Source organism: Molothrus ater, chromosome 7, assembly GCF_012460135.2.
Source record: "Molothrus ater isolate BHLD 08-10-18 breed brown headed cowbird chromosome 7, BPBGC_Mater_1.1, whole genome shotgun sequence".
In the NCBI taxonomy this organism is placed as follows: domain Eukaryota; kingdom Metazoa; phylum Chordata; class Aves; order Passeriformes; family Icteridae; genus Molothrus; species Molothrus ater.
Genome location: NC_050484.2, coordinates 15,880,604 through 15,952,692, shown reverse-complemented (window position 1 = coordinate 15,952,692; position 72,089 = coordinate 15,880,604). Strand labels below are relative to the sequence as shown.

Genomic DNA, 72,089 nt, shown 5'->3' with positions numbered 1-72,089 from the left:
GAAATTCTAGATAATATAAAAATGCACAATATACATAGAGCTTTTCACAAAATAGGAGATAGCTATATGAGTGGAATCAGCAAGATTATCAAAGGATCTTTACTGCAATTTCCTTCTCTTTCTTGTAAAATATAAAATAGTCATTAAAATAGCAAGTCTGATTGATAACTCTAAATCCATCTGTTCTAAGGATCTATTCCTTTTAATTAATGATTTGTGCGTAACCCAGTGGGGAAAAAAAAGAAGGCTACAGAGAAAATTCTGCTACAGCCAAGCCACTCTCTTTTCCAGCAATAAGGTCCAATATGGACTCCAAGGTGTGGCTCTGTTGCAAGGCAACCTCTGAGCTGGTGTGGGGTTCCCAGAGCAGTCCTGTGCCAAATGCTTCTCTTCTGCCAAAGGGCGTATGACAGAAAAGAGTGAAGACATATATTTTTAGCTGGAATCTCTTCCTTTGGAGCAACCATGGTTCAAACATAACTGGATCATCACTGAGTCTGCTCCAGTTCTCACCAGAGGACTGGGCACCTGGTTGCAAGAGGACCTAAAGTGACATGTATTTACAAAATGAAGAAAGTCAATCTAACATTTCTGCCCCACAGTGTTTATTCAAAACTAGATTCAAAACACAAAACCAATGACATTTTAATGGATGAAATAAGTACTGCATGCTCTTTCTTTAAAAATGATCATACCTTCATAACATGCTAATCAAAGAAGCCTTTTCATACCTTCATACTTCCAATTGCTTTCACTGTATATGACATTTAGCTCTGCCTTTTTGTTATGTTTTTATTAATTTTAGCTTCTGTCTTCTGTTGTTTATTGTGGCAGGTGTGTAGGAAAAGTCTCAAACAGTTTTCAACAATGGCTCTATAAAACCCCAAAGATTTACTCCATGCAGTTATTGTTGCCTGAAACAAGCATAGGGAGCAAGATAGGAAAAAAGGTGCAAAATCAAATACTAATCTTAGAGACACCTGGGGCAGGGCAGAAAATAGTGAAAGCCTATCAAGGTAATAGATGCCAAGGTAAAAGGGCAGAGAACATTAGCAGGGGACAGAAGCACTCTCAGCCTTACCCGCTCAGACATTTGCCTCAGTTAATGGCTTTCCATGCCAAAAATTTTTCTTTCCACCTGTTTGGAATTTCTTAGCCAAGTGTGTACACACATTTGTGTACATGAACTTAGAGTATTATTTGCCACCTCTGAAAGGCAAAACACTTGAGGCACCCATTATTGTCTGAGGCAGGCAGGGCTTCTGTCTCCCAAGGTCATTTTTTTATGCCTTACATGCATAATATACAATGACACAGAGTTTAAAGAACCTCAGACTTGAAAGAGCTTTTGCTTCTGTAACAATACTTTTCTAATACCTTACTGCTTTATGAACTTGTCTTCAAAAAGCAACGTGTGTCTTGCGGCCTGGTTGCATAACCTCCTGCTCAGTAACAGGAGAACATTAAAACTGTTTGCACAACACAGTGTTTAAGTAACATACAAGCTTGTTGAAAAGGGCTTTGCAATTTCAAAATCTGGAATGCTTCGCTAAGATTGTTAATGCTATTTTATTTACTTTATCTGCACATAAGATTCCTGCCAGTTTTCTTCGTTTTCAGTGGAAAGTCGTGCTTCCTTACTTTATATCCTTTGCTGTGTTATTATCCAAGAGATTTTCAGATAGAAAAAGCTAATTGGCTACATATGAGGAATGAAAAAACAGTAACTCCAATAATGCTAGAAGTTAGATAAAATTAAGCAGGAAACTGTTTTCTTCTACTATAACCTTTGATGTGGTGTGAATTTACCTCCCTGGTGACTGAATAGCACTGGCTGTAATAGTTACGGGAAAAGCAGAAGAGGGAAAACTACTGCAAACAGAGCAGGTCTGGGAAGAGAACTGATGTCTTTTGTGTTCTCAGTTCCTGGAGATGTTGGCTGACACAGCCTGTGACTGGTCAGTCCAAGCCTCTCAAGCACGCCATGCTCCAGCTTTTGAGTGTCTGCCAACAGCTGCCATACTGTGTTAGACTGCATAATGTCCTAGCAATGGATGAAAGTTTATTGTTTCCATTTCCAGTTTGCTTTCCATTAGCTGGTTCATTTTGTCACTGTCAGACTTTCACTGATGCTAGAACATGCCTGTCCATCAGCTGGCACATTTTGGTACTACATAGCAGCAGAAGTAGATGGTGGGAGACAAAATATTAGGGATAATTCTAAGTATGTGAATTGAACCTGTCCCCTCTGGATGAGTTACTACATGCTGCAGTACCATGAGTAAGCTGCTGGTGGAATCCTAAATGTGAACTATGGAGAAAAAACTAGCTCAAGTTTAGACTTTCACATTCCCATCTAAGAGTGCCCTCTGACCACCCAATGTCACAAGCATTAGGCAAAATTGCAACCACTGTGTGCAGCTGGGTCCAGCTAAACCAACAATGTCCTTTAAAGATCAAAGAACACTCAGAGAAAGGACAGCATCAGGGAAGGGCAGATAGGGCTGAACAAAACTTCAAAGCATTTATTTATATTTTATCCTGTAATTAAGCTTAATATTTCTAAGCTTTTCCAGGGGTACAAAGCCTACCATGTCTTTTATTGCAGTCTTGGCTCTCCTGGTAGAAGTAAACTACTCCACATCCCTAGAGCACACACTACATTTCCCAGAGGCTGTGCATGTACTTTATTGCTCAAGCATACTTGTCTGAAGAAAAAGGAACTCTGCCACTGAGCACAGAATAACAGGTCTTGAATTTAAAGTTTCATAGGTTTTTGTTTTATGTTTTAACAAAGCTGCCTTTCCTTTAAAATGTCCATCTGCAGGGCTATAAACATTATTGAGGAAGCCTCTGCTTAGGTTTATTTCTGTTAGCAAGAGCAGCTGCCCATCTGCTGGGTAAAAGGAAGGCTGGGCTTTGGTGGATTTGGAGGCAAAGGTCACAAACAGCACATCCCAGTCCTTTGCCAATGACACATTCAGGCTGTGACAGATCAGAAAATGCTTTGTTAATCCACCCTGCTCAACTTTCCAGATCTCCTTAGATCAGAACTCAGTATCATAGAATCTCAAATGGCCTTCACACAGAGATGCTGTCTAAGATAATTGTTGTTCCCAAATGTGGTAGGTAAATGAAAAGATGTCACCAGGTCCCAGGGTCCAGCTTCAGCCTCTGTGTTTCAGGATGTGAGATGGGGATGTCTGTGGAAGCTGGGGACTCCAGGACCTACTGCTGGCCCTGTGCTGAGACCTGCTCCAGGGATTTGCAGGGCTGAGGACATAACTTGCCACAGAGGCACTGATTAAAATCAGCTCATTACAGGTCAGCACTCCAGAAGTCTCAGGGATGCTTGTGCAGCTGGCTCTGAGTCTTGTTCCAACACTTGGGACATTCTGAAGAATCTGGAAGCAATGTACAAGGTAAGATAGAGTGAGAAATCAAGAGTTGACTGGGAAAAAAAAAACCCCAAACTTGGAAGTATTTTCTTTTAAACCCACTCAAAACATAAGTGACTCAAATCTCAAGTAAGATTGACAAGGCATAAGGATCAAGTTTGGCTGTTTTAACACAGCCAACAATGCCATACAAGTCAAGTAAGAGCTATGGAAGGGAGGAACACTTGGCAATCCTGGGATACACAGTATCACCCAGAAAATAAATCTGAGGCAAATAATTCTTCCTTTTTAATTTTTAATGGCTTTTAGAAACTGCTTAGAAGCTGCAGTAAAATGTATTTAGATACTATAACAAAAGTGTTTAGAAGATACTTTGCTGATATATAAATACACAATTCAGTTGATTACAAACTAATAGCTAAAAAGCTTTCCTTAAAAGCCCCTGAAGATTCAAAAGCAGTGCTTTCTGCTCTGAGAGTTGGAGAATTTGAATGATGTACTGAGCACTGAATGAGGAATTTAAACATCTTACTGGAGGCATAAGACAGAAATGATTTCTAGCCATTTAAGGAAAAATTCAAACACAGAAGAAAAACTCAAATTAGGGGCTCAAAACCAGTAATTTTAGCTCTGTCTTGCTTTCCTGTGTACCAGGAGTCACACTCTCCATTCCAGATGAAACTTGCCATTTTAATTGGAGTAAGGCAATTCTAATGCTCTTGTCCCAAGAGCACTTGCTTTCTACCAAGATGTCCAAGCAAGTGCTACCATTGTCACAGAAAAGTAATTGTTATGATAAATGTCTTCATTTTCTAATTCTCCCTCTGTTTGAATTTATTATCATGGTTTTATTCTCCCTTCAGGCACAAGGTTGTACTATTTTCCTTAACTGCCCTCTTAAAACTAGTGCATCCATAGGCCAGGAGGGAGTGCTCTAGTATGGGAGCCAACACTATTATTCCAGAGTCCTGATGTTCCAGCAAGCTTGGGAATTATTGCCCTGAGGTTTCTCACCAAGCTGCTTTCAGCTCACAAGGGCATGAGGAATTACTTAGTACCTCTTTTTATGCCTAGTCATTAGGTATATTTACAGTAGTACTTTCTCCCTCAAAGGCTGGCACTGCTTTCTTAGCCCCCACTTTCTATTTTACAACTGTTCCTTTGCCCCTAAACTTCCAGTCCTGCAGTGCTGAGAAGCCATGAACACAAGGACAGCTTGTGTTTTCACTTCTCAACACACAAAGAATGTTGTGTTAAAGAGAAAATAAATTTAGTTTTTCTCTCATTTGAAAATGTCTACCTTCTTCAGCGACATCACTGCATGTAATGGAGCAGTAAGCTGGTCCCCTATCAAACAAAGCAAGCAGCAGAGATTAATTATCTCACAAATATTTTGGAGAATCAAGCAGTTCACCCATTTGTGCTGCTCCATTTCCCGTGTTTTCAGCTGAAAGAGCAGGCTGCTGTCTAAATTGATGGCATCCTTTTCAGCTGAGACCAGCTTAATCTATTTTGTGTTCTTCAAAAAAGGAGCTGCCTTTGTTGTCCCTTGTATGTGCCACATTTCTCTATTGAAACAAAGCACTGGAGAACAGCATTGGCTTGACAGTGCCCGAGACTGGAGTCCTCAGGTCTGGCAAGGCAGCAGCAGCAGGAGCATTTAAGGTGTCCTGCTGCTGCCAATTCCACAGGATAAGCTGATGCCAGTCATTAATTGTATATACTTAATTAAACTTCTACAAGGCACAAATCAAATATGCAGGTGAATACAAATCATATGATCATCAGGAAGGAAACAGCATTTTAAAAAGTTATAATCAACAAATAACCAATATTTCTAAAAAGGAAAGGGAGACAGACGGCCAGGCTGCCTGTTGGTAACTCTCACTGTTCTGTCTGCCTTAGCAGTGCTTGCTTACTTATTGGTAATGATGCTTTTTAGCGGTTCCTACCCATGAGTGTCCACTTCACTCTTCTCCATGAGGGTCTCTCTCATCACAAAGACAGTTTAGCTGCCTGTGGAGCAGCTGCTGAACTGCTCCAGTTTATGGCCTTGCATATTCAGATAAATTGCCCCTCATTTCTCTGAATATACTGTGTGGTAATTTGAAAAATCCTGAAAATCAACCCTTTTCATCAGCATTATGGATGTTAAAACTGTATTTTCAGAACAGCAACGGATTTGCATCAGAGCAGAAATGTTGCTTTTACTCATTCAAATATTCTGTTCAGCTGCCTTGGACTGTCCCAGCCTAAACTAGAGTTGAATCAACATTTGTTTTGTTTCACATAATGGTAGAATTAGCTACATTTGTTCAAACTTCTTTGATTTACTACCTGATCTTATTATTCAGAATTCAGTCTTTCTCCTTTTGTGTTTTTTGAGCTCAGAAGGGGCAGAACTGAACAACTTAGATCCAGTTCCAAGGAAAAGGAGAGTAAGTTATGGAAGCTGAGTGCTTCTGCCCCAAACAAAATGCAAATGGTCTAGTACTTGCATAATGATAATTTAGCTGTAAACCATTAAATCACTAATTTTCTGCTGTGGTTGACCACCAGTGCAACACCAGATGGTGGATGGTGCTCACTAGCTTGTGTTTAGGTTTCCTGTTCACAGCTCTGTGACTCTGGTTGCTCTTTAGCTGACTGCAATTCCTCCTTCCCATTTCTCCATACCTTGAGTGACAGGAGAGGTACAAAAGAAACACGGTACAAGGAAACAGAACATCCTATGTTCATGGCATTGGTAGTCTCCTGCCAAAGCTTTCTGTGGCAAGCTCAAAAAAAGCCATTTCTAGATGTTCAGTTTGCCTCGATTATCTTGCCATGTAATTGCTTAGGGTGCTCAATTCCCTCTTGGTACAGCACATGAAGGGACCATTAAATGCCTAATACCACCAGGTGTGTTTGTCCACATTCTGCATGACTCTCATCTAATCTGTTCTCATTAGCTTTGCATGTATTCCTGAATGTCTTCATTCTGAGGCATGTCTCAAAATGGATTGTATTACTCTCCTCCATTTCTTCAGTACATACAGGGAGAGCCTCTATGTAAAACCTCTGTTTTGGCAGTCCACAGGGAATTTGAGCCAAATTAGAAGGAAGCACTGGAAACTTTGGGGGAACAGACTAAGAAGGAAATGAATAGCACTCAAGGCCGAAAAAGGATACAAATTCAGGGGACAGGAGAAAGTGGCTATTTGGATAAGCATATCTTAAAGTAGTTTAGTGCATAAACTGCAAATCTGCAGAACATCAGGAGTCAGCCTAACCCATTTCCCCATCAGACCTTAAATGACAGTGATAGTCTCCACTCTTAGCTGTATGTTAAAAAACTGTGCGTCTGATTTATAAAAAGGATATGGGTGCCTGCACATATCAGAACAAATATAGATGCCTCCATTGTAAACTGCCTTCCATTTTCACAAAGCATCTGGAAATTCAGATTTTTAATAAAATTTCCTCTTTTTAGTTATATAATCTTGACTTTCCATTAGTAGCTACCTTTACAGGACAATTTTACTGTTGTGGGGGAGATAACTATCAAATGATGATATGATATGATATGATATGATATGATATGATATGAGAATTATTGAGAAAGGCTTAATCTAAGATGTAGATATTTTATTCTTTTCTGACATCTAGTTCCCTCAAGATCATGAAAACCTACTGTTTTAAGCAAGGAAAAAGACACTGTTCCACATGAAAAGTGACCAAACCAATGGCACCACGTGAAGGGAACCCTAGAAGTAGAAACACCTAGGGTGAGTTTTGTTCATTTTGAAGAGTCAGTTATTTGTCAGCTTTCTTTTGGGAACAGTTTTTGCACAGTCTGTTCAAACACTCTGCCTGTCCCAAACATGGTGTTTACACAATTACATTGCTCAATTGTGTGTCTGATGTTGCATACCTTGGTTTTCCCCAGAGTGTACGTAGGGAATTGTCTTAAAATGTAATAATCACTAGAAGAAAATTTCCTTCTCTTTGAACTCCAAGAATTTGCAATAGCTGATTTGTTTCTTAAGTTGCCTGGCTATCTGATCCAGGAAAGGGTTTTTGTGAGTCAGCTACAACAGTTAAGTGTTAGAGTTTTAACTGAAATATGTCAAACATTTCTGCCAAGTCATCTGATAAATGTCCCTGTTCAGCTGTAAAGAACTCTGTAAAAGATTCAATCAAGAACAGTACAAATATACTAGGCTTTTTATTAACACCTTTTTCTTATTTTAATTAAGCAAGTAAAAATTCAACTGACTTAAACTGCATTCAAGCACAATCAGCCCTCTTCATACCCTTGTATTTAGCCTCCTCCTGAGAAGTTGTTCTCACCCAGAAATTGTAGAGCTCTTGTCATACTTAAAATCTTCTCAAAAGTATATAAAAAGATTGAGCTTCCAAGTAAAACACAAGCAACAGTCTCCTTCACAATACAGTTTATATGTTATACACCCTTAGGAGTAACAATAGTTATTAGAACCAATACTTCTAGGGACATGAACAAGGAAAGTACAGAATTAAGCAAATGTCATTATTATGTAATTTCTTCTTTCTCCTGTAAATTCTGAGAAATTGCAGGAGATTGGGAGAATTTTAATGTAACACATGTAGTGCACCAAACTACATTATTAGATTGGATATTAATTAATGTAGTCTAATAACTATATTATTAGACTGGATATTTCAGCAGAGTGCTGTAATATAATCTATTTTACAGTATGGAGAACTGAGAATAGTCATGAGATAATGTCATCAAGACAAAATGCAGGTGAACTGGAGTTGCAACAGGCACGAGAGTATAGATGCAAATAGTTTCTACAGAAGCTCCCTTGTCATGCTGGGCAGTTACATTTCACTTTAACTGACAGCTCTCTTAAAAAAGGGGAAGTGGGAAAAGTCTTGGGGCAGTAAAAAAGGAGTGTGCACTTGAGCTCCTTTGGGATATGTACCTTGTATGCTAATTGTCTGTAAATGTCAAATTATGCTTAACTTCACTGACCAAGCCATGAGATGACATCTATGGTAACTATGGTTTTACAGAATTGCCTCAAAAAGTAAATATGAAAGATTTTTCTCTTGACAAGCTTTTGACATACACTGTGGAAGAGTTGAAACTGGCAGGGCTATATACCTCTATGCAGTTTTCTCTGAAGCTTCTCTCTCTTCCCTTAGTTTTTTGGATGCAGCAGGACTGTCTTTCCAGTAGAATGAAGAAGGTGAAATGAGTTCACTGTGCACCTGCAAAGCATGTATATTGATAAACACACTGCCACTATTGCTACCAGTGACAGAGCACAACTGGTTTGACTACCAGAAGTAATCAGAAGAAACAGATGCATCTCATTCCATTTGCTGAGGCAAAAAGCTTTGTCAGCTTTGAACAGAGGGATGCACAAACTTATCTGTGCATACAGCTAACAATTTAGAAAGTATTTTTCTTCCACGCAGAACTGGTATACAGAAAATTCAGGTCTGAAGTTACTAAGTACAGCAATAGTAAAAATATTTCACTGATAACTCTGCTTTGGAGCACCAGTGGAAGGCTTAGTGGAGTTACAGCAGTTTCACTGGGGAGTCTAGATACACTTTTAAATATACCATGGACAAGAACTTAGTTTGATTCTCAGAGAACATCTCTTGTTCAGATACATATTTACTTTTAAGTTCTGGCATTTCTAAGACTTCAGATCATCTTGTTGACTGAAAGCTGAAATAGTTGAGCTCCTTTTACATTTTCTCTCTTTATTAGGAGAGAGTTGACCACCATGTACAAAAACATCTGCATTTCTTGTATGTTTAAAGACAGAACTTACTGCCCACTAACGTTTTCTGTATAAAAAAGGTCAGCTTCTGGTCAGAGATCCCTAAATTAGAGGTTTCATTCATGGCCAATGCTCTCTCTTATATTTTTTCCCTATTATCACTCCTATCCTTGTGTAACCTTTCAAATCCAGGCTGATCCTTGCCAATGGCTTGAGGTCCTGCAGGCTGCTTTGTATCTCTGAGCTCTGAGATCTGGGCCTTTCTTCTTCTGTGGCACTGAGGCTGCCAAGCTGAGCTCATAGTGCTGTAAGCTGGTAGTGCATGGATGGACTGAGGGATGAATGCAGTGCCTTTCCCCAGGGACTCTGCTGACATTGTAAAAGTGACACAATGCCTAAGTAGGTCTTAGAGAAATTGGCTACTTTAGGGAAACTTCTTGGGCCATTCCATATCAACAAACTCCTCCCAGAGCATGAATTACTTGGTGTTGAATGACATGTTAATAAATGTGTGCATAGGCTTGTTTTGTTGTTTTTTCCCCCTGTGGTGAAAAAATGACTAATCCAGAGGTTATCTTCAGGGCTTATGCCTTTTCCCCCCTTTTATTGCCTCAACAGCTTCTTCTGAGCCCATGATTCAGCTGTGGATGTCCCACACCCATCCTAAACCTAGGGCAGGCAAAACCCCACCTCTTCTGTAGGCGGTGTCATTTTGTACAGGGGTACAGAACAAAAAGGTGTTCTAATACATTTGTGTCAATCACATCTTAATAGTGGTTGAACTGGAGAGAGCAAGAACGCCTGGAACACGCCTTATTCAATAGGTGTTTCCTTCTGTTTAAACCTTTCAAGCAGCACCATGAAATGAAGAGTCTTGAAAAAATTAGTTTCTACTTTTTCATTTATCTAGAAAGCAAAGGCTTCTTCATGTCTATTTTCTCAAAGGCTAGTATTATGATAATGTTCTTCTGTTGCCTTCAGAAGCACTGAGGTGAATTAAGAATTGTAGCTCAAAGCTGTGTCATTTTAAAAGGAAAAATAAACAAAAAGAGTCCCACAACTTTTTCTGCTATTTAGTCAGTATAGGAATAGCACAGACATGTATTACAGCACTGCACTTCCTGCCAGGACTGGGAACTTTCTCATGTTTCAATAAAACTTCTTTGAAATGTTTCAAAATTCTTACCACAGTTTAGGTTGAACACTGTACTTTCTCTCAGGTGTTTGTATAGTTGCTACTCGCCATCAATTAATTTTCTGCATCTGATACCTGCATCTCAAGGGCTCTCATGCTACATTCGGTGATTATCTACAACCTGTTGCAGGACTCCACTCAAGGCAAGAAGATTTATCAGAAGAGTCTTTTCTTTGCACAGCCAGAGTGTAGGTTGCCTAGGAGTGTGGTGTTTGTCCTGAGAACACGCTCCCTTTGTGGTCTCCCATGGGACCACTCTGTAATGGAACTCTGAGACACCTTGTTTTGAATACCTCTCTGAAAGTTTACAGTACTTTGGCAACTTTATTTTGTATTACACTGTAAACTGGCTTTAAAATTGTGTTTCCTGAAAATGCCCATGTGCAGAATTCTGGAAACGCAGACCTTTGTTGACACGAGCTGTCACACTGAGCTGGCACTCACTTATGTTTACAGATGCACTCGGTTTTGTGGGCAGGACAGCTCATGGAATGGCAAAGGCTGCTGCTTTGGCTCAACAACAATTAGAATACTTCCAACTACTGCATTGTAGATCTGCTGGTATTTTTACTGATATAGTTTTCTTCTGTGTCACAACATATTACTTTCAAAATCCTGTTCCCTAAGTTTTCTTCTCAGCACTACTACTTACCAGAATGAATTACATGGCTAAATTAGATATAGTTTTTGAAAACTTGCCAGTGGTTCACTTCAGCAAATGAGAAGCAGTGACCTCACAATCTGATAGCACATTATGTGACTGCTGCTTTTTATGAAGATTGCCATCCTTCCAAGGGAAGCAGAGATTGCATGCAGAGCACTGGTAGGAGCTTAGCATTCTTATTGTAAGAAAAGACTCCTGTTGCACAAAAACAAGGTGTGACTTAGCTATTCCTCTGCTTTGCAAAAGACAAGGCTCTCAATAGTTTCCAAATCATACCCCTATGTCTCTAGCATCCCCAGTTAAATCTTCATTCACACACATACTTTAAAACTAATTTGGAACTTTTTTGAGAAATAAGTTGTGAGGTGATGACAAATATTATTTATCAGATTCTAGTTGAGGTCAATTTTTTACTGTGAAACTCAACAATTAGGATCAAATAAATGACCAACAGGCTTACTATTGTTTCTTACAAGTGACTGGGATACAAGGAAACATTCTAGGAAAATCTGAAGCCTACTACAGGGGATTTAGTATCCATTTGGCAGCATTCAGCAGTGTGGAAAGTTTTAGATAACTGTGACTGAAAGTCCCTCCAGCTATATCCAGAACTTCAGTAAACAATGTGAGTGGAAATTCAGTCAAGAACCTACAGACTGACTCCACAGCAGCAGACAGCTAAATGTGGGTATGCATGAATTAATCCAGAAACCTGTATACAAATTATTCACTGGGGGGAAATTTACCTCCATAACCAAACTATCAAACTGCCACAACAGCTGTTTATGTTGCACTAATACCAGAAACCTAACTTAAGGCTGAGATCCCATTGCAACTAGTGCAATCACTGCCCCGGGAAAATTGCAAGCTATTTTCTAGACAAAGTACACAAAGGGCATAAAATCAATTAACAATGGTGAGAATAAAAGCGAAACAAACAGTAATAACACCTGGGTGGCTTTTATGAACTGTTTCTCATCAGTAGGCATTACTGGGGTTGGTCCTTTGTTGTCACACAGTCCACACAGTGTGTTTATCTTCAGACCAGTCTCTTTAGGGAGATACTGTTACCCCTGGTTTACATATGGGGAGCTATGACTCAAAGAAGCACCAATATTGCATATGAGGTAAGGAACTGAGCCCAAGTCCCACTGCTTGTGCAGTACAGCCTGCTCCCTGAAGAACTTCCTGCAAATTGCTTACTTAATGGAAAGGTACCATGTTGAAGTATCATGAGGTCCCTAGAAGAGGTTTGAAAGAGGGTAAGAGCTTTATCAATTTTCATGGGATTTTATTTCACATATGTAACAAACATCTGAGGAAGAAATGAACAAATAAATCATCATTGATAGTTGATTATCAAAGTATCAGTCATCACTTGGATCCTAGCAATCCATTTCAGGACTTCCAAAGAGTTGGTCAGTGCCAGTCAGTGGCAAAAGCCAATCATGAAAGTAGGTCCTGTGTGACAAGTGAGTAGGCTTCAACAGTGTGAGATACTTCATGTCACAGAGGAAAAGTTGGAATTAATCTGAGCAGGTCATCTAGCCCATCACCTTGCCCTGAGCAGAACTGCTTATAATGGTATGTCTGATAGATGTATGCTGTCCGTTCTTAACGCTGTCTAATGAAGGTGACTTTGTTCTCTACTTAGGCAGACTACAACGGTTTTTCATTTTCACTGCCATTAGAAAGTAGTCTAATGCTAATACTGAACTTATATCTTGCAGTTTGAGCTCATTACTTCTCACCAACCTAGCTGAGACATGAAGGGCAGACTGATTGCTTCCTTTCACTCTCTAGCAGTCTTTTACATATTTGAAGACTGATAACCTATCTTCCTTAGTCTTTTGTATGGGACTCGGTTTGTTAAGTGTTTTTGCATTCCCTGATGGAAAAAATCATCTCATCTGTTCTACTTTAACATGTTTCCAATTTTCACATCCTTTCCTTAGTGGAAATCCAAAGCATTCTGGTGCATCAAGGTAAATTCATAGCAGAAAGCACCTGGGGTTGGGATCAAATCTTTATCTCCACTTAAATCCCAATTCCTCTCCATCTTCAAAATGATGCTACAAAGTGAATCCCAGATGTTCCCATAGGCAAGGATTGTCAGTTTTTGCAAGGATTGGCCCAACGATGGGTATCCCAGATAGAGAAGGGGATGCATTGCCAGCAGTCGGTCAGGCTCAGCACTCATTTCGTGGTGCGGGCTGAGCGGCGGAGCAGATCCCGGGGCCCAGGATCCTCCCTGCCAGGACAGCCGGGCTGCACAGGTAGAGATAAGCACCCGGCTCAGGAGCCCACACTCACCGGAGCCTTGTGGCCCTATCAACAGCCATGATAAAATCTGCAACACCTGTAGATTATCTGCCACTTCACCGACCTATTTCTTAAGTAACCCGCCTATGCTATTGTCATTAATTAGCATTTCATCATTAACTTAGGCAATCCTCATCTCTAAAGGACACCTTTGTGTTCTCTCAAGTTTGTTCAGCGACCCAGAGGGGCTGTAATTACAGCACCGGAGGCGGGAAATCTTTAATAAACGCTTTCTCTGTCTCCGGTTCGCGCAGCGCTGCCGAGGCAGGAGCTCCGGCAGGACGCGCGGGCCGAGCCGTGCCGTGCCGGGGGAGCGGGAGCGAGCGGCGCGGGGCTCATCGCGGGGAGGGGGGGGGGCAGTGCGGCGGGGCCCGCGCGGGGAGCGCCGGGCGGCGCCTTCCGCCCGCGCGCCCTCTCACCCGGCGGCGGTCGCGGCACAACACGGAAGCGATGGCGGCCGCGGCCGGGGAGGCAGCGGGAGGCGGCGGCGGCTCCCCGTCCTCCGCCCGGCGGCGGCTGCGCATCATCTCCGGGCACCTGCGGGGCTCGCCGCGGGCTCCGGGGCGGGGAGCGCTCTCCCCGAGCCCCTGCAAGGCGCAGGGCGGCTCCGCCGGGCCGGCCTCCGGCTCCATCCCGAAGAAGCGGTGGGTGCGGGCGGGGGTCCCCGCGGGCCGCGCCGGCGGGGCCGGGCCGGGCTGGGCGGTCTCCCGGAGCGCGGGGCCGGGGCTGCGGGCTGGGGCCGGGCTCTGACAGCGCTCTGCTGCCGGCGGGCACGGGCGCGGGCCGGCGGGGCCCGGGGAGGCCCCGCGTGGGCTCTGCGGGGCGGGAAGGAGCGGCGGGAGGAGGGTGAGGCAGATGCCCGTCGCGGGTGATGTAAATGGCTGAAGCCATTCACCGCTGCGGGGACTGGAGCAGAGCGAAAGAAGCCTCTTACCTGTTTCTGTAGTAAGTGGGATGCTGTTAAAATGGGAAGTCTTTTGTGGCCATCTGCTTCACATCTGTAGATGTGATGGAGAAGTTTTGTTTTCGTAAAATACTTTGAGGCTGCTCTAATGAGGAATGCAGCACGTATGAAGAGCAAGGTCTGTGTCTCGTCTGCCTCGGTGCACCTCTGTTCACAGAAACCTTCAGCTGATGTGAATACTGGCAGAGTGTGCTCATGCATTAGGTTCTAACAAAAGTTTCTTAGAAATGAATAATTTTAGAGCTATGAAATACTTTTTCTGCTTCTTTCTGTCTGTAGTAGAAAGGAGTCAGTTCACAGTGACACCAAGGGAAGACAGTCAAATTCTTTAGTTCAAAGTTATTTCACTGGCTCTTGGATTTGTTTTTCTGCTAGATTTTTAAAAAGTGCTATGATTATAATACCATTATGTAGTTCCATGTAACTTATTCTATGAGGCCCCCTTTATGCTGGGGTGGACTTGTATTAGTTTTGTGACTTTCTTTTACAGATCCCCCTTTCTCAGGTGTGGATTTCCTATATGTGTGTTGGTTTACTATCTTACAGGAGCATTTTAAGGCTCAGGTTGTAGACAATCTCCTGTTCTCTCTTGAGCTGTAGGCAGGAACTAGTGTGTTAGTGCATGGGTGTAGTCCAGAGGCAGACTGGGCAAGCAGTGAATAGAAGAACTGTTCCTCGTTTGAGGAAAATCCATTCAGCCCATGCTTTGCTCTGAGTCTTTTCAAAAAGAGAGCAAGGAACAGCCTGGATTCTCCTAACAGGCAGTTTGAGGCCTACAGTCAGAAGCTGAACTTGCCTGCTTTGGGAGGACTGGGCTGTCATGCGCATGCAGTCAGATGTGAACAACTTTGAAAGCATTTAGTTCTCATTGGGGGAATTTGATGCTTGTGCTGCTCACTGAGACAAATGGGTTGTTCTGAATTGTTGCCTTCCATGTTGAGTTTTTGTTTGGTTTGAATCCAGGAAGAAATCACTGTTTCCAGAAAAATACCAGGGTAGTTATTTTTCAGGGATTTAAGTGGATTGCTGTATAATTTCTGCAGCCAGTTATTGCATCTGTGAAGAGCAGGAGAAACAAACTTCTGTGAAGATGCCTGTGACCTGAAAGATAGCTTCTTTCTCTGTGGAAACACAGGCTTGGGGAACTTAACATCTGTACTTCTACAAGTTATTGACATTGCTCTCCCCTATTAGGACTTGCTATAGCATCATAATGTATTCGTATTTTTACTCTAAATAACTTGATCTGGACTCAGAATAAAAATTTGCTGTGGGAGTGTAAGGGAAAGCTTAGCTTGTTCTTCACCAGAGGTGCAACTTTCTTGCTGTAGCTCTACTTAGAGCCCAGCTGTTTTGTCTGTGTAGAAACAAGAAAAACTTAAAGGGAGCTTCTCTGTCTTAAATTTCTGTCTGAACATCTGAGATAAGGTTGAAACACACTGAAGATGCTGCATGTGAAAATTCTGAGACTACAGTATAGCTAGGATATGAGGATCTTGGTTGAGCTCATGTTTGAGGATAATATCCAGGTTTTGGAGTGGTGGAGGAGAAAGTTCTGTTGCCTACACTGGCTTGCGGGGGGCAAGTCATGAATGCCTGAGTCTTGTTCTAGTGACTCCCAGCTAATCTGGAGCTGATTTTTCTTTGTGAGGCCAAGAAGGTTACTGGAAGAATCTAGTAAAAATAGCTGACCTAGGGACAGTGCATGCCTCTTTTTGGTAATATTAGGGAAATCTAAAGCTGGATGACGTTTTCTTGTAGTCTGTTGAATGCTGATTCAGCTCTGCTGCCTCTTTTGAACTGTTACTTTAATTTTTCCTAGCAAAGCTGTAGCCAAAATACCTTAAACAAAATTTTTGTTCTTTACACCTGTTGCATCTTCCTGTAGTGTTTGAAATAGTAGCAAAGCTGTAGACACTGCTTTAGTAGATTCAGGGGCCCTCTCCTCATGTTCCATTTCTTCTGCAAGTAAATGGCTTTCTTTGATGGAAAAAACCCTTTGTAGTACTTTAGGTCTGTGATGACAGGATTTTTTTTCTGGCTGTTTTTTTAACAGTCAGTAGACAGTGGCCTCTGGAAACATGGCTTTCTTGTTGATAGTTCAACGACCAAACTGCTAAAGATCTTATCCAGACATTATTTCTCACCAGCCAGGGGAGGCTGGAGAGTACATGGTATTGACTGAAGGAAGTCTTGGGTCTCGTCTAATTCTTCTTGCTTCCAAATAAAAATGCCTTGGAAGACTGAGCAGTACATTTGCATATTGATCTGTTTAAGGATTGGAATACACTTTCTACTCTTTCAAGTTTTAGTTATTGAGACGGGAAAATTCCTCAAAAGACAGGTAACTATGTATTTGTCTGAGTATCCTCTTGAGGGGAATCTTAGGCATTGTAAGAGTGGAGAGATGTTATTTCTCGGTGGCATTCCTGGCTTAAATGTAATATTTTAATTGAGTGTTGCAGTGAAAGCTGGAATCATAGTTACACAATGTGTGTTGAAGCCTGAAGAGGATTATAGGCATGATGAAAAAGCTGGTAAGACAGTTGAGCTGGAAAATAACTCTTCATTGAAATTTTCCCGTCCTTTTATGTTATGCTGTTGACTTTTGTTGACTGGTAAGCTCACTTTGCTGGTGAGACTTGAATTAAAAACTTACTTAATCTTCAGAATAACTGTGTGTACATGAAGTGTTCAACTTGTACTGCTTTGGAAGCAGTCAGGTGCTACAACTTCCTGGAACAGAGTTGTACCAGGGTAACTGCTGGGTGTGCCCAAGAGTCCTTTAGAGATGGAATATGCGCTGATGCTGATCTCATCAAAACTTGTATAACTTACTCAAGCTTTCAATGATTTGGCCTTTGTTAAAAGGGATAATTGATGAAGTTCAACTGAATGTTGACTCAGTAGCTTGTAGGCTTAAAATTTATTCTGTCCTAGAGCAACAGAAAGCCGGAGAGGATCTCCTGATTATCCTCTCTCTATGGAGAAGCTGCTTTCCTAGGGGATGAAGAGAGGCTTGTGAATATCTTTTAATTATTATGGGCATACTGTTACACAGGGTAAACTAAGGGATGAGAGTGTAGTGAGCTGTGTGTTCAGTTCACAGGCAGGTTGTTCAGGATAATGTGTTAATGTTGCTGTACCTTCTTCATACAGACACTTGGCAATCCTTGCTGCTAATGATTTTGATGTCGTTATGCAGCAACATGAATTAACTCCTAAAGAATTGGTACTACTTGAATATAACAGTGTTTTCAGAGAGGCTTTGTATCTTACCCCCAATACTCAGAGCAATCTTTATTATAAAGACTTCATCCTTTAGAGAGCGGTGTTTAAGCAACACATGGTGCTAAGCTGTATCCTGGTATAGCTGATTTCTGAGTTTAAGGTGGTGAAAAAGGATGAGGAAGGAAAGGGCTGGTGGCACTTCACCAGTCTTAAGAAATCAGAAGAGTAAGAATCTGTTGCATTGAGGAAGGTGTGGCAGTTCACAGGAGGATCTGTGATTGCATCAAAGCAATTAATTGTTAGTCAAAGTTAATACTTGAGGAACAGATAAAGGAGATTCTCTCATGGAAACATTAACATGAAAAAAGTGTCATAATCTGATGGTAAAAGTGACTTCATATGTTAGAGCAATTCCTGTCTAACACATAGCTCCAAGTAGTTGCATGTCAGGAAGATGAAATATAGAAAGTCTATAAAAATTTAAGTAACACAGTATGTATTGTTAGATCATTTGATACCAACTAAGCCAAACTGGATATATTCATTAGCTAAATTTTGTTAGAAAAAGAACCTAGATGAAAGTGTGAAGTGTTTAATATGTGAAGCTCAGTATAGATTATTATATGAAAGCAAGTAGCAGTTTACAGCACAAACTGAGCGACTTTGGTAGATCAGCTGTTTGATATCTACTGAGATCTGAACTGCTATGTGCAAGAAAATGAATGTGTATATAGCTGTTTAAATAAACTTGATGTGCTTATTTAAACTGAATAGAATTAGAATAATCTGATAATGCAATAGATTAAAGTAATTACTTGGACTAGAAGCTACTTTGAGCTGAAGCAAAGTAAGGAGATCAGTAGTGTAGTAGACTGCCGTCAACTAGATTTTCCTGAAGTGTTAGTGTACCTCTTTGTAGAAAATAAATAATGTGGAATATAAAAATCACTTTATTGTGATTTTTTTTTTTATTGCAGTTTGAATGTGATGGACAAGCCTAATGCCTCTATAGTGTTGTTATATCCAAAACTGGGCTATTTGTGCAACACCTTGGGGTTGAGGGTGTAGGCCAGAAAGTTTTCTTGAGCTGTGATGTATTTGCTACAAAGCATGCTAAAAGGTTCTCTATGGGGTGGGTAAGAAGGTGTCCAGGAATTGAATTTACTTGCACAGAAAAATGGCAGACAGTTGATTCCTTCATTAAATTATTTCTTTTAAGACAGCAAAGCAGAATTCCTGGTTTTGCAAGCTTTCAGAAAATACTTCTCAAAGGACAGATCTCTTTGTGCTGGTTGATTTACTGCCTGGAAGTAGCCATGTGTGTGCATTTTGTAGTAGAGCAGTCTCTTCAAAGATAAAAGTGAAACTGGTGTCAGCTGAAGTAGTAGGTGGAATAGAGAGAGCTTCTAGTAAAGTATTCTGTGGGATAAGAATCATAATTTGGCCAAGTGTTTACTGAGAAGAATGATTATAATGTCTTGGCTTTGCTTGATCTTTAATTCACCCTAATTGACTTTATTTATTGTGGAAGAACACTAGAGAAACACTAATTTCCTTAGTCCTTGGGGCTTTTTTTATTACACTGTGGTGAAATGAAGAGTAATGAAATAGTCAAGGCTAAGAACATATGTAAGGAAAGTGAACACTTGTTTTATCAGAACAGTTTAAAGAAAAGCACTCTGCTTTTGGATACCTAAACCCTTGATGTTATGCCTAAAATCTGGTTGTCTGCATTTGCTGCTGTAAGTTTAAACTGTAATTAGGAGCCCAGGTTTGTGTTGTTGTATTAGGTATTTAGCAAACAGAAGAGCAACTGAATTGGTGTATGTGCAGCTGCAGGGGCTTAGCTGGAAGTGTGGACTACAGACCCTGTAGTCTAAAATTAAAAATATTCAGCATCTCATGACTTAGGATTACAAGAAATAGCTTTGACTGATTTTTATAGATCTATTTCCTGGAATCAGTTTGGAAGGCAGCGGTAAATACACAAACTTAGAATGTGTCTAAGGTTATAAAACAGGTGTTACCTGACTTCAGACTTGAGAACAATTATATTGGGTTTGCTGCAGGGAAGGTCTTCCTAGACAGAAAAAGCATAAGAATGACAAACACAGCAGATACTCTCTGCCTGGAGCATGGCATTCCTCTGCAGATGAATGATGCTTTCACAAAGCAGTTCTTGAAACAATTCCTTGGGCTGCATGTTCTTTGTTTATTTCAGGCACCTGATGCTGATTTACTGCTGGCTTCAGAAGCACTCTGTAGTGTTGCTTGGTTGAGAAGTGTGACTCTATAATCTGAACAGAGACACTGCTCCAGGGGAGAGGAAGAGGGATCTTCTGGTACCACCCATGGGAAGGGTTCTGAATTTCCAGCTGGGGGGCTGGATTGGTAACCCAAAGTCCAGCTGGGGTAGGCTCTGAGGAATTGTTCTTTGGGTAATGTCTTCTTGTAACACCTTACCACCATAATACTGCCTCAGTATTACTGCACCCACACACTGACTTTTGCAACAACTCTGCAACTTGCAAGACTGTGTTACGTTAGGCAAATACTGGTGCTTGAGCCCATGTGGTAGCCCTTAAAATTGCCACTTTAAACTGATTTCCAGGAATCTGCTGGCTCTTCCATTGTGCAACAGAAGTGCCTGTGAATATTTTATGTGTATGGGATTTTAATGCTGAGTGTCCACTGGTGATTGAATTGACAATGTCAGTGGTGAGGAAACTGATGGGAACATCTGGCTTTGCTCCACCTGAGTCACGTTTCGCCAGCTGGCTTGAACTGCGCATTCATCTTGCTTCTCCAAAGAAGCCTTGGCTATCTGTGGGAGACTCTGTGCTTATACTTCAGCTTCCTGTGGGAGAGAGGAGATCTTTTTCATCCAGTCACTGTGCCAATCTCTAAAACCTAAGATTTGAACAGTGCTGACAGGTACAGTTTGTTGAAGTAGTTGAAATAGTGTAATCCCAAGGGCTCTGCCTGCCCAGCTGAGTGACTGGATTCTTCAGGAGCTCTAGATCAGCTGGTGGGCTGGAGGCCACCCTCCTGCCCCTCAACTGTAGAAAACCTTATCTAGTGAGTCAAACTAGTATTTTAGTGTTGGGCATTGTAATGAAAGTGGAATATTTAAATTCACTTAAACTAGTCACACTGTGTTAATCTATTGTCACTGCTTCCATGGTGACTTGTTTTCTTTCAGGCAATATAATTTCATACAGATATACAAACATACACATTAAAAACCTAAAACAATGTTTGATTTGTACTACTTCGTATATTTCAGTAGTGCATTTCTATCATTTAAGTTAGAAGGCAAGAAAATACTGGTCTGTTTCTACTATTTCTGTCTAAAGCATTTCACATTTCTGTCAAAAATGAGATAGTTAATGAGCTTGATATTTTGTTGAAGCTAATGTACTGAATAGGAAAGGTGTTGACTTTAAATAAGACAGTTTGGGTACAATACTACAATAACATTTAGTTTAAAGTGAGAATAATGTCAGATGTTGGTGAGAGTCTTGGCTATATATATATATTCTTGGAAAGGAGTCTGAGAAGAAAACCAGAAGGGTGCATAAATTATATCTTGCTACACATACCACATGTATGTGTAGCATACTCATTCCAAAACCAGCCCTTCCTGTCTCCAGATAGAAACTTCAGACTTGCTCAGTAGAGTTTTGAATATAAAAATTGGATGCTTAAGTTTCTTTTTCTGGTGTTTACCTGCCATAAGATCTAGTACTGCCCATTGTATGTGGTGGTGTGAAATCCCCTGCCTTTGTGTTACAAAGTAGCCAAGATGTTTGGGTCAACTATTCTTCTACAACCATGCAAACTGTTATTTTAGATTTTAATTTAATTATTATCATTGCACGAATGATGGGAGCTATGTTATCTGACAGAGTAAAGCTTTGTGCACTTAATTTTACTCAGGAATAGTTCAACCAGAAAATAAACTCTTAAGAGTTAAAACTCTTAAACTCTGTTCTATATGTTAGAGCCTGATCAAAGTGCCAGGTGGTTTAACATCAACCCAGGAAATTAGGCCTTTAGAATGGGCAAGCAGATGGGAATGTAGTTAGTGTAGCAGAAAAACCTCAAAACCTCATATCTGAGTCTGTCTTTGTGTCCTTAATTAATAATACCTCCCCATGATTTTGTGGGAAGTACCTGTTTGTACTGATATCAGGACTAATGATAGTTTCAAGCCTGGCCATTATCAGTTTATCTCATGTCACCAGTTTCTTTAGGGCCTGACCTTTTGTGTCTTGCTCTGATTGTCTCCAGATTTGCAGGTCGTTTCTATAGTCTGTTTCATGCATCATTGTTGGCATATTTATTTGGCACTGCCTTGCAAGAGGACTTCCCTCTCTAAATTAGAGGGGAAGTTTGAGCCTTCCTTAATTTTGCTTAGTAATATCAAGGCTATTCTGACTTTACAGGATTCAACAAACTACAGAGGTCAGGTATATAGAAATACTGCATTTAGTCAGCAGAGGGAGAAATCTTCCCTTGAGGAGGACTGTAGTGGGGATTTGAATGGAACATTTAGTTAAAATAACAAACTCTTGAGCTGGCCAATTCTATGTCACCTTCTTCTCAGCTGGGAGCAGCTCCACTGTGTGTGATTTGGATTCTTTGTGAACCATCATACAAATATAAGCAGCATTTATAAGTATACATACATAGAAACAAGGGTAAAAATGGGCAAGTCTGCATAACATGCGCTAAGAACCCTTTTTGATAATGTCACAACAGCACAATAGCACAGGGCATTCCCATGCTATGGAACATGAGTGAATCCTTGTCCTTTCCTGTGTGAACCCTACATGTGTAAAGATCAGAGAGAGCAGGCAGCAGAAGAGGCTTCTCTATCTGGACAGCTCTGCTCAGTTTAATTTTGGCTGAAATTTTAGAATTGATTCTTTAGTATGGAAGAACAATATAGACTGGCTATTTCACAAAGCTGTATTGAGTCATTTCAGTATTCAGTGACTGGTAAGTTTGCTTTAAGTGCCAGATTTGTCAAAGGCTGGTTGAAACGTCTGAATCAAACAATTGTAATGAAATACATGACCATGGCTTTTTTCCATTTGATTAATTAAAATCTTGCATACAGGCAGTTTGAAGGAAATAGATTTTGTTTGAGCCAAGTCTATTGAATTGCACTGATAGTATGTCAGCAGCCTGTGTTAATAATACATTTATAATGAAAACCTTTGGTAATCAATCATCACATGGTTATCTTGCATGTAATGCTGGAGCTGGAAGTGATTGAGGCAGTGCTTTCTCTGAATTGCAAGGTCTTTTTGAAATGGTCACTCCTGATCATCTTACTCTTGGTAGTCAGAGTAAGAGCTACTGTATATAGGCCAGGGAGGTGAATGATCTTTTGATAGAATTTTTAAGATACAGTTCTCTTAACTAAAATTCAGTTTCTAGGTTAGTAATTTAATTTGTAATGTAAATAAATGGCAAGCTTTTAAAGCAAAGCTTGATGAATGTGTAAATACTAGTAGTGTATTTCTTAAGTCTTAAATACACTTATACAGCTAAATACACTGATACACTTAAATACACTGATACAGTTCTGATGACTTTATCATAGTGAAGAGATTCTCTGATATGGTTGTGCTTAAGATTTTTCAATTTTCTGCTTTTATTTTGGCAGTTGTTAGTTTGATTTTTCTATATTTATAGTTTTGCTGTCACATTCTGGTTGTATTTGTTATTCTTGCACTTCCTGAGGTTTTGTTGTTTATGACTTTCAGTCCAAATGTGTTTCAAATGTCCTCGTCAACTGAATGTTAAGAATGCTGTGGGATTGCAGTAGTGATGGCAAGCAACTAAAATCATTAGTCTCTGTCAAGAAAATAAATTTAAATACTAAATGTCTTTTATATTCTGAAAATATTTAGATGTTACCTATTTGTATGTTGATTTTTATGTATAGAGTGAAAACCAAGCATCTTTCACACCATACCTTTGTCAGCTGGAAAATATCACTGTGTCACTAGTGATCTAATCCTCTTTCTCTACACAGAAAAAAGCAAACAGACAAATCCCTTCAGTCCCAACAACCCCATGTACTGCTACAGGCTGGGGGCAGAGTGGCTGGAAAGTGGCTCAGCAGAAAAGGACCTTCAGGTGCTGGTCAGCAGCCAGCTGGAGTGAGCCAGGGTGTGCCCAGGTGGCCAAGAAGGCCAAGGGCATCCTGACCTGCATCAGCAATGGTGTGGCCAGCAGAGCTAGGGCTGTGAACATCCCCTGTTCTCAGCACTGGTGAGGTCACACCTTGAATCCTGGACCCCTCACAGCAACAAAGAATGGAGGGGCTGGAGTGTGTCCAGAGAAGGGCAGTGGAGCAGGTGAAGGCTCTGGAGCACAGATCTGATAAGGAGCAGCTGAGGGAGCTGGGGGTGTTTGGCCTGGAGAAGAGGAGGCTCAGGGGTGACCTTGTCACTCTTCACAACTCCCTGTTGGGAGGTTGTAGCCAGGTGGGAGTCAGACTCCCAGGTAACAGGAGACACAGGATGGGGGGATATGGCCTCAAGCTGCACCTGGAGAGGTCCAGGTTGGACATCAGGGAGAATTTCTTCACTGAAAGGGCTGTCAGACATTGAAACATGCTGCCCAGGGAGGTGGTGGAGTCACCATCCCTGAAAGTGTTCAGGAAATGACTGGATGAGGCACTTAGTGCTGTGGTTTAGTTGTCATGGTGGTTGGTGAAAGGTTGGAAATAATGATCTTAAAGGTCTTTCCCAACCTTAATGATTCTATGAGTCAATACAGTGTGCAGTGACTTAAGCTGGTGGTTCCTTTTATAGAGCATCTTGTCTTTCAAGTCATAGGATGCAATCTGAAGGAGTAATGGTTGTGGTTTCAGAATTTCTTTTGGCTCTAAGCTATACACTTTTGATGTGTACTTGATTTCTTGAATTGCTGTCTGGTAAGACTTTCCCAAAACCATATAACAAAAGCTTTTTGGATCTGCAGTATGCTAATATTGTCACTTGTATTTTTTCCCCTTTAAGGCAAGAACTTTTGAAGTGGAATGGATGGGGATATAATGACTCCAAATTCATCTTCAATAAGAAGGGTCAAGCAGAATTCACAGGAAAAAGGTAAGCTGAACATTTATGTAAATGAAGTATCTTATTTAGTGGTTTATTTGAAAAGAATTTAAAAGCTGCCCAGTACAGTTAATTCAAAGAAGGCAAAGAAGTTGCTTCATTTCATAGGATAGGTTATTCTGCATTTAACAGGTTTATGGAAGTCTATACACAGGAGTCTGACATAGTAAAATAGACTGTGGGGCTTATTGAATTGTTTATTAAAAATGTTATAAAGACAAATTAATGTGAGTCTTCTCTGTAACTTGATATAATCTTTGGGTTAATGAAATCACACTGAGAATCTGCACCATGTTTTAAACCTTTAGGTAACATGCAGCACAACAGTGCAGTTTTGAGAATCTCTTGAGCATCAACTAGTTGCTTTATTAAATTTCCACTTTGTTTTGGGTTTCTTAACCACTGTGCATGGAGCTACTTTATCTGAACTTAAAAATAAAAACTGCTCTTCAGTTGTATGTTGTGTAGTGGCACCACTTCTGATTTATTACCCTCTAACCCTTTATGCAGCAAGCTTGCTTTTCTGAGAAATACATTTTTTGCAGAGCGACATTAAAATTGTCTACTTTGGGATCTCTCAATTTTGTTGCAGTGGAATTTAAACCTATTGCCATCTTTGTGGTTTGGGTTTTTTTTTTCCTTTCTGAGTGGAAAGTAACACTTTCAGTCTCTTTCCTGTTTTAAAAAATACACTTTCCATAATAGTTAAAAGAATGCAGAAGAGACATAAAATTCTGTCTTTCCTAAAAATTCCTTCTTAGTCTTTGAGTCTGTAAACTTGCATGAATTAGTTGAGTCAAAGCTGCAAAAACTTAACTGGGATCTTGAGCACTTCAGTTGTTAATTTTTTGATTTCAGGGCCAAATTAAAATATAAAGTCTTGTATAAGCCAGTTCACTGTATATTAGGGAGATTGTGTACAGAAAATCAAAGCACACTAAACAAGAAGGTCAGGAATTCTGTTTTTTTCAGGAGGAAGCATCAAGGCTTCTTGACTGCTATGTGACTGATATGTACATGCTCTAGAATGGTGGGTTTTTCCCCCATCCACACTGTCTCTAACTGAGACATAACATTAGAAATACCTTCTTGGGCCACACCAGTATAATTTCTGTGGAATAGTTTGCCACAGTGGCAAAAGGAGAGTGTTTGAAATGAAAACAGGAGAATGAGCATCTGCATGGGTGGTGTAGATGCCTCATCCTTTCAGTACCCACTAACAGGTCTGTTGTCCATAAGTCTGTCTAATAACCTCAAGTCTACTTGTACTGCCTGCCTATGCAGCATCCAGACGCAGTAAGCTCAAGGTTCTGGTTGTGTGCAGTACCTGTGTTTTGCAACAAGCTTACTGTTTTGCAGGACTAGATGGATGATAGTTCTTCAGCCTATCTACTGTGTTAATGATTTATAAGACTCAGTTATATCCTCTCTTGCAGTTTCTGTCCATGCTTGTGGTGTCTTGGGCCCTTCAGTCTCTGCTTGTAAGGCCCTTTGGTCTGTACAGTTGTTCTATGCACCCTCTCCAGCTCCACTAGATCTTTCTGGAGACAGGGACAAAAACTGTGTGCAGCACTCAAGGTGTGGATACAGCAGTGTTCTACAGAGCAGCAGAAAGAGATGAACTCTCTTCTTTCTTACCCCTGCCCAGATGATGCACAGCACTGTGGGCTGCTGTTGTATGTTGTCAGTGAAGATGCCATGATACTGACTACCAGTGGGATTCTGCCAAACATGCAGTAATGCTTTTCTTTCAGCTGTTGCAATTACCTTAACTTCCATGGGGGTTTTTTGTCTGCTTAGTTTTGTTTTTTAAGGTCCTGAGTTCTGTCAGTGTGATCAATAAACCCTGCCCTTTGCTTCTTAACTTAAACTTATGTTATCCTTCAGCCTGTAGAAGAACCTTTTCTTCAGTACTGTAGTAGTGTATTTTCTTAAATAACTTTTGGGATGAACACCTGTGGAAATATAAAGGAGTGTGGGATTTCATGTTCATTGTATCCCTTTTATTCACTTTCTGTTTTTACACCCTGATAAAGCTCCAAGGCTTAGTGAAACAGGATTCCCCTTTATGAAAGTTGAGTTGACTTTCCCTACAGACCATGTGTCAAATGATCTTTTTTGTTATGGACTCTGCCATCTCCACAGGGATAGATGGTACTTGCTAGTTTGAGCAACTGAAGCTGTTTTTTGGAGTGTGTCTGTGGTAGGTGGTTTTTGGGGGGCTTCTTGCACCATCAGTGTGTGCATACAAAGCTTGCTTCCTGATCAATCGTGCATTTCAGTAAACTAACTTCTTCTATGCTGTGACTTCTGTCTGTGTCTTGACTTAAAAGTTTTGGGGTTTCTGATAGCTTTAGTTGTCCTTTGAGTGATTAAGGTTCCCTTCAGAATCCAGCTATAATGATAATTTAGTGAATACTAAGAAGTAGGTCTGGAGAAGAAAACACACCAAGCTGACCTGGGTCTCTGCCTTCATTGCAACCTCTTGATGCAAATGCACTAAACTTTCATTGCTTATTGCACTTTCCTCTTCAAAAAATTCAATTAATTTTTGTATGAGTTTGATGAAACAATAACAGCTGTTGTAGGAGGAATGACTGAATACTCTCTTCCATGCTGAAGAGTCTAGCTTGAGTTAAGGTTGTTGCCTTTTAATTCTAGGATTAGAGCAGGAGGTTTGTCAGTAGAAGAGCTGGAGGGGTAGTTGAGATGAGGAAACAAAAAGAATTGATCATTTTGTGTAACAGGTGACTCAGTTGTAGAGTTGGTTGCACCAGCTATGAAGGACAGGGGAATAACTGGACTTACAGAATGAGTGATCTTAGAGGGAAGACTCAGTTAGGTCTAATGCAGTGACCCAGGTGAAGACTATGGTAAGGATTCTCAGCTGCTGAAAGCTCTTAATATCAAAGAAAGATATTATTTCTTCTCTCTTCTGGGAATACTTTTGAACACATGTACATGCTGAAGGGGTGTATATGTATACAATTAGTAGCAGTAGTTTCTTGCTGTTTTCAGTCCCCAGCCTTCTGTGTTTTCACATGGTGCACATGGTCAAAACCAGCTTCTCTGTCCCTTGTCTGTAAATCTGCATTTGTCACATGGCTAGGATATAATCTGGCTCTTGCCAGACAGTTTGTGCTGAAATAATTTTACAGTATTTGATGGATTCTGATGCATTTTGATGATGAAGGGCGAACTTCTAATACTGTTTGTTTCTTTGAAAGCATAAGGTGTACTGAAATGGGTTTGTGTGTCTGAGACTGCTGTTTCCATTGCAGTGTGTCCTTTATCTGTAACCAGCATGTGAACTCAGGTGCTGCTTTCTACACTGCTGCAAGGGAGAGACCTTTCTGAAGAGTGGTGGGTGGGATAACTGAAAAGCCTTATGGCCAAAGCAAATTATACCATGCTGACAAATGATTTGATTCTGTGTGAAGTAAAGAACAGCTAAATACAATGAAATACACAGTTGCATGAAAAGTGAATGTGCAGAAGCCTTGCAGGCTTGTAGGTAAAGAGTTTCATTTAAAACTTCTGTTTGTGCATACATAAAATTGAAAGAAGTGTATCTGATATACATTCTTTTAATTTAAAATGACCCTATGTAATATTGACTTTTCAGGTACAGATTAGGTGGTATGGTATTACCAACTTTTAAGGAATGGATAGAAAAAACCTTTGGAGCAAGTCTGGAGCACAAAACTACCTCTAGAGTAAGTAAATAGCTGAACCAGTTCCTTTGAACATTAGTCTTGGTGATAATCAAGACCACACTGTTAAAGATGATTCAGCTGTCGCACATAATTGATTTAAATAAAGTGTATTAATACTGCAACGTTTTTGGAAAAAAAGTTGGTGTAGAACTACTATTTGAAACCTTATATGTCTTAGCATGACTTGTGGTTTCAGGATAACTGGTAGTACCTTTATTGAAATGAAAGTTTCCAACAGAGGGAGTTTTTTGTCCTGCCTGTAGCTTGCATTTCAAGACTGTAGAAAGTGTTAGCCCAGAGGGAATTGTTTATACAACATCAATCTTATCCATGATAAAAGAGATATAAAATACAGGGAAGTTAAACTGTGATGTGTTTTTGGTGTATTGAAAGATGTCAAAGTTCTTATTTGATGGTAATTTTTATTACATGTCTGGGTGCTGAAAACTGACTACCAGAATACTCAAGATGGAACTGAATGTTTTCAGAAAAATAACTCATTGGGAATGTTCTGGGTTTTGGAAGTCATACATACTTTGCTTTTTAGAAAGAGTAACTGAACTTTGAGTCAGAAGACTTGGCTCCCTAATTAGAATCCCTTTGAGGCTTCAGGTTCCTGACTAGATAGCTGCTAAAGCAGTCTTGGAAGCAGGCTGTGCTTGTACTGTGCCTGTAGCAACCCAGCTGTGGGTAATGGTTCTACCCATCTCTTGAGCGAGTTCAAGTTTGAAGCAGGTAATCTCATAGAGCCTGAAAACTTTAATGTTTCTTCAGTCCTCTATTCATCAAGACATTAAGGATAGAGGGATGAAAAAGGATAGAGCAGATGAAAATCTGCTGTGGTTTACAGGATCTCCACCTGCCAATATATTTTGAAAAATTCATCTGGATGTGTTTTTGTTGACCAGGGTTGGTCTTAACTGGCAGCCGTTTTAACTTGCTGGGAAGAGAGGTCTTGAGAACTGTTATTCCCTTTTTACATGCAGAGAAAGGATAGAGCAAAGCAGAATTGCAGGACAAGTACATATTTTTTTATAATACCCTGATTCCACAGTACATCTTGCAGACCAGCTCCTCAGGATATCTGCCAGCAGTGTTGAGTGCTTTCCTGTTAGGTTGTGGTCCTCTGGTTTTAGTGGTCTTGTAATGTCAAACAGGCTGACTACCTTGATATAGGATAGGACTCTTTGGAGTCTCCAATATACACCTGGACTTCTCATAGCTAGTCTCAAATAATGCTGCAGGTCCCTCATTTTCATGGCTGTCATAGCTCCAAGGTTGTCATGCTATGCTGGGTTTTCAACTTCTGCTATCCCCTAAGCATGAAGAAGTTCAGGTATAGGAACCAGCAGTAGGGAAGCCATCTCTTGGTTCATTTGTCTTCCTGTGCCATCTCCTCCTGCCTCTGTCATGTAAGATTGGAGGGTTCCCTGTTACATGTGACTTTTGTGTTTAATTAAACAACAGTAAATATACATTCTTCTGTGATCTTCAAGATCTTTTGATGCTCTTTATTTTTTCAGACCAAATTTAACATAGAGAGCAGTTTAGACCTAGTTCACATAGGTTTCCTGACTAGCTTTTCAGGGTGCAAATTTTAAGGTATTTCAGTCCTATGAAAATAAATAAAGATATATTTTTGTTTGTCACTGTGCATAAGATTTTTATAGATAAATATTAACTTTTTAATCTTGAAGATTAAAACTAAAAGATTAAAAAACTTGTGGAAAAGTTATAAAAATAAAGATGCTTAAAACCATATACAAAGAATTGTTACAGCTGTTAAATAGTTCATAGTCTTGACAACAAAGATCTTCAGGCACTTAGTGTTCAACTTGATATGAAATAATTCTGTCTGTGGAAATCCATGAAGAAACAAAAGTTTGAAGTCTAAAATGTAAACACAGCTAGTGAGGGTTTTTCCTAAATGATTTGAAGATTTTTATTTGGTACCCATTTGTTTCTTATGTTTCCTGTGTTGCTATCAGAGTTCTTTGGGCTAGCCAGCAGCACTGTGTGAATGTGCATTAAGAGCAGAATAGTAAGAGCAGCAGTTGAAGACCAGATTTACATCATGTTTACTGTGACTGGCTCCTAAAATCCAGGTGTCTCAGTAATGGAGTGCCTCTCAATTAACAGCACTTAATTTCAGCTTCTGTGTTTGTAGATGACAAGATGAATATTTTTTAGCTGTCTGACCCCTTATTTAGCTGTCTGACACCTTATTTCAATAATTACAGCATTATCCTTAAAGCAAGTCAGGATGGCACATATGTTCTTCCAGAAGGTAAATCACTGGTAAAACTGCATTTTCTTCATGTCCTATGTTCCACATGAAAGTTCCAACCCAAACTTTTGGCTATCCACTTGAGCCTGTGAATGATGCCAGCTATTGCTAATGAACATCTCATGCAGCTATCTCTTTCTGAATTATTCCTGTCAGTACTCTTAATTTCTCCATAACCTTATATAGTTTTTATAAGGGGGACACTCCATCACAATCATACAACTTTCCTGATAACTTTAAATCTTACCTTCATCATACCGCACAACTTTTAGACTCAACCCGTTCAGAATAGGCTGCTGCTGTTTTTGCCATATATTGGCAAAAAGTATCAGCTGCTCTGAAGGTTATGTAGAGCAAAGATAGGCAAAACTCTGCTCGAGGAAAGAAAACTTTATTGTGAGTATACTTTTTGTAGAAGGCTAACTTCAGAAGATGAAAGCACAGCGAATTCCATTTTGTTATATTCTGTGTTTGCATTTGTCACGAAGCATAGGTAGGGCTTGTCAAAAAGATGTCTTAAATTTCTTTGACTAGGTGGGACATTACTACACCATACTTTTTGATGGTAGGGTTGTAAACGAGTTCTTTCTGGCATCTTTCCTGAGAGCTTTATAGCAAAAGTGCAAGCACATTCTTCTCTTTGGGTTGATGTCAGTTCATTTTCCACCAAGGCTTGCATGGAAGAAGTGTGAAAGCAGTGCACTCTTTTAACTAATTTTTGTTCAATCCCTGATTTTTAAAAGTGTATTTAAAATAAAAGATATGATGGTAAAAAAACTTTCAGTTCTGCTCTCAGATTTGAGGAATTTAGTTAACAGAAAATAAGACTCTTGACCAATGTTTTCTTTTGCAATAAGACTTGAAGTGAAGAAGTTACATTTTAGTCATCAGACAAGCTTTTTATCTAATTGAAGAACTCTCTAATCAGAGGCCATTTGTGGTAGAAGACATATTCCTTTAGAGAGATTACTCATATTTGTTCCATTTTTAAGGAGAAAAAAATCCATGGTTTTTTTTGAATCTTCAAAGCACATAAGAGTCTTACACTCAATGTCTGCAAAATTTTTTCTTTAATCTGGATCATGTAAAGAATTCTTGTTCTCTGAGTGGGTTTAAAAAGTTGACACATGAACTACATTCTTATGTGCCCAGTAATTGGAAGTGGAGTTCAGAAAAGAGAGTTAAGTGGTTGTGTCTACACTTTGAGAAGCTGTGAGAGTACTAGACAAGACATCTGTTGGAAGAACCTGGAAGAATGGGCTGTTAGAAAATCTTAAGCAGAGGTTTTCCCTCTGGTTCACAGAATCTTGATTTAAGGTCTATTGGTAAGTCTGAATCTCCTGTGTAGATTCTTGGAATGAAGAACACCTTTCCCAGGTGTTCATCAGGACTTTAGATGGATACACCTCTATGTATGTGACTCAGACATGGGTTTTATGGGATCTTTCTTATAGGTGAGGTCTGCTTCATGCATGCCAGTTATGTTGTATCAGTCAATCTTAGTTTTGCCTAGCACTGGACTTCTGATTAGGCTTTGGTCCAATTTGGGTTTAAATCTCAGGACATGGAGGGGAGGTGTGTTACTGAAAACAGAACTGTAAGTAGAAGAATTTGCAGTGTGTAGTGGCTGTTGTATGTATTCTGGCACCTTGGGAAGTCTTAAAAAGAGAATTTGTTCAGTATGCATTCATAAGCTCATGTATTTCTCCATATTTATCAGGAGAAAGAAAGATAAGAATGTGCTACTGAAATAAAACTTCTTGTGTGCAGAGTAGGATAAGCTGGATTGGTGGTTTGAAGATGTGAAGGAGAGCTGATGTCTTTCTGATATGGAATAGATGTGTTTGGGTATCAGTCAGTGTTAGCCTGTTTTTATTATTTCTGTTGTACAGAAAGACTGTAAGAGTGAACTTACCTTAAATGAATTTATTTTCTTGTATTGTAGGCATCCTTAAATGTTAATGATGTACCTCCATCCATTGTAAATGAAGAATTTCTTCAGGATCTTAGAGCCACTAAAATCTCATATTCCCAGGATGCAGAAGATAGGGTATTCAGAGCTCATGGTAAGAGAACTTCATTTGTATAACTGTGCTGCTTTCAACACTTTCTTGTTTGACATTAGTAACTTATTGTTTGTGTTCCAGGCCACTGCCTACACGAGATATTTGTACTCAGGGAAGGAATGTTTAAGCGAATTCCTGATATAGTTGTATGGCCTGGTAAGTTTTTATTGTCATCTTCTCCCTTCTGAACTGGCCCATTGTTTACTGAACCCTTGTGCATTCTGGTCAGGGGAAAACTGCCTCTTGGTTCACTGACTTCACTCACCTTTACAGAAACGGAAAGAATTTTCTCATGAACAGTAATCATGATTGTTTAGCATCTGGACTGCAGGTTGTGTCTGTGAAATCCCATCATTTTGTAGAGAAGTCAATTTATTATTAAATATAGCTGAAGTTTGTTGGCTGATAAATTCACCACTTAAATAACCACTGTGTAATGTGAATGTGTATGTTCAGCAAGGGCAGTTGTCAAAAATGGCAGTCTCAATTTTGGGTTCTAAAAGTGTACATGATACTAGAAGGGTAGTGAAATATGTGCATTGAAGAACTTTTGGTTTTTTACATGCTGTACTTTAGTAAAAAAAAGCATAACATCTGTAACTCCTATGAGAACACTTCACAAAAGATCAATGACTGGAAGAAAGAGCAGTGCAATCTGAGTATATAGGCTAGGCCTGCTTTTTTCTGTCTAGTAAAAGGATACAAATGCTTTTTTTTAACTTGAGTCATGTGCCCTCTGGTCACTAGGAACTACTCCATGTGCCATTCTTCAATAGTGAACCAAAAGGTCATTTGAGCTAAGTAAATGTCAATTTCTGTTTAGTTGTATGAGTTCAACTCTTTTGTTAGTTTTTATAACTTTGATAACTGCACTGCATTAAAAACTCAAAATTTCTTGTAAGAACTTAGTCCTACTCAGTTTTTCCAAAATCACATACGGGAAGCATGAAAAGAGGCACTATAAGATGAAATTCATTACTTGAGGCCAGGTGCTTGAGAGCACTGGTGACTGTGAGCAGTACTTGCCACAGCTTCTATTTTGTGTAGCTCCAAAAGCTGAAACAAAATGATTGACTACCTTCATTTAAAACATCTCTGTATGACAAGAGCGAAGCAGCCAGAGTTTGGAAAGTATTTATTTAGTCCTGCTCATTCTTTGCTGTTTGTATAAACTCATGTATGCAATGTATTTGATCCCTTTTTTGATCCTTTTACTTGGCTGTGCACAAGCATTTCCACCTCCCTCTTTGGCCAGGTACAGAATGCATCCTGAAAAACTAGATTTCATCAGGAACTCCTCTTGAAAATGAATGTCATTCAGGAAGAAAGAAATGTGCTGTTCATCTCTTAGAAGAGACTTATTTCTCAGTTAAAATAAATTGGACAACCTGTTTTCAATAAAAGCTTTACTTGTGATTTGTTCCCCAAAATACCTAGATGAATTGTTAACTGTTTGGTGGCCCATCTTGCCCTGAGAATTTGCAGGAGGTCTCAATCCATGAGTAGAGCAAGAGACTAAGACTATAGTTAGTTCTTCAAATGTAGAATTATTTGAGTCTAAACTTTACTCTATAACTGATAATTCTGAGCCCAGCTCCTATTTATTGCCTAACTTTGAAATGTCTTCCTTGCTGGTGTTGGAAAAGGGGCTGCTGCTTAGTGAGACTGCAGTATTTAGTAATAAGCACAAATAACAAGCACAAAGTCTGTTTTTTAACTGTTTGTTCTTTTTTAGTTTGCCATGAAGATGTAGTTAAAATTGTGGAATTAGCCTGCAAACACAATCTCTGCATAATACCATTTGGTGGTAAGTAAAATTATGAAATCTCCTAACTGTTTAAGGTTATTCGTGAAAATGTCTTCAGCTTCAGTTTAAATATGTGTTCTTCATAACTGATGCTCTGTTCCCACAATGTGTATAAATTAGGGGTTTTTGTTGCACTATTGAAATTCAAAGTTTCAGAGAGGATTGTGGTCAAATACTACCTCAAAATTATTCATATTTCCTTGTAGATGTTCTTCAGTAGAAATTCCTGTGGCAAGGGCTTTTCAGGAAGTGTTCCAGATACAGAGTACAGCTAAAGGCCTGTACAATCTGTGTCCTCCACAGCCTAAAGAATTCATAATGGCCTTCCAGTTTTCACTGTGGATGTCTTCTCCTCTAAGCCTGCTGAAGTAGAGTTGTGAGCTCCCTTGTTTTAACATGGGGCTTAGGAAACACGGGGTTTTGGCTTTCATGAGCTCATTCTGTGATAAGGTTTTTGTCAAGAAACTATAGTTCTCTGTTTCTTGAATGGCTTTGTAATTTCTTATCCTTCTTTGTTTTAAAGCTCTCTGCAGGGCTTAAGAGAAGCAGCTGAGATGGTCACAGAATGTCATGTTTGTTATGGAGTGCTGCTAAAGCATTGTTCAGCTCCACAGCTGCCTTGATTTTGTGAAACCTGGAGAAGGGGGCAGCCTTAAGAGGCTTATCACTAGACTCAAACAGTTCACTTCAGTGATCGTGCTTTATTCAGTTCTTTATCAGAAAGGAGGGAGAGAGGCATTCTATTGGAAGAAAAGCTACCTGAGAATTTTATGATCACAAAATATCATTCCCTTATTTGCAGGAGGGACAAGTGTCTCTAGTGCTCTTGAATGTCCTGAAGAAGAAAAAAGAACAATTGTCTCCCTAGATACATCACAAATGGTATGATCTCTTAAATAAATTTTATTTTAGTTTTTTTTTAATCATCCTACAGTTACTTGGGTGATCATTACAGAATGACATTTCTTTCTTTTCCAGAATAAAGTAGGGATGGAAGTATTAATTATCACCATGATTATTAAACTGGTACTGTTCAGTTTGTTTTTCTGATATTAGTCCTGTACTACTTCATATGACCTGTATATATTCAATAAGAAAAAAAAAATCACTGTTAAGCCTTAGAGCAGCTTCAAGTGATCAAACTCAGAGAAAGCTCCTCTTCTTCTATATTGGAATTTGTATCTGAGGATAAATGAAAGACTAGGAGGAAGTTGTTATTGCAAATTTCACTAGTTCTTGCACTAGACTTCAAATTACTTAAAGTAAAAATTGATAAGGTGACCTAATATATATAAATCAACTTGAAGGATAAACTTTCAAGAAATAACTGGGGTTTTTGTCTAGATAGCATCTTGAGAATGTGAAGTTCATAGCTTTATGGCAGTCTAGAAATGAAGTTCTGTAAAATTTATTGCTAGTTTTCATCTTTTCATTATGAAGGAGCTTTGTACTTTTAAAATAGATTTATGGCTACTTGGTAATGAGATGCTTCAGAAACAGCTCTGTATCTTTGATGTAAGGCTCTACTGCCTTCAGGTACTTGCTGAGCTTATTAACTCCTTTAGCCTTGAAGGTAAGACCTGGGGTTTGGCTCAGTTTTCTGCACTCAGTGGTTCTTCAGTTAAAAAAAGTGATTTTTTTTCTGCAGAGGTGGTACTTGTATGTTGAAGGAAGCTCTTCAGGTGTCTATGCAGAATGAAATCCAGCAAGTGACTAGTGACTCAGGCCTTCATTTGAACTCCTTGATTTATAGCCCACAGCTTTGACTTTGGTCAGGTTTAGGTGTGGCAAGGAAATGTGGTTAATTCTTACTATCTTGGTTTTTTGTCAGCTAGATGGGTAAATAAGCATTGAGTCAGAAAATAAACCAGTTTCAGGTTCTTGAATGACTTCCAGCCAGTTCTTGTTATCATTAATGAAGAGAGAAAATAAGAAAATTAAGGTGAAAGGAAGCATTGTCAAAGTTAAAACATATGTGTCTCAGGGCAGTTAAGATGATTGCTGAAGCTTGACTATTTTAATAAATGCTTAATGGTTATCTTTATCTTATATAGGGTCCCTATTGCATAAAAACTGATTTATATAGGCATCTGAGATCAGTTAAGCAGTTTATGTTGAAACTGAAGCAGCTGAAGTAGTTCACTTTGAATGATTAGTTAGCCCATACCTTGTGAGAGGGAGACTCCTGCAAGAGTTTTGATTTAATTCTTTCTGACTTTTTTTGCTTTTTATTCTGTAAACATCCCTGGTATAAATTGACAGATATATGTGTTAGTCTCTTGTAGTGGTGACTGTAAATTGAAACCTGTTGTGTAGCAGTTTGAGGGAGTGAAGAGCCTCAGCTTCCACTGGTATAGTGACTGGAGTGGTATTAATAGTAAATTGTATGACTAAGTATGTTGATCCTATAGCATTAGGGAAGGAAGTAAACAGAAATCTTAAACACTCATTCTTAGTTTTAATTGGCTTTTCAACAGAATCGGATTCTCTGGATAGATGAAAAAAACTTAACAGCTTGTGTAGAAGCTGGCATTGTTGGACAAGATCTGGAAAAACAGGTATTTTTCTCTGGTTAAGTTTCTAGTATTTTTTTTTTATATATTTTTCTTGGGTATTGTTCATACCTTGTCCAAATCATTGAATTCTAGCTTAATTCTTGTGTGTTTTCATGCAGCTGGTAAGAATTATATGCAATGGTTATGAACCCACCCTTCTTAGTATATGACCAGTAAACATACAAAGCCACAAGTTCCTGTGGTATAGAGAAAACCATGAGCTAAATGAATTGCTGTAAACAGGATGTAGAAGTCACTTTCAGCCTTTAAGTTAGAACCACTGTGTACAACAGAACATAGTTAATGACCCATGTTACATGGTATACTTAAATACAGCTGTTCAACATGATTGTTATCAGTTGGTCAGTGCAAATTGATTATCTCAAATGCACTAATGCAGTTATCACTTAATGTGAGACTGCTTGGCCTTTAATTCTTGCTGTTTGACAGCTTTGGTGTTGTAATTCTGAGGGCATCCTGTCAACCTCAGGTGCTGTGCAGATGGCAAGGCCAAGTTAATGCAGAAAAATGAGAAACAAGTGACTACTTAATGTACAGGAATGCATGATCTGCATCACAAATAGTTGACAATGTTGCATACAGGAAGCCCAACCAGATGGCTGTATATTAAAACACATCTCTCCTTGAGGGAATTAAGTACAGGCAATTTGCTCAAATTTTCTGCAGACCTGCTGCATATCACGTTAGGATAGAAAGAACAAGAGATTAAGTGCCTTATTTATTGGCAGGGTTTGTGCAAAGTTGGCAGTTACTTAAGTTATAACTTTTTTTTGCAGATGTATATGAATTTTCACCTTGTTTTGAACAATAGACTTCTCAGTTTTAAAATACAGGGGAGGAGTATCACAGGGTGATATGTAGCACGGGTATGCACAGTAGAAGCAGAATCAACTTGCATGTCATGTACATATCCAAGATAACAGTTTCATAAATGGGTGTGTGGTAAGGATACTTATATTAAAAAAAAAAACAAAAACAACCCAACCAAGTATAGAATATTGAATTTGGAGTACTAAGTTCAGGCAGGATCTGTAGGATGTATTTTTTCTTTTCTTTCTTTAGCTTGCTGAAAGTGGCTTCTGTACAGGCCATGAACCAGACTCCATGGAATTCAGTTCACTAGGAGGCTGGGTAGCAACACGAGCATCAGGCATGAAAAAAAACATCTATGGAAACATTGAAGATCTGGTAAATAGTTTTAATACTTGTTATAATTTTTCTTCTCAGATATTTAACTTTTATAATTACTCACACTGGGAGGGTAAATAGTGTTTCTTTTTGTTATACAGTTTTGGCATCAAATCTTGACTGACATGCTTGTTTCCTTGTTTTTGGTATTAGTACTAGTAATCCTTATCACTGACATAAAAGTAATTCTCATTTGAGCACTACTGACTAGCTTAAGGAATTGTTACTCTGTCTTGACTCTGGTGCTGTCTTCTACTCTTTTGGACTCTCTATTCATCCAGTGTAATAACCCTATCAAACTTGGAGAAGTCCCATAGTCTCTCCTACCTGTTGTGTGTACCTGAAGATGTCTAGCTGAGCTGTTTGACAGCAAGCAAGCTCCCCACCTTCCTACATGCCCGTGGCTAGCAGTATTTTTTAAATCAGTAGGCTGATCTAATTGAGCATGTGGGTGCACAGTGGTGAGATCTAGTGCCACCACATGGTCTGTAGGAACCCAGAGGAAAGAAGCAGTGCACTGGGAATGGCAGTGTTCTACTCTTGAATTTGTTTTAGTCATTAAAGTGGTTCAGCTTTATATTAACTCAGATAATTTTTTGACTTTTAAGCATACTTTCTGATTTTAAAGTCTACGTTTTCTGTAACAACAAGTACATTGAATGTATTGAAGATAAATCATCACTGCTCAGACTTTGCCTGCCTTCTTGCTTCAAACTTCCAGCTTTCTCTCATAATTTGTTTAACCCTTCCATGTGTGAATTTTTTTCTTTCCTGCAGCACACTCTAGGTAATGTATCCATGTTACCCTAGGCTTTTTCATCAGTTCCTAGTTTAGACATATTTGTTCTGTGCACAGATGTGACACTTCACTGTCAGCGACTGAGGCTGGCAGGAATGACTCAGTTTTTATTCAGTAGCCCTGGCTGAAGTAAAACTCATAGCACTTACAAAGTGTCATCATGCCCCTGCTGCCTGAGTGGTACAGTTTTGCTTGTTCTGGGAGGTGTGAAGCAGAAGGCTTCTCTATTATGGAAGCATAACTTTAGGCTAAAACAGCTTCTGAAATTTTCATTAGGAGGAAATAGGAGCGAAAATTGATTCAGAACACTTGAACACATATGAGTTTCAAAATAGCACAGTGAGACTGTTTCAAGGAAGTGTTTACCTTTTGAGGAGCTTTATATCTTGAAACAGTGTGTTATATAAGCTGCCTAAAATCCACTTACTGCAGAATCAATGGTTCATAAATTGTATAGAGTAAAAATTACTTAACTACCTGTGCTTGAAAGTTGTAAAGCCATTAGCTGAAATTCAGTAATTTTGCTTCATTTAAAGGCATCACTAAAGCAAAGCTGAAACTCTACCCTTCCTTAGTGTAAAACAGAGGATTGAATTGAACAGAGGATTAAGAAAACCCACATGTGGGCTCTATTGCATGGGCCTGAATGAAGCTAGAAACAATAACATTGAAAAATACTTTTTAAAAAACAACTTCCTAGCCCTGCACATGTGTCAGTCTTATGGCAGCTTTTATATTGATAATCTATTTCACAAAGTATTTCACTACTTCCGTCTTTCCTCCTAAGTGAAATATTTCTGTAGCAATCAATGACTGAATTATAGTAGCTTCATCAAACAGCAGTTCTAAAGCAAAACTTAAGCAAAGTTTAAACCCTCACTTTTTCCCTCTGTAGTACAATGTATATTATGATTAAAATACTGGTGTATATAAAGTTCTATCTGTGAAGTTCTACACTGAGGAGCAAAACAGTTTTAACTGGTATTGCCTGGATGTAGCCACCAGTTGATATGATTTTTCATAGAATGGAAATTATCTGTTGTGTGGGGAAACCATGCTGTGTCAAAATAATGGTTGGTAACAGTTCTCAGGTTCTTGGGGTTGCCTACAGAATGTCTAAAACCTATAAAGCCAAACTGTATCAAACTCAATATGTTTTGTGGAAAATAAATATAGTAAAATCTGTGCTTAATGCTAGTATTGATAGTCATTGCACTTTGTTTAAACAGGTGATTCATATAAAAATGGTAACTCCTAGAGGAATAGTAGAAAAAAACTGTCAAGTACCTCGCATGTCAACAGGACCTGATATCCATCACTTCATTATGGGATCTGAAGGTAAAAACAGAGTAATTTCACATACTGCATCTTAATTCAGCTTCAGTAATGCTTGATTATTTGAGCATCTTTAATGCTGTGGCTTCCAGTGTGTTGATGGGTGGCATTGTGCAGGCATGAATTTCTTGTGTTAGAATAAAACATGGAGACCTTAATTAGGACTGAGAAGGTGCAGCTTTTAACACTGCTTTAAATGGATCTGTGGAGTCAGCCTACAAGTCTAGTAACAAAGAGCACAATTTAAAGAATATTTTGTGAGAATTGACCATGTAAAAAGTAAGGAATAAATCACTTGTTACTGCAAACTGAATTTTGGGGATTTCTGATTTATGTTAACTTATAACATTCTGGTACATGTTAAGTTGGGTAGCTTGCAAGCAGTCCATCTTGGAACACTTTGCTCAGTTTTTCTCCTCTCCTGAAGGAACCCTTGGAGTGGTTACTGAAGTTACGATAAAGATTCGCCCGGTCCCTGAGTACCAGAAGTACGGCTCTGTGGTCTTTCCCAACTTTGAGCGAGGGGTGGCCTGCTTGAGGGAAGTGGCAAAGCAGGTAAAGAAAAGCTGGCTGTTGACTTCTCTCAAGGACTCATGGATTCTAGCAGTAGGGGTGTATTGATGCTTCAGTATTTCTGGCTCTTGATGATAACCAGGAGTTTGAGGTAGGAATCTCGTAAACGTGTATGGTCCATGAAATGCAGGATATGGTCCATGAAGATTTTGGAAATTACTCAGTTGAGGACTGAGCATGTTATGACTTTGCTTGGTATTCTGAGCCAAAACATGGACAAGACTTTTAATGGCTTGTTTCAGTGGGAGTTATTTCATATTGCAGCCTGAAAAATTCAGCTTTGTATCTCCTTCCGCTGAGAACTTTACCCTCAGATTAACTATGTAAAAGGGACCAGTGTTTAAAGAAACTGACTTGCAGCATATATATAAAAGGCAGTTGAATTCATGGCTTTGAAGTGGTAAAGGAACAAAAGGAATGCACTTGAAGGATATGGCCTGTGTTAAGAAATCACTGCCTGGAGCACAGTGACATGGGCAGGTGAGATGGATATTACCAAGTGGAATTGTGCTTACACTGTGGTATTTAAATAGAGAATAGTGCAGGCAGATGGTTTCAGGTAGTGAAGTACTTATATACCAAAGTTCTCTAGTACTTTTCCTCAAGGCTATGCATCCAAACAAATCTTAGTCTGGCTAGCCTCTTTCTCCACTGACTAACTTTCCTCTGCTCTGTGCAAAATTATACCAAATTATATATGAATGGTAGAATGCACCCTGAATTGGGGAAATAATTTCAGAGTTGTTTTAATTAATGCCAAACTAAACACAGCTTTACATTTTTTCCAGTGATTGGTCTAAATTAATGGCTTAATGTTCCAAGCCAGATGTTCAAACTGGTATGTGAATGACATGTATATGCTAGTCAGCAGCACTTGCCAGTTTTTCTGTCGTGCTTCTACTGCTAGTGCTTGTCCTTCCTTTTAAAGGTACCTCAGCAGACTTTTTGGGAATGCTTAATCATGTGGCTGATCAACATTTAAAACCAGTTAAGGAACTCATGTGTTTTCCCTGTCTGTGGTTTTAGTTAGAGGGAAAAAAAGAGGCACTATTTGCCACTTAATGTTGCTCCATTTCTAAGCTTCTGTTGCTGCTGCTGCTGTTTCTCTGCTTACTTGAGCCTGAACTACTTATTCTCTTCTGTTGCCCCTCGCATCAATCTGAGTAGTAATTAAAATGATTGCTCTCTGAAAAGCTCTTTTATGTATCAGACCACTTTAATGTAAGGATAATCAGCCTGTAGGGTGTGGATGGGTTGGTCTCATTTAAAACCACTCCCACAGCCTTCTGTCAACCTGCCTGGTGAGCTCCCTTAGCTCTTTATGTTCTTTCTTCCTCTTGTGTGACCAAATACATATTAATGATATTGTGAGGAGTGAACATGTCAAATGGAGTGAAAGAAAAGTACATTCCATTTCCATGTGATTAGATGATGACTAGCCTAAAATTCAGACTTTTGTCATATTCCTCTGGCCATACGTTTAAGTATGACTGGACATGGCCCTCAGTGAGTATACAATGTAGGCATATACATGACCAGAAACTTACCTAAGTGAATGCAGCTGTTCTTACAGTTTTTCAGCTTCCTGTATAGTGCAGAATCTAGATTAGACCCAAGTACAGATTTTGGTTGCAGTCTGACAGCAGAGCATGAATGTACCAGGTCCAGCCAGGATCAGCTTTTTTCATAGTAGCATGTGTGGTGTTAGCTTTTGTATTTGTAACCAAAAGAGTGTTAACACACCAGTGTTTTAGTTATTGCTAAACAATGTGTACACAGTGTCAAGTCTTTTTCTGTTTCTCCCTCTCTTCCCACCACCAAGTGTGTTGGAGCAGATAAGAGGCTGGGAGGGTACACAGCTGGGACAACTGACCCAAACTGACTAAAGGCAAATACCATATAGCATCATGATCATAAATGAAATAGAGGGGGGTGTTTCATAGGGGTTGCCATTGCTTGAAGACTGGCTGCATATTGGTCAGCTGATGGTAATTGATTGCTTTTTGCATTGTGTTTTGTGGGGGTTTTCCCCCATTTTGCTTACCAAGCTGTCTTCATCTCAACCCATGGGTTTTTCAGCTTTTGCCCTCTGATTTTCCTTCTCCATCCCACTGGGGAGGGGGCTGAGTGAGCAGCTGTGTAGTGCTCAGCTGCATGCCAAGATGACCTTCAACAATTAAACTTTTTCAATGGTTTTTTTATGTATGTGTCTCTGATTACACAGAAACATAAGCTTGATGTGCTAAACAAGTGTACTATCTTTAGTGCATATGCCAATTAAGAAAAAGAATCAAAATGTGAAGATCAGTGTTTTTGGACTATTCCTGTGTTGGCTTGAGGTTAAACTGAAAATTCTCCATGCATTATATCTAGACCATCTACTATACCTAGTAGATGTTGCTATTCCAGTGAAAACAAGTTTGTAGTCACCCTGTTTCAATGATGGTGATGGCCAGAGGTCTCTGGTATCAAAGTGTGCTTTCTTATATGCTATTTTGTAATGAAAATTTAATTGTAATGACTTTTAAAACCAACTATATATGTAATCTTTTTATTCTTCCTTCCTCTTACTCCCCTGACTTTGCCTCCAAGAGATGTGCTCCTGCATCAATTCGCCTTGTCGACAATGCACAGTTTCAGTTTGGTAAGTATGTGGATCATCACGGAGTATCATGTTTCCAAGGGCTTTTTAGTAGTTCAAGTCTGTTTTGGGTAGTAATTCTTTTGCTCAAATCTGGACAGAGGGCAGTGAACCCAGAGTTCGAACTCCAGATAGTGCCATAGTGTGAGTTTGGGAAACAGAAGCCTGTCTTTTTCTCTGAGGAAACACTATGCACTACTTGAGTCAGTAAAGAGCCATGCTCTGCCTATAAATGAGATGGGTTTTCTGCTGGTTCCTTTCTTGACATTTAGTCTATTGGTGAGATTGAAAGTCTGGAATCACTTCCTCTATTTTGCTGTAAAGGAGTAGAGATTCTAGTTTTAAAATACAGTACTTGAAACATTTTCTTCCTAAGAGTATTAATGAGAAGTTGGATATGATAAAAAAACCAGGATGCCAGCACCTTATTTTCAAGGTAAGTGGGTTGTTTCCTTTAAATTTCATGAAAGCATCTCACAGATTCCTTAGAATTCTTAGGTTTTTAAAAAATATTCTGATATAATATTTGATTGGGACAGAGGTAATGACATATTTGTCCAAAGTGATCTGTCTGTTTTCAAAAAAAGATAAAGTGTTGTAAGTGCTGTAAGTGTGTGCAAGTACATCTCAGCTGTTAGGCTTTAGGTATTGAAAGTCAATGAAGCTACCAGAAGATTCCTGAAGACAAAAGATTTCATAAAATTTCAACTAGTTCAAACACCTAAATAGGACAATGTCAAATATGCAGAACAATAATATCTCAGCAATTCTAAGGGAAAGCTGTCATTTTAAATTCTAGTGGATTTGGTAGAAGATATGTTCTAACTCAAGACACTCTGATTCTGGAGACTCTAAAGTTCCATGACCCAAAAGCTAATACCTTGCAGAACTTGCTGAGAACATGCTATTTTGATTGTACCCAGAAGATGAAAATGCAAAGTGTGACTGACCTTGAAAACCTCTACTATGATACTTCAGCAAGTCAGAATTCTTGAAACTTCTTTTGCACAGAAGCCTCAGTGATAAATCTCAGCTTCAAATGGCATTAATGTAGTGGTGTTGAAAAAGCTGAACTTCATTTTTCAAATCAAGGAAATTGTGATTTGGAAGAGCTGAGAAGCTCAGCAAGCCTTGCTGCTTGCTTTGCTCATTTTGTGCTACACTATTCTGCTCTGACATGTCCAACAGAAGCAGGTGCATTTCTTTTTCTTTGGGAAGCACAATTTGACCAATTGCAAGCTGTGAACATAGTTTCAGGTGTGTCAATATTAATTTTTCTTGTAATCATTGTTAAGTAGTTTTTTAGACTGTGGTTTAATAAATCCACGCTTTTTCTGTGCTTACTGAAGTGTGCTTGTAGATGTCCTCCTTGGGGTTTGTATTTGCAGAGAGACTTCCTCTTTGCTTAAGAGGAAGAAAGAGAGCACATAGTTGTTGAAGTTCATGTGTTATTGAGGAGGAAATGCTTTGTGAAGTATTTTAGAACGGAGTATCATGTAAATGGTGCATAACTTTTTATGAATTGGGCTCACAGCATGTAGGCCAGATGCCAGGCTGCTAAAATGAAGCAGTAATGAGAGTTCAGAAGTTGTTTGTGACTGAAAACAATGGAACAAACAGTAAAAGACTTTCATCTCAATTAAACCCAGTCCTGAGGCAGAAATGTTAATTTAACAGGCTCCAAGACACCATTTATATATCCTGGTAATTTTAGTTCCCCGTTTGTCATTAAGGAAGCAATAACTAGCTTTATGTAGAAAACTTCACACAAGTGATATAACTGTTAAAGAAAAAATGCTTAACTCCTAACTTTCACCATTTTTGGCTGTTTGTTTCAGTGGTTTTGGTGTAACTTGAAAAAAAAAGTGACTGATTTTTGCTTAGTTTTGTGGTGTAAAAACTAATGAAGCACTCTCTTAAAAATTTTCCACATGCCATAGGCTTGTGAGATCTAAACTAGGGCAGCCTTAATTAAAGTGTCAAATATTTGTGCACAGGTGTACATATGTCTTCAAAAAATTAATGAAACTTTTTCCTATATCATGTTCTAAATGAGTAGAGCGAATTCTCTTTAATTTTGATAATCAAAGTGCTCTGAGCAATTCTAGTTATTTTGACTACCAAGCTATTTTTTATTTGCCCCTTTAAGTAAGAATGTTAAGAGCACTGTTTCCCTTAATGTGCCTTTTTCTGCTTTTTGCCAAAGGTCATGCTCTTAAACCACAAGTTGCTTCCATTTTTACATCGTTTTTGGATGGACTGAAAAAGTTCTACATCACAAAGGTAATTTTGGGGTTTTTAATATTGGTTTGAATTTTGCATGCTGTTCATAAAATTCAAGATTTTTTGGTAAACTGCTTCTAATGCAGCTGAGTTTGAGTGTAACTGATAATACAGTGTAAGAACTTGGGGTTCTAAAGGTGGTTGAATTCAAATGAGATTGTGTTTGAGGAGTTATTCCAAGAGGGCTGTTGTTACTGGTCATACCTGTATAAGAGATTAATGTGCCATGTCTAACAGTAACTTGGTGACAGGGGAAGACTGGAACCAGTTTACCCAGCTGGCAGACCAGTGATAATCAGTGAATACTGATGGATCAGTGAATACTGATACTATATTTTCATCCTCCTAGATTTTTTCCAAGGCATGATCTACTTTGTTATTAGAGTGAGCTAGAATTTGGGAAGATCCTCAAGATATTAGGCAGATTTTCCCACACAAATTAGTTTTTTGTCTTTCTGGAATTCATTCCTTATTAACCTACAATGATTTGGTGCTAAAATGATATCACCTAGGCTTTTGTGTTAAATATGTTATCTTATTATTGACTTTTTTCCCTCCAAATTACCTAACTAGAGAGTTACTGCAAATATGGGTATTCAAATGTAGAAAAATTTCATTATCTTCCAAGAGTGGGCATACTTCTGGAAGACAGTGACCAGTGTTGATTCTGCTGTTTTTTCTTGGATTATTGAAGTGGGAAATAATATGTGTCTGGAGCTTCTTTTGTTAGGGAATACATACTCTGTTTAGAGATAGCCCAGAAGTTTTTCCTTCCCTCCACATTCATGATGGTCATAGTTTTCTTCCTGCTTTTTTAGCTGTTTAACACAGGAAGAGTTGATTAAATATAAATGTCTCTATTGCTCAAAGCATTTAAGACCTTTTTTTTTTCCTACAGCATAGGTAGACAGCTGTTATGCTTATCCTGCTTTTTAACAGGAGGAAAGAGGTGACACACAATTTCTGTTATTTCCATTGACCTGTCCTGTCAAGGAAAAACTTAAGTGTTTTGGGAGTAAATTTTGAAAGACTTTTTCCTCTATCATTCCTCTTAATTACAGCAATACTTCCTGACCAGGGCGCATGCCACGTATTTGAAAAGTAAAAACCTCTTCCTTGTATTCTGCCATGTAGACTGTGACTAATGGCAAGTTTGTCTCTCTCTGCAGTTTAAAGGATTTGATCCCAACATACTGTGTGTAGCTACCTTGCTCTTTGAGGGTGACAGAGAGAAGGTTCTTCAGCATGAGAAGCAAGTCTATGATATTGCCACCAAGTTTGGGTATGCTTTTCAAAGTACATTTTCACTGTGAAGCTGGGAATGAACTGTCCAGGAAAAAATTAGACTACCATATTTTTGTAATGGTTACTGTATGAATATGTTCTCGATTTACTAGTTTGAAGTGGCAGCAGCCAATTAGCTACTGAATGCTCCCTTTGATACATGTGGCTTGTACTAATTAATAGGTAACTTTACTGAGAAACTTCAGCTGTCTGTATATTGAAGAAAAATATTTACTAAATATAAAATGAAAGTTACTTAAATGGAAACCAGCCTTTAATTGCTTACAGCATGGAAGCAGCTTGTTTTGCAATCCTAGACTCTATATTTTCACTACAGAAAGAGAGACAAAATCATTAGGGCGATATTAAATTTTTGCAGAATTCATGTGAGTATATGAATACAAGAAACTTGTTTAGTTGAAAGAGTGCAGTGATTTTCTGTCCCTTTTTGGGGACAGAAAATTTCCTGCCACTTTTCTGTCCCCAAAAAGGGACAGAAAACACCCATTGAAGTGGCAGGCTGAGTAATGATCAAGCAGTTTCTTTCCTTCTGCCTTGATAAAGTGTGGTTGATTAAAACTATCATTAAAACTGTGATTTGTCAAGAGTGTACTGTTATTGCTAATACTAGTCTCAGCTATTCAAATATACATATAAGTGCTGTTTTATCCATTTCAAGGCTATAACTTCTGAATTTTGTGCTTTTATCATGCTTTCATTCTGTTACTTCAACTATGAATACTTTTGTATTTTGGTATTTCAAGATGGTAGTGTATTGGTAAGGGGGAAACTTGTCTGTGTTACAGGCATTAGAAGATGGTGCTGTCTATGCTCCTTTAATAAGGCTGTTAGTGAAATCTTCAATAGGTTAACCTGTTTTAAAATGCTAAACTATTTAATGGCTTTCTAGTATAAAATCCTTCAATTCTATGCTTCTTCAGGGTGCCTGATTTCACACCCATACCCACCTCTCTCTCAGATTTATGGGAGCTTGTAGGAAGACTGATTCCAGAGGCATAGCACTTTCTTGTTCTAGAAACCAATAGTTAAAAACAAATGCTTTCAATAATCCCTCCTAGACTAGTGAAAGCAAGGCTTCCTTTTTCTTTAGAGCTATGAACTCTGTGTCTTTTTTTAATTCATTCAGATCTCTTATGCTTTGGAGATCTTAAGTCTTGGGGTCTCATGAGTTGTACACATAAAAGTACACAAATTCAACCTGCTTAGAAATGTAATTACCCATGTTCCTGTAAATGAATATCCAGAATATATTGTGTCTACTTGTGTTTCTCCACTCTTTTGTGAGTTTTGAAGACTGTTTTCTAAGATTTTGTCAAATATTTTGTGAAGTTCATCTCCAGGTTATGGAATGAAAAGAGGAATGAATAAAGGTCTGGTCTGAAGTAACTTCTGATTTCTAGTGACGAGACCTTGCTATTAGCAACCACTTTAACACAGCTTAGGCAGCTAAACTTGAACGTATGTTTAATAATCAAAGTTGTTTTATAAATATTTTAGAAACTGATGACTAATTTGGTGGAAAATTAATTAAATTCTTGTAAATTGCAGTGGCTTGGCAGCAGGAGAAGATAATGGACAGAGAGGATACATGCTGACATTTGTCATCGCTTACCTTCGGGTAGGTCAGCTTTTGTCTGTCTGCTGCAGCTTCTGCTCATTAATGTAACAAAACATAGACTGTTTCTTTGAAGATGCTTTCTCTGAAATCTGAGTGCAGGCTGCCTTGGGTGATATCTCAGAGGTTGTATCAACCCAGGATCAACCTAGAGGTTGTATCTCTTCCATTTCGGAGCAGTGATTATTCATGGAATTCCATCTGCAAAACACCATAGACATTAATTTATATTCTTGTTAAGAATAACAATAGTATTAATTTATTTTCTTGTTAAGAAAATAGCTTCTTATAAAGGGTAGGGAGATTAGATTGAAGAATCCACAGGGTGAATGAAATCAGAGGCATGGAGTGTACTTGAAATACTCATGTGCTCACTTGTCTTTTTACTCTTCTTTGGCAATCTGCTTATGACTGGTTTAAATCAGAATTCCAGCATAAAGGACTTTTAGTCTAAACTGCTGCAGCTGTTCTAACACATTTTAGTCTTACTGTTTGAGATTTTTTTATTTTTCAGAACAATATGCACATCCTGAGTGTTTGATTTGTTGGGGACAAATCACTGAATCTCCCTTTATTTCAGCAGGCTGTGTGTCAGATGGGAAGATGTTTGTCTTTTTTCTATCTAGACAGTGACTACATTGCACAAAAATATTTTCACTAGGTATTATACTGATGAGCACAGTGAAACTCTTGGCTTGGTACTATAGTGATAGAAATATTTGATTAGTGTAGATGTCCTGACAGTCTGACAAGTTATCTCAGTGTAGCCATGACATCAAAATGTTTGTCATCTTTAAGAGCTTCCCTATTTCCCTATTAATAATAAACTTGCGTCAGTGGGACATGTGGGTGTTTTTGCTAAATTAGAATTTCTGTTCTTCTGCAAACTAAAAAGTTGTTCACCTGATAACTGTGTAGCATACACTGGAATCCCAGATGCTGATGCTGAATGTTACTGATAATTTCCTTACTTTTTTTATTAGGACCTAGGCCTGGATTATTACATAATAGGAGAATCATTTGAGACATCTGTTCCTTGGGATAGGTAAACTCTGATTACTTTTCAGAATTTCTTAAAACTTGATTTCATTCAAATGGTTCCTAACTCATGTTTGCTCATGAGGATGCTTCTTTTAGGCCTTACATGTATTGGATGCAGCCTGACATACCTCGAGTCTTGCAGCTCTGTGTTCTTGCTAAAGTTGCTGATAAATTACATACCAGAATTTTGTACCTGCAGTGTATCAAGCTTTCAGTAGTATTTCCTCTTAGGTTACCTTACTGTAACAAATTTAGAATTTGAAATTGCCCTGTTTAGGAGGCAGGACATTGGTGACAGTAATTACAGTGGGGGACGAGAGCCACATGTGTGGGATCAGCAGTGTATTTCAAAGGGATTAGTCTGTAATTAAGATGAAAAAAATCAAATATATTTAAGTAAGTTTTTTTCTTTTTCCAGCAATGTAGGGAAATACTGAAAAAGTAACTTTTGCCCAAGATTGAGATCTTTTACCTAAGGGTATTTTATCTATTAGCTATGGTTGAGAAACATTTGACCACAACAGAGTTTAATATACAAAATCATTTTGGATGCTCTGGTCCATTTGGTAAGGCTGAAATCTCTTAAATAGGATCTAAAGTGATTTGAATCAAAGCTTTACAGCATTCAGTGCAAAGCCTGATGACTTAAGCTGGCAACCCTATACCCTTGCTATTGAATTTAGTGGCAATCGTAAACTTCAGCCCCTGTTTGAAAATTGGCACAATGTCCTAAGAGTGTAGAAGAAATTTGAGGACAATTTTAAAGTGAAAGTGCTCTTCCTTTTGGTTTTATAGATTTTGAAGCATGCTAACTTCTTAGTCGCCAATTTTTTTGCCATCCCCTCGTTTCAGACAACAATGAATTTTTACTTAAGAAAGTATTTTAAGTTGTCCCCACCAAAGCAAATGCTTTAAAAACCTTTTTCTGCTTTGATTTATAAGGACCATGTAACTTTCCATAAACTGATTAACTTGTTCTTGACAGGTAGCAGATACTTGAAAAAAATATTTAGCTGACTTTCTTATTCACTAAATGGTTAAATTCTCTTGTGTTCTGTGAATCTTTAATGTAGTTCTAAATCTGTGTAAAACACCAAAATCTGAATTAGAGCTCTGCAGGCCTTTGTGGGAGAATGTGTAACTGAAGAAATGGTAATTTGGAAAACAGTGATTTCTTTTGCTCTTCCGATTTGTTTGCACCTGGATCTGTTCTAGAAGAACCTAAAAAAAAAGGCAGAACAAGTATGGCTTCCAACAAGGTCTAATAGCTCATTGCCACATTAGAATTATAGTGTTTCAGGTTGGCAGAGTAATGCCCAGCTGAGGGATCTGCAGGTTTGGCCTTGAAGCAACACAAAGGTATGGTGCTAGTACAGTTTGCCAGACCTTTGAGTTCTCAGGATTTCTTCTGAATTTGTTAACTACTTTTCCAAAACTTTGAGGCTATTTGTTAAGTAGAGACATACAGAAGTAGGTAATCTCCTTATTTTTTTAAATACTGTTGATACCTCTTCCTTATGAAAAAGAGCTTTTAAGTTCTCTGTCTCAGAGTAAACTTGCTATACAGAAGTGCAGAAAAAGCAGTGGAGTCTTGATGAGGACTATTCTAGAACAAAGGCTAAGCTAGTTAACAGTGATTTTAGAAGGCACTCTTATGCTGTATTAGATTATGCTTTTTTAAAAGATTGTGAAGTTCTTTTTTTAGAAGCTATGTAAAATCAAATATTGAAATTTTATCTATTAATGTGTTTCCTGTTACAGGGTTTTGGACCTTTGTAGAAATGTAAAGGAAAGGATAGTACGAGAATGCAAAGAAAAGGGTGTTCAGTTTGCTCCTCTTTCCACCTGTAGGTAAGCCATGCAATAACAGAAATAATTTTTCTTGAATCTTTGTTCAGCAAGAGATCTGGTGATGATATTACAAATACTAGTAGCCTTAACCTTCCTCTTGAACGTGCAAGTGGATTACATGGAAGAGTTGAGAGTTCAAGCCTAAGCACTTCTTACAATTGACAAGAGTCAATTGTAATGACTTAGAGGCTTCAACTTTCGAAGTCATAGCATTGAGTCACTCGTGGATTAGGAGCAAAAAGGATGAAGAAATTTTTAAAAAAGATGCTGTCCCTTTGAATAAGATAGGAAGTAATCTTAGGAATTTTATGCTGGCAAATAGTGGTTGGCTTAATATCATAAAGCTTTGTTTGTAATGTAGTTCTCTTCAACAGGGTGACACAGACTTACGATGCAGGTGCATGTGTCTACTTCTACTTTGCCTTTAACTACAGAGGAATTAGTGATCCTATTCATGTCTATGAGCAAATTGAGGTAATGTATAAAGAAACAATAGTTAAAGGGGGGAAAAGCTGATGACTTGTATTTTGTTCTGAACCTATTGGCCAAGCTTACTGAATTCTGCAGGAAAGATCTCAAAAGCGTGTTTGTAAAGCTTTGATCATTATCGGTAGTAAGAGGTACATGTTAATAGTTCATCAAATAGAGAAAAGGCTACCAGGTGACCGTTTTAGATATCAGTACATGAATAGTTTTGACTGAAGTACAGAAGAGCTTGACCTGGAGTTTCTTGAATGACAGGAGCTTCAAACCTTAAACCCCAAATCCATGGGAAACTAGTCTTCCTTAGTTCCATTATTTACAAAACTACTTCTTCTGCTTAATACTCAGTCTGTAAAATGCATGGTAAAACTGACAAGATCATACCTTATTAATAGTGCTGCATGTAGAGAATAAGGAATGGTACTGTCTCATGCCTTTTCTGTTAGGCTGAGATAAGCATTGCTCTAAGTCCAGTCTGTTAGACCAGTTGTAATCTGCTTCAGCATTGGCCAAGCAGCTCTGCAATACTTCTGCTGTAACACTTGGCTGATGAAACACTGAACATGCCTAGTTAGATGAAACAAATACCTTCAAGATGCAATTCTTAGAAGGACTATAGCCAAACTGCTTTTTGTCCTACATTCTGGTTCCTAGCTCAAACTTCAGCACCAGAAAATTGCTAATAGGACTGTAGAGAAATAGTTTTTAAAACTGGGATATCATTCTTTTCATGCTTATTCTTTAGAAATTTCTCTTGAATTTGGCAAGTGGATGCAAAGTTTTATCTACAAGTTCAGAGGCTTCCATGCTGTTGCATATAGGGCACTGAAGAATGTAATACTTGAGTATTTATTTAATGAAACTTACCTATACCTAGATATTTCTTTTATTGGAATTGGTTTGTCTGATGACATGAATGCACATTTTCCATTGTAGTAACTAAATTTAACCTAGCAAAGTGAGTTTGCTGACCAAGTATATGTACTGTATTGCAGACTGAAAAAAACTCTCTTAACTGCACAGCTGCAGCTATATATATTATTCTTAAAAGAGGACACTCTTAGAATAGAAAACATGTAGTGCTTGGGCTTAGAAAAGCTTTCATTGTTTACACCTTCTAAGCTCTCAGGTTGTCTGTTGTAAAGTACCTCACTGCCTCAACCAGGATATTGGAAATCTGGGTTGAACTCTGATCTGAATAAGAATCTTGACTTGCTCTGACGAGCCTGTTTTCAGACTTCTTTTTTGATACTTAATCATCTTCCAAATGAGCATCCCAGTCACTGGATATTTAAGTTTTGGCAACGGGAAAGGGATCCAGAATACTCTATTCTTGAGTAGTACATTTGTTACAAGAGATGCCATTTGAAATATCATGGTTTTGATGTTTATTTAGAAGACTCTTACTTACCTTTATCTGCAGGCTTGAACTATAATGTTTACCTATATAATGCACCCTAATGACTTCAGAAACTTTTCATATACCTGTGTGTATGAGTGCAATAGCAAGCATTTCATGAAATCCAAAAGTCTTGTGCAATTGCTGTTGAATAAATACCATCTCTTTCAAATTTAGAGGGCTGCTAGAGAAGAAATACTTGCCAATGGAGGAAGTCTTTCACATCACCATGGAGGTAATGTTCTCAGTCTAAAGTTAGTCTCTTTGATACTGCTAAGTATTCATGAGTACATAAAATAGTTTGTAGTAGAATTCTGAAAAATATTTCATGGCATCAACTGAAATTACTGGGGGAGGGCTGAGGGAGGAAGAAGATCTCCTGGCATTTTATCTAGAAACTTCTCACTCTTTTTTCCAGTTTGATCAGGTTGTCTTAAACAAGTTTTACTGATTGTTCTGTAGATATATATTCAGTTACTAAAACTTCAAATGTGATTTTCAAAGTTTTAACAGTTTTGTGTCCCTTGTGGCTTTGTGAATGCTGTTTGCCCAAATTCCAGAGCACTTAGACCAAGTGTCTGAATAAAAGAGCCAGTGACTTTGAACTGGACTATGTTGCAATCTACCATTTGTTGCACAATTGATGTTATGTAAGTGTTGACTTTACTGGCCTGCTATCTGATAAGTTCTAGTTGCCTAGTTTCCTCTCTTGGAGTTTGGAGATTGCTTGTCCTGTGTTACTAGCATCTCCACAAGATATTTTATGCTTTAATATATATGCTTTAATATTAAGAACCAATGTCATGTATAAGCAATACTTCCTATACCTGATGCTTTATATATGCTTTTCCCACACACATGGGTAATCTAATTTGATTGTATGCATTCTATATAATAACCTTGGATGTCAGGAAGACTTGTGATGTCAGTGTGATTTGTGCAGCTACCTTCTTGAAAATTATTATTTTCATATATTTCTTCTCTCTGCTCTCTTGGGGCATTGCCCTGTCACAGATAAAAGAGCAAAGAAGTGTAGTGGCTTAAAACTAGAGAAAAAAATTACTAATTTTTTATTAATCCAAATAATTCTACTAATTTTTTAGTAATTCTAAAAGCTCTGTGTGGGGCAAAAAATTAAAGGGCAGAAGCTGTGCTTTAAAACATGTCCGTTACTTTCTAATCTTGAAGGGAACTTAAACTTTTAACTAGGGCTGTTTTCAGGCATCTTGTTTTGTGATGGAAACTGAAATGGACTCTGCTTTAGCAGTATCAGGATATTGAGGGATGTATAGGTAATAACATGAGTGAAAAGGTTTCAGTAGTTTGTGTTTGATATGCTCTTACAGTCCTTGATTAAATCTTTAACATGGTGGTGTAGTGGACCTGTCAGTTCTCACACACTGGATGTGGGATTACCCCCTTGATGTACTCTCATGCCTTCCCTGCCGTGGCACTCTGTTTTACTGTGACTAGCATTCCATCCAACTCACATGCAGCTGGAGCTTGTCACACATTTGGATGTATTTGCCCTCACCATGTAAAACCTTGCTTTTACCACATGTGTTAAACAAGAAAAAAAAAAATTATATAGCATTTTCAAACCCTTGCATGCTTGAACCTTGTGACTCCACAGCTATGAAAACTGGATTTCTGTTTGACTTTGTAAGCTCCTGTTGTATGCATGACTGCCTCTGATACTGATATATATTTTCCACTTTGAGTGGTTTTGTCTGGCAGTTCATTGTGTTTAATATTCAAGATTAATTTTTTTCCAGTGCTTAGATGTGGTGCTGAAAATTAGTCTAATATTGTCAGTTTTATATACTGACCTTCAAGCCTTATAACTCTTAGCACTGACTGGTCTATTGTGTAGGGTAAAAGAAAGTACTGGTGCAATTTCCTTTGGTGTTTGTCTTGTAATTGTGATTAATAACAGCTGTTTTCACTATCTGGAAACAGACAGGCTGATTTGTCTGCCTACAATCACACTGTGATAAATGGAGCTATTTTAACTCTGGGTTTGTGTATCAAAGAAAACAGATGTAGTCTGGGACTTGAGGCTATAGGAAATACAAAGCCTGCTTAAGTCAATGTTCATACACTCCTTGAGTGAAGAAATGGTCATGTATGACAGTTTGAATTGTTTAAATGTATAAATTACTTTACATCTGGGGAAGTACCAACTGCAGGTAGGTGCACAGTGAGAACTGAAATAACTTTTAACTTTCTGAAGAGTAGCTTCAGAAGGACTTTACTGTGGATAAATCTTCCTTCCCCCACCCCCCATTATAGTTGTCACCCTGTCTTGACTGTGTCCTATGCTCAGAAAGGGACATTGCACAGCTTTGATCCTTCTTTCTGGGCACTGGGATTTAGATTTAGATTTGAGAGTCTTGCAAGTTTGCTAGAGAGCCATAGATAGTGTTCAGAAACTTAGCATTTAAAAAGCAGCATTAGGAGTGACAATTTCTTGTAGATACAAGTTCAAGTTCAAATAAATAATTATTCTAATCATTTTTGGCAAGCCCTTAAAACACCCATATGATGTGTCACACTTGAATTCTTTTATCAAACATGCCTTTTTTTTGTACACATGAAATAATGTGCTGAGGAGGCACCGTTAGGTATGACTGGTGTATAAATACAACTATAGCCCCTTTGGGGTACACCATCAGAAAGGGAGAAGGTTGGATTTGTACCTGATCCCTTTCATATTACCAAGCTAAGGACCCATGTAAAACTAAGTAGTGTAAAAAGTAATGATACATTGCTTCCCTTTGAGGCACTGTTTTAACTACAACTGGTTGCTTCAGGAAACAATTATCAAATTGTGGGGTTGAGGAAAATAGCCCCATTTAGCCACTTAACATAATAGAACTAATTTTCTTCTACTTCCTAGACAGCTGATTAGAATAAAGGTTAACCATGTAGCCTGTGCTGCATAGGTTTAGCTATAGTATCAATGGCAGTTTATGTAGGAAAACAAAAAATAAGAAAAATCCCACAACACTAAAAACAAAAGCAAAACCCCTAAAACAAAACAAAGGGAAAAACAAACCTTACACCTTGTTTGCATTCAATTACATATTTGACATTGCAATTCTTTGGCATTAAGAGGCTGTGGCTTATACACTGCAATAATTAACTCAGACAAACTACAGAATCTGAAATTATAAAGTTCTTTTATGAGGGGGAGTTGAGCACAAACATGTTCTTTTCTCTTTTACACAGGGGAAAAAAAAATCTTCCCTTAGGTTAAGCATACTAGAGCTTGTTCTACTCATTAGAATGAGTTGAAACTGATACATTTGTTAGACATGGAGTAACCTCATGTGAAATAATACAATAACACAGTTGTATTTTCCTCCTTGGTCTGTTGGAAGTCTTAATAGAATAGTCATCTTCAGTGCCTTTTCAAAAAAAAAAATTAAAAAAGGAAAGGACCTCCTGATTCATCACCAGCAAACTTGAAAGTATTATTTCAGCTGTTAAGATACCAAGTGAAAATATGCAAAGTGTTATGCTGGTGCAGTGTTAATTATGCAGTAGACTTGGTGTACACTGGTCCAATATCCTCCAGTGCTGCCATGTTTTACATTAATGCACTGACCTTTCTCGGTATTACAGAGTTCTCCCTGGAAGAGTAATAGCACGTTAAGCAGACTGTAAGGGCAGAGAGCTGCTTTCTGGAGGGACAGCTAGCTTCAGGAAGAGCAGCAGCTGCATGAGCCTCATCCTTCTTAGGACCTGTCACTGCTGCTCCTGTTGCAAAGCTGTTGTTATGCAGGAACCGACTCTTCGAGTTGAAAGGGCTGGAGCAGAGGAAGTCCAGAGCCATGTGCAGTGCCATCAGAACCTATTTCCACTGGGACCACACAGTGCTATAAATCTGTTCTGCATGGGTGTAGAGTAATTCCTGAAATCAATCAACTACATGAAAACTTTTCTTACAGAACTGTTCATGTGTTCCCTGGTACTTCATATTCCAAAAGTGAGAATACCAATTGCTGCCTGCTGTTTGCTCACTCCATTTGTAGCCATCCAGATGCATTTTCAGAGATGTGCAAGTGAAAAAGGACAATGGAAAGATGAACTTTTCCAATGAAACCAACATGGAGCAGTATCAAAGCTGGGGAAAAGTTACTTAGCGAGTTCACATATTTCTCTTTCATATGTGGACTAGAATGATAGATAAAAAGCTAAAATAAAGTTGGTGCTGGACTGTCTTTGGAGTTGCTACTGAACAAGCTCCTTGGCTTTCTGATCTGAAGTACCTTGTGAGAAGTAGGCTCCCTGCTATGCTGTGGGGTTTGTACTCAGTGTAATAGGCTGGGGTTCAGATTGGAGGTTTCTGGCTTCCTAGCAGTGAATGTTTTAAGGCACTATTAGACTGCTCAGCACACTTCAGGAACAGGCCACTTGCCATCTGTGAAACTTGAAGACAGATTCTCTTGTACCTCATCTTGGATCACAGAATGGGTGAGGTTGCAAGGGCCCACAATGGGTCATTTTCATCCAATTTCCCTGCTCAGACAGGGCCATCCTAGAGCACTATTACACAGGGTGGCATCCAGAAGGTTCTTGAATACCTCCACTCCCTCTCTGTGCAATCTGTTCCAGTGCTTGGGCACCTGAACAGTAAATAAATTATTCCTTATGCTTAGATGGAATTTCTTGTGCCTGTTGCCTCTTGGACTTCTGCTTGGCACCACCAAGCAGAGCCTGGCTCCATCTTCTTTACAGATGCAAGATTAAGTGTCTTCAGAGGGAGAAGATGCAAAAAGGACGGGCTGTGTTTGTTTTCAGTTGGGGCACAAGGATTGTGCATGTGATGGTGTGTATGGCTGAGTGCACAAGCAGTAACTTGCTGTGCTAAGCTACTACAAACACATAAACACAGAGCTAAAACTGAAAAGTCTACTTCCTTTAGGCTAGAAATGGGAAGTTGGTTTTCTGTAGTCTGTGATAAGATCAGGCCCAACTGAGATCTTGTTGGTGGGAAGTTGAGGCTTCCTTGAGCACAAAGCTGTTCTTTAGCTAGGCTTAGAGTGGAGGTAGGCAACTTTGTCACTTAGAATTATTTTTATGTTCACACTAACATCTTTAACTATTATGGCATTTTCTTCCTCTTTTCCTTTTCTCATCCGTGAAGCCATTTGGCTTGTGCTGTGGAGGAGAAGCACCAGAAAATGCATAGCACAGCACTAACCTGAAGTGAAACTTTATATAGACCTTTTGAAGTGCTGCTCTCATTTTCACAGAGCCTTTCCTTCTCTTGGTCTGTTTTCCATTTTATCTGATGGACCAGCTTAGAATTAGGAGAGAGTGCTTCAAGGCTTTTTAACTCTAATGTGAAACTTGAGTAGTTGAAAATTCCACGATGTTTTATTGGCATGAACAGTAGGAGCAGGGGATCAACATCGCTGTTACCAAGGGGTTAAAATCTTTTTGTTGAGCATGTTTGTGAAGGACTGCTGGTAACTGTAGTACAGCTTTTTTTGTTTCCAGTTCACTAATCAGATGTATGTTAGATTTATTATTGCGAAAGTATAAACCATAGAAAATTTGACAAGATAGATGTGTAAATTATCACTTTGACAGAACTAATGATGCACTCCAAGCACCTTCTGTTTTCCAGCACTTGGTGAGCGACTTCATTAAATATGCAACGACTGTTTGGTGCTGTTCAGACAGTAGTTCAGTTCCTTGTGGAATTGCATTATTACTGGAGGTGTAAAAGAGGCAGGCATGCTAGCTGTTGGGCATCCTGCTGTGATTCTAATGTGCTCCATCTTGTTGGAGCAGTTGTTTGCAGTCTTTTCAGGACAATTACATCCATAACCACAGAACACATTCACTGAAACTATATTACAGATAACAGTTGAGAATAGTAATGACTGTTCTTCAGCTGCTTGGGTAAGAGCCAGTGTGAGTGACTTAAGGGGATGGTCAAGCCACATCCACAATTCAGGTGTTTTGTAGCAGTATTAAAGTTTTAACAGATTGAATTTGACCACGTCAGTGTGCTCAGACAGTCACATTGTAGTGACAGTATATTCACAGATGGAGATTCTTTCTTGAGCTGGGGCTGCAAAATACAGCCAGGGTTTGTACCACATGACATTCTTTTTGTCCTTTAGTTGTGATCTTTGATCTTGACACACATGCTGCTAATAGTAATTTTCTAGCAAACTGCAGGTTTCATTCTGTCTCACATTATTTGCTTTTTCTGTTGGCATTGTGACTTGGCTTGTATTCCTAAAGGTATAAATATACTCTGTTCTCCAGAGGTGTCCCAGTAATTTATTATTCTGATGACAGTTTGATGGTTACCATGAAACAGGGCACAAAAGATAGCTTGAATTTAGCTTCAGATACTCTTAAAGCTTCTGTTTCTCAAACCTTTACTATGTCTTTTGATACTAACAAATGGCTTGTGTTTCAGGCTGGCAAGTTTAATGCTAAAGTGTGTTTAATGAAAAAAATGTCCTCAGTTTTGAATGATCTGTTAATCAGAGTTGATGATTTGGTTAATTAGCATGTGAACACTTGGCCATTTAACAGGACTATTGTGAGAATGTAGTAAAATGAGTTCTTAAAAGATTGTTTCAGCTTTGTTTGTATTTGCTGTATTTTGTGAATAGCCATTTTTACATGCGAAACAAAGCTCTTGTGTAGTGGTATTGAGCAATTACCAGCCAGCATAGAAGTTTTTAAATTAAATATTAAGCCTTCTTCATATAAACATTTTTTGCTATTTAAACCAATACTGCTTTAAGCTTGATTATCGAGTTATGTTTTCACTTTAAAGTAATCAAAAAATATGGGGTTCTGCTTTTTAGTAATCTCCTCTACAGTTTATAACTTAAAATTAGTTTGTGGCTTTTTAAAACTTACTACTGATTCCTTGTCTTAATAGAACATGTGATTTCAGCCTAAGCTTCATCTAAATTTCGTAGTTTCTAAAGAAAGTAGACAGTGTGGAACACAGTCTTCCTCTGGGAGTATGCTGAGCTTAATGAGCTTGATAGTCTGGTGGGCTCAATAAATCAAATAAAGCAAAACATTTCTCATTTTTGAATAAAAGCATTTATCACACAGTGTTTATTCATTCATGGTCACAAGATTGATTGGCTCCTAGAATCCTGCCGTATATTGAAACACTTTGTTTTTGTTTTTCCAGTAGGCAAATTGCGGAAGCGCTGGATGAAGGAGAGCATCTCTGATGTTGGCATGGGAATGCTGAGATCTGTTAAAGAATATGTGGACCCCAATAACATCTTTGGAAACAAAAATCTTTTATAAAGCCCTGCACAAATGATGTACTAAAAATTAAAAATTACTGTTGAAATTCCTCACTTTCATTGTATTGATATCCCAGTAATCAAATATAACATAGACTAAACTTTCAAAACTAGTAACTTACATTGATTTTTGCTACTCCCTTCCCCCAATAAAGTGTAAACATCACTGTTAATGTTTATGGACTTTTACTTAACAATGTTCCAACCTACTGGGCACAAAGTACTAACCAGGATATGCAAATCTGGGTTTCCAAGTTGGGCTAGGCAGCACAGCTGACAGTATTTTCAGTGCTGGATACTGCCAGATGTTTCTTACTTAAAGCATCCCCTGCCAGGAGGACAAAGACTGACAACAGTGTTTTCTACAGATGCAGCTGCACAGCCCAGCCTCTTGCTAAAGGAAAGCTGCTGAGACAGATGAGAGAACACCAAGGAGTACCTCCCTGTACTGCATTAAGTATGTAATAGACTTGTAACCAGCAAATACTTATACTATAAATATAGGCTTTCATCAAAAGAGACAGTGTAAGTCAAACTACTAAAAATTCAGTAGTCTCTCACTGTAATACTACTGGAAAATCTTACACAATTGAGCTGTTCTGAGTTGTATTTGCATTGCTGGGATAATCTTAAATTAACTGTAGGTCAGTCACTAAGTTTTGTACAATGGACATTTCTCACTGTATGTTGAAAACAGGTTTGTAACAAAATTTTGTGTTCATCTGTACTTCAGTCCTAGTGTGTATGGGTTTTGTTCCCGTTGTTTGTTTTGCACAGATGCAAAATATCTTTTTCAGTTACTCAGATGAAACTGCCCAGCACTGTCTTTTGAAACAGTCACAACAGTTTAATAAAACACTTAAATGGACAACCTACTGTCATCCTGGAAGTGAGATTTCCCATTTAAGTTTTGTACAGTTTCCTATGGCCTTTATGAATCATTTATTTACTTCACAAGTAGCCACTATTTTAACTGTCCATGGAACTTTATGAAAATGAAATATTTTCTTGATCAGTATCATGTGAGAGTAAGCATTTTTACATTGAAACTTGAATCGTAATCAGTAAAATAAACAAAATATTTGTCAATACTCATGATCCATTTTTAAGGTGGGTTCTTTCTTAAAGCAAATTATCCAACTTTTTGATAATTAATGTATATGCATAAGATAGAAAAAATACAGACTATCCTTTGAGGACACTGTCTCTAGTCAACTGCTTCACAGCTCTGTAGTGTCAGTTTGGACACCTTTTGTATTGGTAGTGCCCTTAATGAGGAGAAAATTATAAATTGCATTTTTGTTTTTAAACTATTTTAGAATACTCTCTAATTAACTTTCAGTTTTAGTAATATACCAAAAAATATAAAATGCTTGAAAAGATACTGCATATCAGACAACTCTGAGCTTGTTCTAAGATTAATTTCAATGCTACAGTTCAAATGATTGAAAAACATGGACACTCAGACCATAACTTTAAACTGCATGCTGTCAAGGTAATTGAAGAAAACTCTTTTATGATCTGCTGGTCATAAGACCGAATGTTCATGTGATATTGTTAATGCAGCTGGAATTATTTTGAATGGTCTTTATTTCACAACATTTCAGTATAAAAATATATCATTTTTCCTTGTCCCCGGGGTTGGTATTTCAGCAGTAACCAAAACAGTGGGGGTAGTCTGTTGTGGGAAACTGAGCCTTTGCACTGTGGTTAAGTGTTCCTTAAGTGCACAGAGGTGTCTGGGGGAGTGGCTCTGTGCAGGGACTGCCTCACCTCAGCTGCTCTGCTCGTGGGGACTCCCTGCCCAGGCCGGCCTCTTGCTCATGACTTGTGCCACTCCCCAGTGGAGACTTTTCTAGGAGCTGGTAAATATGAAGGGTGTTTATGTGCCTCAATGAAAGTTTGTGTAACTATGAAGAATTAATTTTGAAGGAAAGCATGTGAAGCTTTTATGCAGAATGACAGCACATAGTAGAACAAGTAGTTATAGCTTAGTAATACTGATCTCTTAAGATTTTGACTACAGTACAACACAGCTCTGCAACATCTGTCTCATTTTTTAATTTTCTGACTATGGTTTCCTCATCCTTTTTTGTATTGTAAGAACACAGGTAAAAGGTAAAAACTCCTTACACTCTCTAGCCTTTACATAGCCACTGACTTCTGAAGTGATTTAAAATGCAGTAAAGATTTTTACTGTATGTCAGTTGTCTTATGGGAAGGTGAAATAACAGGCTTCAAGGGTCCCAAATCACCGTCACTGGATATATGTCTGAGGAAGAAATTAACACTAAATGTAATGAATATTGCTGTCTTCCTAAATATTATCTTATGAACCGGTCAGAGCTTAGTTGAAACTGCAGTTGAAACATATGTATTACTGTCTTTAATTTCACATTGCTAATGAAAATAGAAAAAAATGTAATGCAAGTTCAGAAGACCTAGATAGAGATCATTCACCATTTAAAGGAAATCTTACTGTCTCTAATACTGTGGTCTTCCACCACTCTTCCTTCTGTATGCTCTACTTTCTTTCTACAGACTTCACTTCTTGTAGCTGCAGCCTGTTCAGAGATGGAGTTTGATCCATGCAGATTAGAAGTGCTGGTGCATAACAAAACTTTTGCATTTGCTTGAGTATTCTGGCCATACATAAGTTACAAGCAGTTTTAATTAAGCTTGTAATAACTTCCAATTACACAGTTTCTGCTCCCTTTGAATGAGGAAAGGTACAGGGAGTGACTGTGGCTTGACTGTAAAATATGTTTACATTAGAGAGACCTTTATAAAAGTTTGGAGGGAAAAGAAGCAAATCTGTTAAAAGCTGATCCAGGCTCTAAATCTTACAGTCAAAGAAAAACATGTCTTGATTTGACTTACATTACAATGGTTAAGTTAGAGATGTCATCTTTGCCTTACAGCTGTGAACAGAGGCCAGGCCAAATAGTTCTTCCGTAGCAATGTTAATTAACTGAAACCAATTTCAAAGGCAGGGATACATTAGCACTGAAATCCAGAAAACACATTGCTTCTCTGTCTTGGAAATGTATGTTTATCAAGGTTGTAATTTAATTTTCTGAAAATAAAGCCAAACAGTGTTTGTCATTTTAGTGTGAGATTAACTGTAAAGCTTCAGTTGTAATGTTAAGAGATTACAGAACCTTATATTATTAATAAAATCAGCCTAAACCAGTATGTGTTTTTTGTGATGAAACTAAACAAATATATTCTACTAACTTGTCATATTACTTCATTTTAATTTGGTGATGAACTCTTACCTAAGGAAAACTATTAGGAAAGCTTTGGCTCGTGCTGGGAGAGAAGAGACTGAATTTATAAATCTATGATAATAGGAACTGTGTTTTTGTGTCTCATGTAAAGCACAACAGGAAAGACAGAATTTCAGGGAAGGAAGGGCAAAACAACACCAGGCTATTTGGGTCAGAATTTCACCTCTTTGGTCAGGGCAGGATGGAGACCATGTTCAGCTGCTATTTGAAAGCTCTTCAATATAATACAGAAGCAGACCTTGTCTTACTTATCTTCCCCATATTTCAAAGCCCTGTTGTATTGAGCTGTTGCAATAGGTAAATCATTTCCTGCTGCTGTGCTCATCTCTCATGTAACCTCCTTGTTACAGGTCCTGAATCTGTTAAAGTTCTGCATGCAGCAATGCATCACATGTGGGCAGAAGCAATATTTCTCAGTTACCTGCATCATTGCTATAAAGATTTTGTGCCTTTTAAACCAAACTTGCTGAAATCACATGCTGCTTTTAAGAAATGTTGCATTGTCTTGTGTTAGCACTGTTATTCAGTCTTAACACGTCGCACAAAACCTGCAAAAGTCAAAGTGTGCAGGGGACAGAAGAACTAATGACATGGTTCACCGTGTTGAACTATGACAATTGCTCGATATGATCCAAATTTTTGTGTGTGCTTGCTCACAGGAAGGAGACTACCTCGTCATCAAGCATTTGTGTTTTCCTTCTATTAACAGCATTAAAATGCAGTATTTTTACTTGGATCCAGTGAGTCTCAATCTGAAGGAGATTTTAGATGATGATATACTTGTCTCAGGATGACAGCCAGACCCCATCAGTGTTCTCTTTGTTTGAAATACATAAATTTTATAAGAAGTTGGATCTGAACTCACAGCTGTGTAAATACTACAGGCTCACTGTTTATGGTTTTATAGTCCCAACACTGACTTTGAATTCCACATTACCTTTAACATGAATTGATGTCTTTCCTCAGTCTCTCTATGGAGACCAGAATTGGCAGGTGGCTGCTTTTTTCAGTGTCAGCTTTAAGGTCTGCTTTGCTCAAAGGGCAAAGGTGGTCAAAAATACTGTTCAAAGATGTTTGCTGTGCTGTCTCTGAAAATTATTAGTGCTGTTAGTTTGAAATTAAGGATTCCATTTCAAAAATGGGGCTACAATATTTTAAATTGTACTGTTATTTGCACTATTTAATGATACAAATTGCAATAATATGTACCTTTACTGAAATGCTGTGAAATGTTTCATTTATGAATTTGTTTTTGCACTTTGGAAAAACAAAACATTGATTTTTTTAAAGGGAAACTTTATGAATCTTTCATTTTGATTCAGAATAAATCTAAATTTCAATTGACTGTTCATAATTTCCAGTATAACATTGATATCTGAGCAGCACTCTGCCTGTTCCCACCTTCATGGTAGTGGTAATGCAGTAGTATTTTCTCCCCCCAAAATGGGGACCATAGCAGCTTTAAATAATGTATTTGTTGTAGTACTGCAATGTATCATAGCAGCCTTCTAAAGGATAAAACAGAAGTGTTGACCACAGCAGGGGATTTGTGTGTGTGCTAAAAGATGATGGACAAAATTCAATTATGTGACTCGAATCATGTAAAGTTTAGGTTGATGCTTCTAAAACTTCAGATCAAATTAGGAAATACATGAAAAAATGTTTTTGTTTAAAAATTATACTTGAAAACTCTATTTTTAAATTATGAAGAATGTAAAATTATTGTCCCAGCTCTGCTGTTCAATATCATCTGGCTTGTCTGGCTGACTTCCCACAATGCTTCTGTACAGCAAAATATAAAATGGATGGTCTCCAGACAGGGTCATGATACAACTGCTCCCATTTCAGGCTGCTGGAAGGGCTTGGCTCTGTTCCTATGAGTGACATGGACACTGAGCGTGTGGATATCATCCGGCACTGCCATTGCATCAGTCAGTGCTGGCTCACCCACACGATACCCAAAGTATTTTAAAGGCAAGGAATATCACTGATGTTACGTACTCAGATTAAGTAGAAAGCACGTTATGCTTTCAGTTCAGCATAAAAGGGCAATTTGGTAAGTTCAGTTCTTGACTAGACTCAGTCCTGAGGCTGTGGTAGTAATGAGAAGGTGCAAACCCAGGCTGACCTTCCTCCCTCACAGCCCGTGGCAGCAGCACTGTTTCCTGTCTCGCTCTGTTCCTGCCGCCGCAGAGCAGGAAATCCTGACTGCCCAGAGGCAAGGCTTAAAAACCCTTCTGAAACATGAAGTGACACACATGCTCACCTAGCAAATACATAGCAGCTGGGTAAATACATCTAGAGATGAGGCCATAAAAGCTGGTTATTAAGGAAAGTAAATCTGGCTAATGTTAGAAAGCAAGATGTGGGTGAGCTGAATGCAATACTTTGGTAAGTGGGTAAGCCGCAAGGCAAATTTACCTTCTTAGTACTGTTGCTTCTAGAAGTACAGGGAAACGCTGTTCTTTCCGTCAAGCTTTTTTTTTTAATTTAAGATTTTCATAAAAAATGAAGATTTTGTTTTTCTCTGTTCAGGCTTGTAACTGTGTTATGCCTAAATTCTCCCTTGTGTTCAGTTTTACAGGTCAGCACATTCTAATGCAGGAAGATGAAGAAAAGAAGCCAATGGCCTCCTTGAAATTGTGCTCATCAGAGCTCAGTTTATTCATGCAGAAGTGTCTCAAAGTTAGGGATTGTGACTGGTAGCCTTCTCCTAAGAGGTGAGATCCCTTTAAAGCATTAAAAACAGAGAACAAAAAGAAGCTGTGAAAAGGGACTGGGGAGAGACAAGGCCAAAGAGAAAAGATGTTGGAGGATGTTGCTGGAGCTTTACAAGGGTGGAGTAGTCCTTGTTGTTATCCAGCTTGTGGCTGATGGTGCTGGGTTTACTGTTTCACACGGAGGAGATGAGTGACAGCTGCCCAAGCGGCAGTGGAGAAAGGCTCTCAAGAAGGTCCTTACTCCTGTGCAGTGCAGAGGTTTAGCATCACACCCTGGAACACAGAGGCTGTCCCTCTGCAAACTTCAGCAAGGCAGCACAGCCCCCCAGCACGCTTCATAAAAACTTCTTTGTACAACTTCACCTGGCTGTTGTATGACTTACTGCTAATGAAATCATGACCTGGAAACAAAGAGAATCGCTAATGAGGAAAACAGAGCAAGGGCAGTGCAAGCCAGTGTCTTGTGGGTATGGCTAAATTACAGTGAAATGAACATCTGGCAGCAAGAGCCAGGCAGAAGGGACCTGGTTGCTATAGAGAAATGATAAATTTCAGATGGTAGCAAATCTGCTGCCTTGGTTACAATTTAGTACTTTTTTTAAGGCTGATGAGAGGGAATCACTATCTCTTCATTTGTAGACCTGTGTGCTGCTCTGCACACACGAATAAAACATAATTTTATTTCCTGTTCTTTTCAGTAGTTCATGGAAGACTCCCATGCATATCAGGGTTCGAGTAGGGGTTTACAGCTGAACCTTTGTGGGCTGCCTGCTCAGCCATGCTTCAGCGCTTTGGGTCCTTGCTCCTCACCTCTGTCACTGCATGATTTACACTACTAAAACCAAAATTATCCTTGCTGCTCTTGCAGAAAACATAGGCTGATTTTCCCTTCCAAAAACAAATGAAGAAAGAAGAACAATAGGGTCGCTTTAGTTTTCTTTTGTTTAAAACCACTGATATGCTACAGCTGTAGACCAGTCAGAGCAAAGTTAAAACCAGCTGTGAGTAGCTGGGTAGGGAACCTGGTGAATGCCACATTAGTGATGAGTTAGCAATTGCAGGGACACTGTAGCAATGAGCAAGACCATCAGCAGCCAGAGCACAAGTACCCATCACTGGAGTTAAATGCAGATTCCCTGAGAGGGAGCTGAGCAGGTTTATGAACACGGGGACTAGTGTCCAGATGCAGTTTTTTGCATCTCTTCCCCCCTGCATGCAGAGCTGCATGTTCCTGTTGAATCTTGGCATCTCACATCGTAAGTGTGACGTTGTGCCTCTACTGTGGGTCTGAAGGATAGGACTTGCTCATGGCTTGCACATAAACTCTTCAGAAACAGGATGTTTGTGTGTGTCGACTTCCCAGGAAGCTGGGGAGTCGTGTGCCGAGACAGCAGAGGTTTGCTGATCTCCTGCCAGGCTGGGCTGTGTGGGTGTCTGACACACGGAAAATGTAGTTGTCTCATAAGGGCTATTTTCGTTTTTTGCATCTGCAAACTCCTGCCATTTTATTCCAAATACACTTCTCTTGCTCTATGTGTACTCTATCCTGAGAGAGGCAGCTTTGTCCTTACGCGATTTCCAGCCCTGCCCGAGCCAATCTCACCTGCCTGGGGCATGGCACGCTTGCCACCCGCACCCGCTGCCCGTCCTGGCAGCCAGCGGGGCACCCTCAGCTCCTTCCTCCGCCACGGCTGGTTAAACGGAGGAGGAGGAGGAGGAGGAGGTCAGAAATCGCTGCGGTTTGAAAGGCGGTTTGGCCCTTTCCCACCGATGCGTGCCCATCCCTAATGACAGTCACGGGTCTCAGCTGTGTGCTGGGGCCGGCCCGGGGCCGGTGGCGGTTCGGGCCCCACTCGGGCCGTGTGAGGGGCGGCCCCAGCTCGTCAGAGCAGCGCTGCTGATCGCACCGGGCAGGGCCCGGCACGCACTCCTCCGCCAGGTAAGAGCACACGCTTATGAGGATGCTGGTGATGCTTTTGCCTCCATGGCTGCGTATTGGCAGTAACACGTGGGCTTGAGGCCGATGGCTGGTGCGGGCCGGGGATGGAGGTCGGTGGCGCGGCCGCCCGTGGCCGGACAGGGTGCCTTGAGGATGCCCTGCGGTCCCGGAGGCTCGGAGGCGATGGCAGAGCAGCGAGGGCTCCCCTCCCTGGGCCAAGATGAAGCCGCATGAGGCAGCCCCTCGGAAAGGGACTGCGGGGACTCCTTGTTCCAGGCCGGGAGAGCGGGGAGCCCTGAGCGTGGCTGTGTGCGGCCCGGCCTCCCCCAGGTACGGCCCCGGGCATCTCTCGGCCTTTGCTTGTGTTTCATTGAGGCAGCATTTAAATGTGAGAGTGACCTGTGAGTCTCCAATGGCTTAAAGAGGAAATTTCACTTGTGTGCAGTTGTGTTAGTTACTTCTGATACCATTCAGCAAGTCATGTTGTGCCCTTGTTTACAAGCAGCCAGCCCATATGTATCCAACCCGGCTTTGTTAATGTGTGCTGTTCAATGAGCTTGAGGCCAGCAACTGCTCAGCTGTGGAGCAAGGTGGGTAATTGATATTTGCCTTTGTGCTCTGAAATCACTTGGCAGTTTTCAGTTAAAAGAAAGATAATTCAAATTTTGCTTGGTATGCTGAGGCTTCTGAAAGCAGGAGGCTTCCCTGGTGCTGGTGGGGGTCACTTGTGTATTATGAGCTCTGGGTCTGGCCTGTTGTCTGCCACTGCTGTTGACTTTGAAACGTGACTGTGAAATGTTGATGCATTTGTTCAAGAGTTTCAGGTGTGAAAAATGGCTCCATTTCCATTTGCTACTACTTCAAAAGAATACATATGAAAAAATGAAAGGCAAAACCATTCTTCTGCAGTGGAAGCTGCAATTGAATTTTCTTTTAACCACTGTATTAGAGTGACTCGAATATAACCTGTCTGTAAAATTCCCCAGCTGCTCTAGCTCTTTTCCTGTCAGAGGGCTGGCCATAGAATAAATTAAGAGTACAGAACTGAAACCAAGATGTGAAATTAAACTTTTATTAAAGTAAATCAGGTCCGGGATTTATTTTAAAGAGTGAGGCCATAAAAGTGAACATATAAAAATTGCAATTTAAAATAATGTACATTCTTTTTATGTCATTTCTCTGTTTTCAATTTTTTTGCTACAACCGAGTTATATTTACTGAAGTTGCATACCAGTGTTTTTCCAACTGTGATGGTGGCTTATGTGTTTGATGACTTTCACTTCTGGGATGCCATGGAGAAAGGAGGGGAGATTTAGTGGAAAAGGGAAATCACAGAGAGCTCATTACATCTCCTTGGTCTGCCACCACCTGACACCGATGCAATGCAGGGTAGCCCAGCAGTCTCCTTATTTTACCCCAGGGAAGCCAAGCGGGCCGGGTGTCCCACACCTCCCTGGCCTCCCCAGCCCTCAAGAGGAGGCAGCTGCCTCAGCTGTGGAATCTCCACCTCTGTCCTGCAGATCAGTGGTGGCCCAGCCCCCTCCAGGTGTTCTGCACATGGCACAGGGGCAAGAGTTAAAAAGGGACAACTGCATGGGCAAGGATGCTGTCTGCTGGCCCTGGGACTGTTTAACTATTGGATAATCAAATCTCCTTAGTTAAATAATGACAGTGTCCAGAGCACAGTTTCTCTACTTCAATTGTAGCAGGAGTGATTTGGATTCTGTTGGCCTGCTTTACCTGTTGATGTCATCAATGCGTATTGCTGAACTCTGAGGGGAAGTCTTCTCTTTTGCTTCAGGACCTGCTGGGGGACGGAGGGAGAATCCTCATTTCCTTTCTGGGTTCTTCTGAACGTATTATCTTTGCATTGAAGAAACTCTAATTCCTGGAAAAGGGCATTTCCCAGTGTATTCTGTGAGGAGAGCTGGAGGACAGGGAGGAGCAGGTGTGGAAGTGGGCAGGATGCACCTCTTACCCAAAAAGGATGTTGTGTTTGCCATGGATGTGTTTAGCTCTGTTTGCTTCATTTGCTTACTCTCTGTCTCCACCCCATTTATTTGTAGGACTGGGGCTCAGTCCTGCAATTACCAAGCCCCTACAATTACCATTGTTTTTGACGACACAGTAATTGTAATGGATCAAGCCCACACATCACAACCAGTCCAAAAGGTTACTCTGCATCAAGAGTGGTGCCATCCATAGGTGGCTAGCAAGGTTAGTCACCTCCTTCATAGGTACAAGAGTTGCTTTCAAGGACAAAAATAAATTTTTCACTTCTTTGCAACTGAATATTGCCCCAAAGTCATATAAAGACTTTGCTAGCAAAGACTGCAGGAGCAATGCATTTTGAGGTCTCAGATCAGCTTTGCTCCATGTTGATAAAACACTGCACTCTTCTGAGTTTGCTGTGCAGGTTATGTCATTCTCCTTTGGATGACAGGGACATTGGCTGGCTGTACAAAGGCAAGGTCATGCAAATGTTTCCATGCAGGACAACATCTTCCTTTGTTATTGGCTCTTTTGGCATTTAATAAATTCAAATAAAGCAATTTATCTGTTTTGACTGGTTTATAAAGCTGGACAGGTATAGTTGAGGTTATTTCAACTGGACAAAACATGAGGTGTATAATAAAGTGTCCTCAGTAAGAACTGTCTACTCTGGAGCACTCAGGATTCATCAGCTGGGAAACAAACCTATGTAGGCTCTTCTCCCCTCAGTTCTGGGATAAACTGTGTACTTTGTGGTGTTCCTAATTCACATCAAGGTAGCTTACACAGAGATATTAACTCTGTATAAGTAAATTAGAGAATTAATTACAACATAATTGATGCATTACTGAAGATAATCGGTATTAATTCTCTGTGTGGATAAAATACTAAATCATCTATTCTGGAGCTATTGTTTCTCAAAAATTGTAAAGTCCAGCACCAGCCTATAAAGTTCACATTCCCCTCTGACATTTAAGAATGGGCAAGGCTATTATTTTGATGACTGGATCCCATTTTTACTTGCCCCATTGCCACTGTCCTCTGGCCCTTTTGCTTTGCAATGGGAGAGGTAAAAAGGATTTGTGGGCTGCAATGCTGGGGCAGAAGAAAGGGGGCTAAAGCTCTTGTGGTTTCTCTGCTGTTACCAGTGTATTGCCATCTGGAAATCACCGAGGGAGCCTGGTAATTCAATTTTATTACTGTA

At 39.2% G+C, this 72,089-nt stretch overlaps 1 protein-coding gene across 2 annotated transcripts; it reads left to right on the top strand.

Annotated features, from left to right (window-relative positions):
* Positions 1 to 13,778: 13,778 nt before the first annotated feature.
* Positions 13,779 to 64,137, top strand: AGPS (alkylglycerone phosphate synthase). Of its 2 annotated transcripts, none has more exons than XM_036386594.2 (20): positions 13,779 to 13,985; positions 24,577 to 24,666; positions 28,301 to 28,391; positions 32,624 to 32,744; positions 32,826 to 32,900; positions 34,480 to 34,551; positions 35,354 to 35,433; positions 37,029 to 37,109; positions 38,190 to 38,315; positions 40,344 to 40,452; positions 40,877 to 41,004; positions 43,615 to 43,666; positions 45,870 to 45,946; positions 47,116 to 47,228; positions 48,800 to 48,869; positions 49,850 to 49,911; positions 51,669 to 51,758; positions 52,133 to 52,232; positions 53,818 to 53,875; positions 60,827 to 64,137. In XM_036386594.2, exons 1-20 carry the CDS (start codon positions 13,792 to 13,794, stop codon positions 60,943 to 60,945), a joined length of 1,908 nt encoding a protein of 635 aa, XP_036242487.1. In that variant the 5' UTR covers positions 13,779 to 13,791; the 3' UTR covers positions 60,946 to 64,137. The 2 variants fall into 2 exon arrangements, with proteins under 2 accessions (XP_036242487.1, XP_036242486.1); XM_036386593.2 differs by having other exon boundaries at positions 60,824 to 64,137.
* The last annotated feature ends 7,952 nt before the right edge of the window (positions 64,138 to 72,089 follow it).

What these genes read in the sequence shown, in the direction of transcription:
- AGPS (XM_036386593.2), top strand. Translation starts at nt 13,792, where the DNA reads ATGGCGGCCGCGGCCGGGGAGGCAGCGGGAGGCGGCGGCGGCTCCCCG. An exon ending in GGCTCCATCCCGAAGAAGCG is followed by an intron (nt 13,986 to 24,576) that starts GTGGGTGCGGGC and finishes TTCCCCTTTAAG; the next exon opens with GCAAGAACTTTTGAAGTGGA. An exon ending in AAAAGTTCTACATCACAAAG is followed by an intron (nt 45,947 to 47,115) that starts GTAATTTTGGGG and finishes CTCTCTCTGCAG; the next exon opens with TTTAAAGGATTTGATCCCAA.